This window comes from Macrosteles quadrilineatus, unplaced genomic scaffold (assembly GCF_028750875.1).
Source record: "Macrosteles quadrilineatus isolate MER2022 unplaced genomic scaffold, UCM_ALF_1.0 Scaffold_3__2_contigs__length_128488019, whole genome shotgun sequence".
In the NCBI taxonomy this organism is placed as follows: domain Eukaryota; kingdom Metazoa; phylum Arthropoda; class Insecta; order Hemiptera; family Cicadellidae; genus Macrosteles; species Macrosteles quadrilineatus.
Genome location: NW_026542596.1, coordinates 2,000,042 through 2,061,000, shown reverse-complemented (window position 1 = coordinate 2,061,000; position 60,959 = coordinate 2,000,042). Strand labels below are relative to the sequence as shown.

Below are 60,959 nucleotides of genomic sequence, written 5' to 3'. Positions count from 1 at the left end.
CTAGGGTAGGACCCTCAAGGTCCGTTCTCGAGTCGACAGCGCGGAAGTGTGAGTATGTTGTAAACATCTGACTGTACACTGTGAGGATCTTTCAGTTCCCTAAAGATAGGCCGGCAATGCTCATAATACCCAAATGATGTGATGACTCTGAGTGCCATCTCTTTAAAGCTAAGAGAACATCCTTGTAGCAGGGGAATGCCCCCACAGTATCAATCCATACATCACGTGACCTTGGAAGAGAGGCATGATAAACCTGATAACACTAAGCTACTTAGATCACTATCACATCATCTGGGAAAATGTATGGAATCTCTACGAAACATCCACCCGCTTGTGTTGAACCAACAACATACATATTTGAAGGTGAGCGCTGTAACCACTCCGTTGTAGACAATCGTTACACCTACAGTCTGAGATAGATAGCAATGCAGTGATTACCTTGGAGAGTAGCGGCCATCTTGGATTAATTTCAAACAGCTGCTAAAGAGTAATTTATCATACTAAAATATTTTTTCCAGATACAAAAGTTATTGTAGTTTAAATACCCAGGGCACTGTGGGATTATAAATTTTCTCTTCCTACTTAAACAAGATGGCTTTAAACAATGGCTTTAAATATACAACTTTACCGGTTCCGGTCGTATCGTTCAATAGAGTATACCGACAATATCTAAAAAAACACAGTTAAGTTTTTCCATTATAATTTATGTTAATCTGCAGTTGAAAACAGCAGTAATAACAATATAAACAGTGTGAGAACAATATTTTGTGGATCAAACTAATCCTGAGCGATTATACGATTTGTAATGAAACAAACACCTTTCCAGATACTTCAAAAGATTTCCCAAAGTATGAGACAATCAAATGGAGGCGCTCGTATATAAAACACACAAATGCAATATATATCAATTGTATTTTCATATAGTGTATGTTTGAACAATACATAAAAAATACAAACTGTCCCACAACCGAAACAATGCCACGTAGTTCTTCAAAATACAAATTTTGTGACTAATTTTGAACAAATCACAAAAAACTTCTTCCAACCCTTTCTGACCATCATTACAAACCCACAACCACAATTACGCAGCCCTTCTGTGCGTGACATCAAATTAAAAATGGCCGCCACCCTCCTGCGTGACTCAGGGAAGTGAATATCGAATTAGACTGGTCAAACTTGCGTCGTACTGCGTAACACGACGCCATGACGACGGACAATGGGCGAGGTGCTAGAATCATGCCAACAATGCCATAACATGCCATAAACCATGCCAGTGCACGCTTCTGGCATTTCACGCGCTCAGTGTTGTCACTGGCTTTGAACTGCGACGACTTATATCGACCTGCAAATCATCAGGTCATTTTAGTATATGAAGCTTTTTGTATAAAATAATATCAAACTTGAAGGGAAAGCAGTTACGATTCCTCAAACCTAACACTTTGAATTTATTTGTAAATTTGCTTTGTTAGAAGGTAAAAATTTCATTCATTAAATTGAAAATTACACTTCCTATGATCATTGAACTATGCATCTATCCTTTGTGATCGTTCTATGGATTACATGGAGGTATAGTGAATCATTCAGAATCTCATTGGATTCCTAGGAATTTCTTAAGTAACTAAACAATTGTCTCGATACACAGTAAGTAATTGGTTTATTTAAAAAAGTGTAAATGTAGATTTGTCAACCTATTTATAACACTTGTGTTCATGTTTGAAAGCGTGTTTCTTCTTCGTGTTATTCTGGAAGCGTCGACTGAATCTGTTCTCTTATTTGAAGCTTAGTTTTATGGCCTAGAATTAATTTGACTATAACACCTGCAAGAATATTGCTAACTGTAAAAGAAATAGTTATCCATAGATATCTTTTTTGTTGGTTGAAAATTATGGATTGTTTTAAACAGATGTAAATGAATACTGTACATCCTAACGCACGCTTAATATGTCTGGTAGAGAAGAGACGTAGTTTGAAATTCGTCTTCAACCATAAATTGATTAACTATATGTCAGCTTAGTTTTAAATGATCATTTTAGTGAGTAGTGAGAATATACACTGTAAAAGCACAGTTATTCTTACCCTCCAATTTGATCTGATAGTATTTATACAATTTTATGACACAAAACCGTTCTTCCAACGCGATTACTCAGGAGAGATTGATCAATCTATGGTATGCCATATTTTGCCGTAATAGTTTATAGGCAATTGTTAACACAAGTAATTTTTATATCTTTAACATTCGAGAAATATTCGTTTCACCAAAGTTAGTAACTGTATTATTGTAACGTTTCCTAGGCATTTCTTGTCCTATGTACTATTAGCAGAAAGCCGTTTACATGCATTTAGTTGGGCATTCAGGTTTGGGCACCTGCAGTTCATTCCACACCAGGATTTGAAAAAAGAATAGTCAAACCGACGTTGTGTAAACAAATAATCTGTTGTAATCACTATTCCACTTTCATATTATTATCGTTGTTCCTTCACTGTTTCTTCTTTTTAATGACTTATTAACCACCAAACCAAAGTAACAACCGACAAAAGAACATCTGTATGCAGACCTACTTTAACGAGGTCAAACGACTCCACGCGAACTTTAAATTAGGCAGTTTGGCATGCAGCCCGACTGTCCGCAAAACTCGTAATACCAATAATTGAGTCATGCAGCCCGCAATCAGGCGTAAACAGTATAAAAGTTGCAAATCCAGCTGGTCCATGTTACGCGCACGAACTACATTTTCTTGTTGCATTATTGAGCTCGAGTACCGTGGACGACGTTTCGTGCGGGTTTGACCCGCCCTTCACCGGGGTGGACAGTGGACAGATGGCGTTTCATTGTACACTCGGGATCGTCTCCATAATTTGTCGTCTCATAATTGATTTCAACCGCGTTGCCTGCGGCCACACTTGTCGTGCTGGTCTCGTGACTGAGGAATACATTGTCAGTTGGACAGTGAGTGACCGCAGGCGCTTTGAAAAGGAATACTATTCATGTTACTGGAAATCGAGTGGAGAATCACTCTTGTATTTTTGATCATGTTTAAATTGAAATAACTTCTAAAAGATTAATGAAACGTATCAACGTGTGTTGTGTATCATTGTAACCAAATAACTTAATTGGCATGGTTTAACTAAGGAAATAATAATTTCATCCTTTATTTTATCAAATTGTCTATATTAACAAAATGCCAATGAAGGAGAATTATTTTTAAATAGAAAAATTATCTACGTAGCGCAAAGTTAGACACTGACAGGGGCTTGCTAATTGTTCAGTGGTAATACTTTGTTGACTCATGTGAGCCTTTCTTTGACAAAATTGTTAAAATAATTTGGCATAATTTTTTTTAAATTATAATAATAATTTATAATAATAATTATTATTATAATTATAATATAATAATTATTATAATAATAAATTTTTTTTTTTTATAATTTGGCTCAATTTGGCTGATACAAATACATGTACACGAGTTTCGATCGATAACTGTCATCCCAAGAGTTTATCAACTAATCCATAGATAACATAATAAATATATTGTATGACTATTCTACATAGGAATATAACAAATCCAGATAGGTTTCCTCGCTTAAGAGACATTTATTTCTTGATGGGCTCCAAGTATTGCATTGGAGTCTTGCCCCAAAGCATCAGATCGTATCATTATCTCAATGCTTAAGAGTCTTCGTCAGTGGTAGCCATATTCGATTTTAGTCCTATAAGAGCAGTATTAAATTTGTAACAGAATTTATAAAAAACCTGTTGTGATAAAATAATGATTTAGGTGTTAAAATTAAGGTTTAGTGGTCCTCTAGGGAGTAAGGTTTTTAGTTTTGTAATTTTTCCTCCACTTAATAACGATTAAGTTATTCAGTTAAGTTATTTAGTTAATGATCATTAATTAAGCCTTTTACATTTTCAAAACTATCTATCTAATATATAAAATTCTCGTGTCACAGTGTTTGTCTGCAAACTCCTCCGGAACGACTTCTCCGATCGTTATGAAATTTGGTGTGTAAATTCTGTAGGTATGCGAATCGGACGTAAACTATTTCCCGTTTCGAAATTCTTAAAAGGGCTCCGCCCCAGTGGCTCTGGAGTTTCCCATGTTAACCTTATGAGAAATGGAATTAATGAATCTTAACAGCTGTTTCAATTAAACAAGTTGGTTCTGTTCTATGATGTTCAATAACATTAAAGTTACATGGATTACCAACAGGGTGCAGCACTATGATTTCTTTTACATTTATGACAACAGCTAATTTGCAACCAAAAGGTGAGTGAGCGTAGCGAACGAACTTCAACCTGGAGGCGAGTTAGCGTAGCGAACGAGCTAACCTGAAGGCAAGTGAGCGCAGCGAACGAGCTCCAACCTAAAGGTGAGTGAGCGTAGCGAACGAACTCCAACCCAAAGGTGAGTGAGCGTAGCGAACGAACTTCAACCAGGACGTGATTGAGCGATGCGAACGAGATCATCTTGAAAATTAAACGTAACGGTACTTTCTTTCCATCGGTCTGTCTTAGGTTAAACCTATAACTTAGGCGATACGAAGTTCGCCGGGTCAGCTAGTAACTCTATAAATAACACCGGCATACTGCTTCAAATGATGGCATTTTCTGTCAAATTTAACACTGATCTTATGGGACTAAGCTCCAATATGGCTGCCACTGATGGAGACTCTTATCTCCATTAGTTATTTACAAGATTCGTACCCAGACCTCCAATTACAGAAAAGCCATTTTCTTTTTAACTATCAAAGAGAAGGATCCAACTACTAGACAATTTTTTAGAAACCAAATGTCAAATATGAAATTATAATTGTTAAATGACAAAAGATTTAACATATTCTTGTTGTACAGGCACACTTCGCCCCCCGGGTCTGATCGGAGGCAGCAAGCCCAAGGTAGCCACACCCGCCGTAGTGTCCAAGATAGAGCAGTACAAGAGGGAGAATCCAACCATCTTCGCCTGGGAGATACGCGAGAGACTTATCTCAGAAGGTGAGTAAATACTCATAATCTATATTGTTCATAAAACCTCTACAACCTCTGTAAAATCGTAACGGTTTGACACGAATGTATCTAAAGACTCGCTTTGCAGTCGATATAAGTTAATGAGATAGAAAAAAAATGTAACCGCTTGGTACTCTTACTTTAAAGCGTAGTATAAAGAAACTGTGTTTTCAACAGTATGTAGATCTTAAAGAGACATAAATAATAAAATATCATTCCAAATAAGGTAAAGTAACTTCTTAAAATCAGGTACGGATTTTTAAGAGACAAGATATTCTCGCATAAGTTTCCCATATTTTTTTGTTTTAAGGCTAATAGGAAAGGCTTAGATAGGATTGTGTATGCAGAGGATGTAACTAACCCAACTGTTTACCGTAGATCATAAATGTACATGTGTGTCAATACATTAGTACCATTAGGCCTACTTATTGCGGCTATCTTCCGTGGCTGGTCTGGTGATTTTTCTGTCTATTGCAATAATGACACATATGCAAGGAAAATTCTCCATTGGAGAACTCCTTTCGCATCCATCATGCATCCCAATGAATGATTTTTACCACGTAACCCTAACCCTGAAACCGACCCCAAAATGAAACACTTTTAACAAGAACCTCCTTCTTCGTCAACATCCTAATGAAGCTGTCACCCACTGAACTACCTTGGACCTCTTCACACCAACTATAATTATACTCGTCTACTCTTCCAAGCGTTATCTGTCCATCTCGACTCCGCATTTCGATTTACGATCTAGATCCATCTGCCAGTTTTTCCCCGGGTTGCTGTCCTCAGATGAAACTGCCCTATAATCTATGGGTCCCAAAAACTGCAAGGTGCGCACCATTGAGCTTCGGGGCTTAATTTGAAAAAAGGAATTTGAATCGATTGGCAGTCATCCTTTCCGATTACGTTCTGAGTTGATCGAAGATAAGTTTCGCTCATTAGCTCGGCAATCTGTTGAGTTATAGGCTCACTGAAATAAACCGGGATCGGTTTCTTATAGGCGAGTTGTGAAGTTGTTTTTGAGCTGCAACGCCGTCAAGGAATAGTAAAAGACTGATTTAACCTGTGCTAGAGGTATTTTAAACTTAATCTTTTTAATAATGGCCATAATTCTGCAAATTATTCTGTCATATCAGTTCGATATATTCGAACCATATTCGTTCATTAATGGCCCATCGACTCCCACAAGGTTTAAAAGCGTTTCATTTCAGATAAAAATTTGTTGTCGTCAGATTTGATAACGGATTATAGACAATTTCGAGGATTAAAAGATTTCGATTTTGAAAGTGATTTAGAAAATAAAAATTAATATAAAATAGGCAATAGTTGTAAGTACCACTTACTTAATTCTTAAAAATATCTAATAAAGATCTCAACTTAATGCCAAAACTCGTGTAGCATCTAGCTACGTCTAAACATTAGGTTAGGACCCGTTATATCTAACCAATAAGGTGTAGTTTTATTTATTTGTTATAACACAGTGTACAAATGTTTAGCTGAGCCAGAATATTCATTTTAACACTAACATTTATTCTGCACCTGTGATTTTTCAAATAGCTGAATATGTAAGAGGAAATGGTTCTACACTGATAAACAATTAGGCTTGTAACATTTGAAAATTAATGACATGTAGTCAGATGACCAAGTTATATTTTATTTTAGTCCGCTCATCGTCATGTAAAGATTACCCAATATAATTTCTAGTAAAAAATAATCTTCTTTTAAAAATTATTCTTTGAAACGGTTTAGAAAAAATAAGCCGTCAAACCGCTTTTTTTTTTTTTGGTGATTTAAACGCTCAATCACCAGCCTGGACGCAGACGCTTGTTAAATTCCTTAGAGATTACAAAGAGTGTTTTGTAGGCACAAGCCTTGTATTGATAGGTAATAAAGCCATTTATAAACAGGTAGATGTTAGAACGAGGCCCGGAGGAGCTTGTGCATAATTATTATGAACTCCTTTTTGCTTGACGTAACCAAGACTTTCGATTTAGTTTAACTTTTAAAAATGGACCCTAATTTGTGTCAAAACTAGAATCAAACCTTCATCTTTGCGTTTCCATCAATTCCACACGAGTACAGTATCAGTAACTGCGCCGTCGACCGCTGTTCGCTGTAGGCCTATAATTATTCCTGTATCTAGGGACACGCGTGGATAGTAGTAGTGTAGCAGTGTAGCACTATATAGCGACATGTAACGACAGTTCTCCCCTCACTTAGCCGGTGATTAGCGCTTATAACTTCATTACCGGCCTTCTGCATAATCACGAGTGCCTTGAGAAAGTACGGTGATAAATGTTCGAAACGTTGGCTACCATCCAACCGCAGTTGCGGCAGCGGTGGAGAAAACAGAGCCACAGACAATCAGAGCCTTGTTGTGATACGTTAGTTAAGTTGTAGTTGTAGTCACAATGGTAGTTAAATGGCACAACGGTTATTCAAGCCTCCATAAATGTTATAATAGGAACCTCGTTAAGTCACAGAACGGAGAAAACTTTTTATGTGTTCTCTATATCCTTGCGTGAAAGGATTAAGGTAAAATATATACAATGAACTAGGGCGGTTGTTAATGGTGTTTTGGCCTCTGGGGACATCAAAATGAAAAAGCAAATCGGTCCCGGGCCTAGGTCTTACCGTGCCACCTACGGTCATAGCTACTTCCCTGTAGGAAAATTCGCTAAAATGGCATTAGATTTAAAATTGACTTACCACAAACATTCTTAGGTTAGGTTAGGTCAGTTTAAGAAAGGTTAGGTTAGGTTAGAAATCAGGTCAGAGGTTAGGTTATGTTAAGGTATGTTAAGGTTATGTTAGTAGGTTGCTAAGTATACAGGTTAAGAGCCTCTTACTACATGAACTGCGTTCCTCAATCCTTGTAAATCTTTCATCGGGCCAAAATGTTACTCCATTAGCTTATTAAATCAATTGTGAAAGCGAATGGGACGAAGTGTTACTGTTTTTCTAAGAAATTTGAGTTTGGCCGAAATGTTACTTGGCGGAATGTTACAAAACCGTAGGCGTCAGAGCAGTTTAACATAAAACTTTATTTTCTAATGCCCGTTAACAGCTAACATTAAAACTCCAGAGTGTGAGAATCATATTGTTATAATGCCATTCCACCTTTGATGACTAGCAGAAGTTATCTATGAATAGTTAGTTGTATTTTGTTGTAATAGTTTAACTGTTTGTAAATTATCACAACAAGCATTTCAGGATATATAAATTATTTGACATTGTCTTTAGCTGATCCATCTTGCATGACATATTTAGTATTCTTTTCTATAATTCAAGTTTAATTGGTAAACAAATATATACGATAGATGAATAATTTTTCTTGACTTGAGCGATTTAGTACGTTTCGGAATACAACGTGACCACCCCTCTTTGCAACGCAATTACTTTCCCATCAATACCAATCAGACCAAGGAAAATATATGGGCATAACTATCACCCTTTGAAATATTATCTAAAGTTAACCAAACAGTAAATTAGCATATTTGCTTGTTAAAAGAATAATTACAAAATTACTCATAATTCTTGGGAGATGAATAAAATTTTGAAAGACCTGACGAGCAGACAGCAAACAAATCCAACGGTATACGTCCTGTCACAAATTTATTACCTTTCGGAATACAACGAGATCACCCCTCTTTGCAACGCAATTACTTTCCCATCAATACCAATCAGACCAAGGAAAATATATGGGCATAACTATCACCCTTTGAAATATTATCTAAAGTTAACCAAACAGTAAATTAGCATAATTACTTATTAAAAGCATAATTAAAAATTACTCATAATTCTTGGGAGATGAATACAATTTTGAAAGACCTGACGAGCAGACAGCAAACAAATCCAACGGTATACGTCCTGTCACAAATCTGAACTAGGAAAACTATAAAACCGCTTTAATAACCACTAAATCCGAGCCAGCCACGCAGTGTAAAGTTTTAATGCCACTATCAGCCTAAGTGGATAATTAATTAACATATATTTATGCAAGAGACGCAGATAATGAAGCGGTAAAAGTACTAATCGAATTAGCGGGGCTTGGGGCACAGTCTGTTGGCCATTAGACATTCCTGAACGCCATTAAACCATGTAGCCTCGCTGTGCTGTGTAGGCGACAACAATTAAGTGATCAACCCATTGGACATTAGACTGCCGGCCTGCAGGGTAATGGCTGATGTATGCAGCTATGATGTTTTGATCTTGCGTCTAGACTTTAACTATGGTCTGACTATGAAGCTTTTAACCCTGATTTAATAATGGAAGGGCTTGGTGCTGTGGCTATCCATTAATTTAAATTCTAAAGAATGTCATACGTTGTTCTTATTAAATTCTAAATGTCTTTATTGGATAAGGCTGGATGATTATTTAGCCACGATGAAATTTAGATCAGCATTGCTTATTTGGATCTTAGGGATTTTTTTTTTAAATGTGTAGGCATATATTCATTTTGACGTCTCTTGATTTTTTTAAGGGTAAAAAATAACCTTCTTAGGAGTTTTAATTTCAGCCAAGATCAAATTATTTTCTGACAGTAAGCTATTCTTGGGAGATGAATACAATCTTAAAAGACCTGACGATCAGACAGTAGATCCAGTAAGCCACCCGCGCTACTGACCGCTCGGAGGGAAAACAACGCATCACGGCTGTCCAGAGCACAATGGCCACTGGCCAACTCGGAATCGCCAGTTGAACGATCAATTATAAACGGCACTACATTCCCAGGCTGTAGGTGTAAAAAGCGCGGCCCGCCAGAAGAAACACACCGAAGTGAAGTGAATCCGAGGGCCGTCGCGTCACGCGCACCAGACATCAAATCGATTACGGTTGGACAATAGACAGAAGATGTCATGGGAGATGTCCGTCTGACTGTGCAAGTGATGGTCAGGTACAATGGACAGTGGGAACATTATAGTGACCACTGTGGACAGTGGACTGTGGACTGTGGACTGGAGGCTGCTACTTGGGAACAGAAACAATCATATGGAAACCCACCAAACATCTGGCCACTTGTTGATGCAGTGATTAGAGTTCAACAAGTAACCGTAGCACAAGGGCATATTTCACGTTAACACACAGACAGGCCATTCTTAGATTCATTACGTTTATGTGCCATATTAGGCAAGCCATATTTTAGTTAACTTTAGGAAATCCTCCCTTAAATGACTGGGTAACATAGGATACATTAAACATGGGATACATAATTGGCTCCTTCGCTTGGGAGGGGAGGGGTAGTTGTGCTGGAGACCCATATCATATGGGGGTCCGTTTACTTTCGTATGTTGAAATTTTGTCGTTAAAAGTTTGAACATGATGCATTAGCTGATCATGCTAATTATGGTCTGACAAACTAATAACAAGAGATTTTTTCAAATAAAAAAAAATATATTTCTGAAATATCAACATTACATTGAAGAAAAAATACTTTGAAATTAGGTCTCTGCAGAGCAAACCTTGTCTGCAGAGACCGAAATCGATAAATTTGATTCCTCAGGGAGATAAAGATGCACTCAAAGACTGAAACCACTTAGAGCACAAATCAAACCCCAAAATATACCTAAGTACGAACTTCATTGCTGAAGGAGACAGATCTAAAGACACCTCTATAGACTTGGTTGTCTAGTCGTCACGTCCGTAGTCGATGTTCGCGCTGGGTGATCGCTGTGGAGCCACGTCAAACAATCGTAGCCGAGGAGAATGATCGCAACATCTATTGTGGAACAATCGACTGTCTTCTGCTGGGCGCTGGGCACGTGAGGGAGGGTGCGTGACATGATCACAGAGCTGCGGCCTTGGTCACCCGGTGTGGAGAAGTAGGAGAATCGTATGTAGTGGTCACGGCCACCATAGACATAGCGCCACAAAAATCTATACTTATTTAATACGCAAGCAGATTTTTTGTGACACTTATTTAATACGCAAGCGGATTTTTGTGACAATTACTCCTCCGAAACTACTGAACCGATTGACATGTTTTTGGTGTCATTGGAAAGAGCGTAACGTGAAGTTGTGCAGGAAACTTTCTTTTTAGGAAAATAATTAGATAGTGAGGCCCTGAGTCCCTTTAAAGTTTCGTATTTCTCATAAGATTAACATAGGAAACAAACATTGTTATGAAACTCCAGCTGTTGTCAGAAATTAAAAGTGAGAAGAAGAACATATGTTAATTGTAAACAGTCAATAAGTATGCTAACTTAACAGTTAGTTTGCTACAAACATTTACTGACTTGCTTGAAATGAAATCTTTACTATTTGAATATGGGTTGGCGTAAATATTACAATGGAAAAAGCGAGAGAGCCTGGATAAATTGATATACTAAAAAGAAAACTGAATTAACACTGTGCTACATTTCTTAGTAATCATTGAAAGAGCCGGTTTGCAAACTATGGAAACATAGGAAAGTCATAGAACACAACCTTGGAGAAGATATAGAAATAATGGTTATTCTTTTAGAATTTATAATCGTTATTGTGGACACCCTAATGCGGCTATGATTAAAGCTATTTTTAGAAAACATTAAAACACGAGATCAGCTTTTGAAAAATGGTAAGGTATTTACAAGAAATGTTGATTTTTTCGATCTGTTATGTACATCTAGAGTATTTCCATAATCTTTGAGTCGAATCTAATTAAGTCATCAGACATAATAATTGTTATTTAAAATAACGCCTGTAATACTTAGCAAATTGCTCGAATTCGAGCAACAGGGACACTAGTATAACTAAATACATTACGAAAACAGATATATCGCACATCATCACAAAACATATCAGTTGATTTTTGATGGTTAGAAACTGGACTTATAGCTGCACTTATACATTGAGAGTTTTAATAGATTACCCTGGCTAAAGAAACTGCTTATATTAGTCTACACATATCATTCACTCTGATCTACACTCACCCTCCGTTCACATTCAGCTTAAAAAGTATGGAGAAAAGCTAAATAATTTGCCACACTGTCTTGTTTAGAGACACGTTCTCATCGACATGGATAAATATTTATATATTTCATCCATTTTATTGACAAAGAAGAAAACATAAAGTTGAACAATATGATTAGTACTGGATATATGATTATTAAAACAATATAATTGAAAAATACCGTAGAAGATAAAGTGACCTATAAATTTGAAATGTAACCGATTCTCCCCACAAACAAGTTAGCGGTGTTGGAAGGTGGGTGTTGAACCAGAACGGAAAGATTACCGAGTCAACGTGTGAACAAGTTTATTGGCCGATGATTGCTGTGTTCCGATGACCGATCTGGAAATCAATCAATCAATCTCTCGTTTAACGCCGCAATCTCCCTAGGTCACGATTCACTCATGTGTAACCTTTTGATTTCGTAAACAGTCAGTTTTCAGGTAATCAGCCTTTTCGAGGACCAAATTTAAGTGATGAATATGACGAAAAAATGGAAAACATTTATATACAAAACGTCTTCAGCGTACAAAACTGAAAAAAATATTTTTCATAAAAAATATAATAATTTGATAATTATGATGACCCATAATTTGATTTGGACCCAGCTGTCCTTGATTATTTGGCTTTTAATTTTAGTCAGTAACTACGTTTTTATTTCATTCCACACTCATAGTTCACTCATCTTCTCCTTAAAATACCCACATAGGTGTGTGAGCATTGTAAATTTATAATCCTATCAGTTGTAATAAAATGACCTATAAAATGCACTAATTTTAAAAAGAGTGTTAAATCTATTTTAAGTTATTCAAAAGTCGGAACATGGTTAAATTAAGTCAATGCCCTTTGTTCTCCTCTTTATGAAGTCCTTCGAAATACATCTGTTTTAATATGACAAAATATGTAAACAAACAAAAAATACCCCATCGTTGTTGGATATTGAAAACCAAGAAAACCTTTAGTTTAAACATTTACAGATAAATTGGTGATAAAATGAAGTACATTTGTGGGAAATTGATCTGATACATCAAAAATGTCCCCAAAGATCTGTGACTTTTTATTAATTGTGGATGTTTTATTTTTAAATCTTGGTGCATAATAATTTTTAAATCTTAACAAATAACACATTTAAATTTTTATCACATTATTGGAATCATACACTAATTTTCATCTTGAACATAGTGCTATCCTTTATACTGTATAAAGAATATTTCTTGTTCAAACAGATGATAGGAAGATTTCCGTGTTTTCTAAAATACGTTTACACAGTGTATTGAACGACGCCAGTCGAATACATTATTTACTTAGCAAAGTAGGTACGATCCATTCACTTAGATCGCTCTGTACACATTACCATTAGACTCGTTGAACTTGTAAATAATGTAAAAGTTTTGTTTCCAAACACGTATTCTTGTCTGGTCAAACAGAATATGTAAGTGAGTAGGCAAATATGTAGACGCCAGTTTGAAGATCTGTCAACTTGAGTCTTTTATTCTATACAAGTGATCAGCCGAATGTTATAACAGTGTGAAACGTTTAATTTGTAATAACGCTGATAAAAATATCGTTTTAGAATTGCTAATGAGTACAGATATACTCTTTCTATCCGGTATTTTGAGAGTTGTTATCTTTCCAGTATCAACCGATCCATAGATTTATCTGAAGATTATATATATTTCCTATTATTATACTCTTATACTGTATAAGCAATGTTTAATTGTTGAATGTACGCTTACACAACAATCTTGTAAACAGATTCGACGATTTCCTTCATATTTTGTAATTTATTTCTGGCCTAAAATGTGTTAACCGCAGTTTAAACTGCCAACAAAATCTAATATGAAAAAAATTAATTGAAATTCAAATATTTTTAACATTGGTCTTATGGGTTGCCAAGCTACCATGTTGGTTGAACAAAATAACTAGGAAAATTCATCAAAAGACCTATAGTATGTGTTTATAACAAGCCATCCACAATCTACTAGCAAATTACTAAATACAGTACAAGGGAAAGACATCAGTTGTTACTATTTCTAGCAAAGATTACTCGGTTTAGGTGAAAGTAATTTCGATCAAATACGGATTATTTTACTTAGCTCTCTCCTACCAAAACTTAATCCCCGTACTACTAAGCAATTTTTAGCAAACTTTGGATTTAACAGTGAATTAAATATTTAATAATATAATATTTTATTTTTGTAGATTAGAATCTAAACAAAAATATTCAATCAGTTGTTTTCATTTAAACAAACTGTCAAAACAATGTTTATGCAAGTATAGGCTATTAGTCTACAACAAACGAGTGACTTTTACCACCGAATATTAAATTAATGTGTTGTACATTTCCATCATAATAAATTGAAATTCAACTGAAACTTAAATAATAAAAGACAAAATTAGTTGTAAAAAACGCGAGTTTCCTTTATAATGTTTTTAAAATATAAATGAACTACACCGAGCCATGGCTCGGTCCCTAGCTTTTTATTTTAAACTAATTCTAATTCAAAATAAAGGTTAGTAACTCGTGAGGATTAACAACGCAAAATTTGTACTTTTGTACATGAAAACTACATATACATCGTATTTTACTTAATAATAAGTTTTATTTTCACCAATAAACCATAATCTAACAGTAGGCTACATTTTATTATTTACTGTATACGTTTTACATGTATGTATGATAACATACATTTTTGCCAAATTAATATATTTTTTACGGGAAATGACTTACGAGGGTTCATATACTAAACAATTGAATAATCTAAATAACTAAAAACTATTTGAATCACCTATCCTCACCACAATATGGCTCACACTGGTGGGGATTAGCGTACAACCACAGACTATAGAACCAATAATTAATAGCCTGTTGTCTGTGATACAACCTAGTCACAGACAATTATTTGTCTAAGTGACTACATGCATACAATCAGCTGGATAAGTTAAGTAAAAATTGATACATTGTTAAACTAGGTTTTATTGTAAAATAAACTAACGTGCTACATGTTTTTTTATAACCAAATTGTGTTTTTTTTTAGATTGTTTTCGTGTATTTTGAAAAAAAAAATTAGTTAGAGAGTTTTAATATGTAAAAATAATTCATATATCAGTATTAGATTATTGAGTTATATTGGTGTTAGTAAAGAAAGTACAAGTACTTGATGAAAGTACAGTTATAAGAAAATTAAATAACTATAAATTAACCCAATATCGTAATCAAACAATTGTTGATTTTTCCGGAGAAATATTTTATTTTCAAATCCTTACTTTCTTTTTAACTACTTATGGAAAGTACATATTTCCGAAGTACGTAGAAAGGTGTCTAATTTAAACCCACTTTGAGTGTTTATACTTTTATAGGCAGCTTAACAATGCCCACCCAGAAACCGTCGAGACTAAAACATAAACAAAAGAACGGAAATGAGTGAAGGTGTAACCAGTTACAATAGTGAGTTACAGACTCATTCATTCGTCAGAGCAAGTCATATTGTTGTGATGTGCATTGTTTCAACTTACCTTTTATACCTTCTCTGAGATGATTTCTAATGAAATGATTTCTGTAAAACTTAGTAAAATGTTTTGGTTGACTAACACCAGGTGTATGTATTTTTCCTATAACAATTGTTCAATCCTGGGCTCAGCAGCTTCGTAAAATGTGTTAGTAGTTATCGTTTGTGTAAGACAATTGAACGTTTTTAGATCAAATTGGCATTTATTTGGAACTATCAGTTTTATCGAGTTATCCTTATAACGGTCAATGAATTTTAATGACATGAGTTGACAACGACATTTTTAGTGAGGAAAAGTGCGAAAAATACTCGTAATTATGTCGTGGATTTACTCTAGCATTTTTGTCCTACCCTAAAAACAAACATGAAATTCCATACTTTACTAGGTGATAATAACTGTCAGACAACAATATAATATTCCTAGAGAAAATAAATAAATAGTTTTTTTACAACAATTCTAAGCTCTAATTTAAATTTGTTCGGTTTACCTTTTGTTTATAACTTTACATCATATAACTTATATTAGAAGCCAAATACAAACTCGAGGGGACTAAAATATTTTCCTACCAGTAAAAACACCAAATAGCCTAATTTGTTTCTCAACACTCTAGTGTTAGCTTAAACTAAACTATGTTATTGGCTGAAAAACACATTAGAACCCCCTTTATTTTAGAGCGAAGATATGATAAAACAAAACAACCAATTAACTATCTCAAGGATCGATTCTCGACGCAAATAGAAACACCATTATCCAAACTGAACAAAAACAACATCACGTAAAAACACGACAGTAGTAAAGTAAAATGTTGTACACATTCTTTATCTGCACACAATTAACTAACAAGATAATGGCCCAGTAAACAGTAGTTATCTGTTTCAACAGGTGTAATCAGGTTTACAGCAAGCCCTCCTAAAATAGGCGCCGTCTACGACTGCAGGCGCCGAAATAACACACTAGATCTGCAACAACCAACGGTTAAAACGGTTATTGTTGAAAGTGTCATTGTTCCTATTCAGTCAGTTGGAAAAGGTAAAAATTAAGTACATAGTTTGGTTGTTGGTGACTCCAAAATAATATTTTTAACTTCGAGATTCGTGTACAGTGTAACCGTATTAAAAATAGAATGTGTTAATTATTGTAGACTTTTTGAAAATTACTAAAACAATTAAAAGCTTTTACCTACGACCGTTTTTTAAAGTAGCCATTTCAGTTAAGTTCTTAGAATTGAAAAGTTTCACTTAACAGTTGTTTACTTTCATAACAGCATAGTTTCATTTCATATCAGCATAGTTTTTCTCATAACAACACGGGTAACGGACCAATGAGATTCAAGGATTGAGAGAAAAGAAGTAAAACTGTAATGCTTCGAACGTCAACTAATCAGCTGATCAGCTGATCAGTTGACAATTTTAATTGTTGATCCGTCTTGTTCCTGTTGATACTCGCGTAATTTTAACCTAAGTTGGTAGTTAAAGGAAGGTAGATTAAACTAAATAAAAAAAATCAGTTTTAGTGAAAGTGAAGTTGACGAGATGGAAATGAGAGCACAAAACTGTTTGTGCTAATCTTTTGCCACCAAAATCGAAACAAAGGTATGACATTACATACCAGCAATTCATTAAATGGACGAAACAAAATAAGGTTAGATTGATAAATGAAAATGTGCTTCTGGTTTATTTTGAAAACCTCTTAACCATTGTTTCACCCAACTCGTTGTGGACCACATATTCGATGCTGAGATCTAACTGTAAATTAACTGTTTCACTATATTATTCAGTTGTCCAAATAAATATGCAATATTTCCATAATTTATTGTACTTGGTACTGTATTTATGGTAAGAATGCTGCTAGCAGAAGCTATTGCCTGAAAAATAGTAACGTATTATTTTAACGAAGTTTTACAAACACGTAATTACATGAAATCAGCTGATTATACAATAAGTCGTTGCATCACTTTCAGTGGCAATGACAATCAACGAAAACATAACCTTTCTAAGAAGTTATGAGTAGTGATTGTTAGTAATTAAAAACCAGATTGTTAGTAATTAAAAAAACTGTCGTAGGTAAAGTAGTGTACGCAACTCGCGTTAATAGTCTTTACGCAATCGTTGCGTAAACTACTATTTCACCTTCGGTATAATGCATGGTCACTCTTGAGGCTATTTATCCATCAGCCCGACTCGATATTAAAACATGGTTTCTACAATTAATAAATCAAACGCTTTCTGTAAATTTTAACCAAGCCTTATAGGTTAGAATTTAGACGCCAGTTCTCACAAACATAATCGTTTGTTGAAATTTCCCATGCGAGTAGAATTTTGATGGATTTAAGGCAATATTCAAATGACCGTGATACATTAAGCGGAACCCAAAAACTAATTACCGTATTGTTTGTTAGAGCTCTAAAGAAAGGCTTGTCACTCTCGAAGTGTAAAATTACCGCTTGTGTATTTTCCTATTCTATTAAATGAAACGTTTAATTTAAACTCTGGAAAAAGATAAAGGAAGCATTCTAGATAACTATTGCGAAAAATCAGGTGGTGAGTTAAACACAATTCCCTTAAAGTGTAAAATATTCGAGTTACTGTGTATATATTTTCTATCAAACTAGACAAATGTTAAAAACAGACTGTTTGTTGTTACAGGAGTGTGCACCAATGCCACAGCGCCCTCCGTCAGCAGTATCAACCGCATACTGCGGAACAGGGCGGCTGAGAGGGCGGCGGCGGAGTTCGCGAGGGCGGCAGGCTACGGGCTGTACCACCCTCCAGCCGCCCACCCTTACGCCTCCTTCCCCTGGCCACCTCCAGGGCTGTGGTCCGCCCCTACGCCGCCTCCACAACAACTCAGGGCACCGGGCAGTCCGGGCGACCTCATGCCTCGCCTGATGGGTGAGTAGTTTTTAATACTCATTCATAATAGTCATTCTCATTGTAGAATGCTACAGTGTTAGCAAAACGGGAGTGCCGATGGAGACCAGGTCAAGTCCCTTCAAACGCACGCACCCCCACAGGTCTCCATCGGCACTCCCGTTTTCCTATTACTATAAAATCTAGCTCGGAAGAGTTTACTTCAGGCTAGTTATAGAGGTCGCAGCATTGGTGTGGCGAGTTTAGAATGCTGTAGGTGAGGTTAGAACACTGAGATCAACTGCCGTACCAGACCCCGACGAATAAATATTGTCTTTATTGTTTTGGTGTTATCTACGGTATTTACATTTTTTACGTTGATTGTAAGGGCACTGTCGAAACGCTGGTATTGCTACCGTCAACCTTTTGCTAGATAGAACAATAAATGGCTAGCTTAACGACAAATGGCGTCTGTGTCCAGTAACACAGAAATCAAACCAGCGACATTCAGATTTGAAGGCCTAACCTGAGGGGACATATTTAAATTTGTTAAATAGCCGATATGAATGACAAGATCTTATGTCATTATTTTTATGAGTTTAGGTATCCGCGATAGCGTGACACCTTGTAGACACATCAATGTGACACAGTATGACCGTGTTTTAGTTACGGCTGATAGGATCGGTAGACGCGTGCAGGATGCGCTGAGTTTCCGGCTACCGAGACACGGAACACGCGTTTGCAGCTTGTATCGTGTGTAATTATTTGTACTGTAAGTTGTTCTCGTACATCTCTGTGACGGACGGAAGGATTTTTCAAACGTATTTGTTTATTCTTAGAAGATTCACAGAGTGGAATCCCTATATACTTTGGAAATTCTAGTTTGAAACCTTAGGTCACAGAAATTATAGCATTAATCATTACCAGAGCTGAAAATCATTTATTGATTGATTACATTCAGAGTTATGAGTCAACTCTGCCCAGCTGTAGCTGGATTACAGAGTGAAAACCTATTCACACCAGAATATAATAATCTTCAACGTTTAAAATCACATTCCTCGATGGATAAAAAAACACACGTTTTTAAATAGACATTTTGACTTTTAATACTATTTTAATTGTAATACAACGTTTTTATTAGTTAAACATTATTTTAAGTTTGTTCACAATGTTTGGCTGTTGTTATACTGAAAACATGTCAAGTACAACAAAATCTGTGACTTCACGACCACAAACTGTCTGACTGGCTGACTGTGTTTGAAGTGCGAAAGTTCTGGTCAATTGGGAGGGCCAAGAAGTAGTAAGGAAATAATTACACCCAGATACAATATTTAGTAGCATCTTTTGTGTTCGCTAGTAAGCGGTATACTTTATTGGTTGCTGTAGTAACCAGTTCTGTTCTATGCAGGAGACCTTGACGCCAAAGACGACGAGAGTGCGAGCAGCGCGGATGGCTCAGAACAGCCAAAGTTCCGGAGGAATCGCACAACCTTCTCCCCTGACCAGCTGGACGAACTGGAGAAAGAGTTTGACAAGAGTCACTACCCTTGTGTGTCGACGAGAGAGCGACTGGCGGCCAAGACCAGCCTCAGCGAGGCCAGAGTCCAGGTGAGGTAAACTAGGGGTTACCTTGTATAGAAGTTAAAATTGTTATCTCCGCTCCTCTTAACAGCCCAGACCCTAAATATTTATTTCGAAGCCTCCAAAAAAAGCGACAGCCTTAAATCTTCCTGGGTCAAGATTAGAAAAGCCTACCCCATTTCCACTCACCATTCCGTGACTTCTTCAACCAACTCGGCCTGAGATACATTGACCAAACCCGAACCTCAGAAACTCACTGCAGCAGTTTCGTCCACTGCTACTTCACCAATCCCCCCCAAGTTTTTTATATCCACCACCTCTCAAAACTAAAAGATCAACATTACCCAAACCAAAAATAAAACCACACTAATTGCATCAAGAACTACAATAACTCCTCACTAACCAGATTGCCTCCCTAAAACGCATTGTCCTGGCACAATGGTAATTGGCCAGGCTAATTCACATTCTTTTTAATCTTACATCACTAAAGGGCTTCTATTGTTGACATAAGACTTATATCAATCGTTTCATTTCAATGTAATTTAAGTTAACGTGCATCAATGGTTCTCTTGTCATGAAAAGTATTTACTATATAAACCGATACCGTAACAAGAAAAATATTTATACATACAATGTTTCAGTGTCTTTTTATATATGAAATAACAGGTAATTAGGTTTAATTTATTGCAGTTCCACTTACTGCAGTTACCACAAAACGCTTTATAATGTTTACTGTAACTATTGTAACAAAACTAGTTACCGCTTTATGGGTAAGGCATTTTAATTAAAACTGTCGGTTAATAGTTCCCCGTTTAAATGCTTATCATGTATTTAAGAGTAAAGACTTTTCGTTTCATTTAATTTATTAGAGTGAAACGAGGTAAATTTAGAAATAAAAAAACATTATGATTCTTAAAAACGAAAAGTCCCCGTTATAGAGTATCTTATTAATTGTCTACGGCTTGTTCAGCTATTGAATTTATGATGGAACAATCGTAAAGCGTAGACAGGGAAACAACTCAATTATTTTTAATTGGCTGTCATAAAACGATCTAAGTGACATCTATGTAGCCTTGTAAGTGATGGCAATCAACCAATGGTCAGTGATGCCTCTAAACAGCTTAACTGTGGGAGAAAAGGTGGGTTTTACGTGCAATAAAATAAAGAAGCGTTTTGGAATTGTGGTAGTCTTGGAGTAGGTCACATTAATTTACTTTCTATCTCTAATAATAAGTGTATATTTATCTGCTTTGTTAGGTGAGTAACATTTTAAACTAAAAATTAATATTAACGTGATTAGCTCTACCAGCTTAGCTTAAAAGTAAGACTTAGGGCTCACCGAAAGGATATTTGATCTGGTTTTATTCAAAAGCTTTATAACAGCATGTCTATCATGATTTAACATCCGTCCCTAGATTTGAGATTGTATTTTAATATATTCCCGCGATATTCTTTTTTTAACACAAAATTACGGTCAATACCTACCCACAGCGTGAGTGCAAGATCATGAAGATGCTATATTATTCCATTCGTAGGTGTCATCACTGAATTGTCAATCTTTCGGTGAGCGCTATGTCGTATCAATGAAACACACAATCGACACAGTTGGAATGCACGACAACGACTAGCCTAAGTTTAATCAATGCTCGTTTACATTTACTCAGCTGATTTACTGTTTGCCCAAACCAAAACAACATCTGATTCAATCTGTCTGACTGACAGGTGTGGTTTTCCAACAGACGAGCCAAGTGGAGGCGCCACCAGAGGATGAACCTGCTCAAATCTAGGAGAGCGGGAGCCACCAGCGCCACCAGTCAGGGACGTCAGGGCGCCACCACCTCGGAGACACCTCTAACCCCACCATGGGCGCCCCGTCACATGGGAGGGGAACACAGCGCGTTCAAAGCGTTCCCACAGACAGCGACGGAGGGTGAACGAAGATACGCTTCTTCGGAAACGTCTGAGGAAATCAACGTGACGACGGACGACGAAGACTCAAACCTCGGCGAGGACCGAGGGAGCGAAGAACTCAGCAAGTTATCACAGGCTGACGTCAGAGCGTCCATAGAGTCCTGGCGGGAGATGGCGGCGCTGAACGTGCTGAGGGGTGATCCGTCCATGTTCTCACCTCCGCCTTCGCTAGGAGAACCTCTGTATCCTTCTCCGACACAACCCTTACCTCTCACTAAACACGACAGACTGTGACCAGGACTAACGCATATCGTATGGGATAAGTTACATTCCTTTTAGCTGTTAGTATAATTTATTACGTAATTGTGACGAAGGCTTAATTCAATTATATCTCTTTTTGAAAATTAAATATATCAATAGTTGGGCGTAAAAAAAAACAATAATGCTTTTCATAAACTTCAGTCTAACGATTGTACTTAAACGAATTGTATTTACTATCTGAATGGTGTTATGGAATCCGATTGAAAGATATTAAGGTGTTGGAAACGTTAAGACACGTGATAAGATACAAATGCAATAATTGTGTGAAAGTCTGGGCTAATGGTTTCAAATCAAGGATCAAGGATATCTGGCCTCAATGAGCTCATATTTTAATAAAAATCTTAGACATTTAATTTTATACTTTTTAGTTTTTTCATAAGCAGCCCTGTAAAATAATATCTGAATTAGAGTTATTAAAGGCAGGTATGTTTTAAAAATAAATCCTAAACAGGTGTAGGCCTAGTTAAAGATATTATAATTTCTTACAATGGTTATTGAAGCTAAAAATACACTCAGTTTAATTTTATTAGAACTTTTTTTCTGAGATATTTTTTGTATGCTTCTACTTGAAAAACGGTTACGTGTATAACTAAATAAAATAAAATTACGAATCATCCTCCGATTAAAGAACACTAGTGTAAAACTCATTAATATTTACGTGTAAATTATGTATCTAGTAAATAGTTCGGGGTTTCACATCGAGTAGAATTTAAGCACTAAATTTATACATTTCACGTACTAACATGTAGCTTTATTAGCCTATGTGAAGGTAGGATTTGTACATACGCGATTCGAATGGTTGTGTAGCTTTATATATTTAGCTTTATAGTATTACATTGATTCCTCATTAAGTTAAGGTATTTGTTGTTATTTATTGCAGAATTTCCAAAGCACAATTTTTACGTATAGAGCAATATTTGTATTTATCACTGTACATAATAAATATACAAGTCTTCATATTATTATTGTATTTTAATATTTACCTTTAATGTTATTTGGTTTCCCAACTCATTAAAATGTTATTTTCACAAACTAAGTTCAGTTAAAAAAATGGATAGTCAATTTAAGCTAATTAGACACTAAAACACTCATAAATAGTTCAAATAACAACGCACACAAATCCCAACCGATCTACAAAGAAACCTCTGCGAAACTCGTTTATTACATTCATTATCCTTTACTATTCCACTACTTGGTAAATTTCTGAAACTTATGTAAGTCTACCGCACCTAAAGGGTCTGCACCTATTTTATATATAAAGACTAATGATGGATTGGGGATAAGTATGATCAATTTATTTGCTATCATATAGACTATGAGATGTACCATACCATGAGTTTCAAATTCAAATCTCCAAACTCGAATCTTTGATAATATATAACATACCTAGACATCACATTACCTTATAAAGGTGCTGCCAGTCTCTTTATAAAAACACTGAGTTAAATTTCATTAGATTTAACTTCTGTAAAACTTTGTCATCTTTCTGAGAAATATTTTGACCACGTTAACATAGATTAAAAAATATTTCATGTCTGCGATTGAACCATTCAATATCTTGAATGCAAGTCAATATTTACCACTCAGCTATGTATCAAGGCAGTTTGGCCTTGTCATTCAACGACTTGTCTGGTGGTCATAGTCAATTAGTGGTAAATCTGTAGTGCTCACCTTCAGATCTGAAGACTGCTGAGAACCAGATGTCATTTTATTTTGACAGTGCCGTGATTATGTCTAAGAAATGGTTAACGCTGGATAGTTAGAAGACCATGTTTTGGACTTGGACAAAAACCTTAAAACTGCCAATGGAGTTTAAACAACTAGAAACAGTGTGTTCATAAAGACTGGAAGTCTACTACAGTGTCTAAAGCTCCAATCCACGGCCCAAGACGTGTTGGGTTGATTGATTTACACCACCGAAGGATGTTTAAGGAGACTCGCTTGTAAGAGTGGGCTGGACCTGCACTTCCTTGGACGACTTCATCCCGAGTTTCGGCTGTCGCCGTCGCCCATGTTTATGTAGAAGGTTGCCCGTGTTAGTACACGCAGAGGAGGCGGTGATAATGAGGCACTCCTAAACAATTGAGGGCCAGCCAAGGTGCAGCAGTCTTCCAACAACACTGATACTAGGAAACTTGTAGCTCGAAATGGATGATTATAGTTTAAACTATGTACTCCTAGTTTCTGTTGTCTAGTTGAATTGTAGGTAATGTCTAACACGGATAGTGTGATCGAATATATATTTTTAGGATAATTATGAATGGATTAAGACTACTCATTCGTCGATGAACGCGAGCAACAAGAGCGTGCCTCTGAGAAGACAATTTGATAATAGATAGATGAAAGGCAATTAAACGCTTTTTGATCGGCGAATGAGTGTCCTAGGGGATCGGAGCCAACCGTAGGCTGAATGAATATGAAACAATACATTTTATTTCAAAAACTAGCCAAGGATATTCCTTTAATGCCAGAATATCTTTTGCAGCATTGAGAAACTTCTCTACTAAAAATCTTTATTGTTCTTTATAATTTATTACTGACTGCAATATATTACGGTCATCCTTAATAACTTACCACGATTTTCTGTCAGTCCTTGTATTAAGTTTCCGAGCCTACCAAAAAAAGACGAAAAATCGCTTATAAATATCACGACCTCTTATGTAACCGTTCCAAATCCAACGAATCAAACTCCCCAATCCGAATCAGACAACGAATTACCGAACATCTAAATCGCAGCGGCACCTTGAAACAAAACCCGACTAAAACGAGTTTCTAATTCGGATAACTAATTCGAATCCATTCATCCAAGCACGCGATTAACCGTTGCGTTCTCACAGCTACCGGCGTAATTAAAAAGTAGGCTTTAGCAGTAATAGCTGCTACCAACGATCCAATACATATAAATACGAGTGTTGCTCGTAGATCATTCAGCACGCTTTGGTTAATTACCCAGAGTGAGTTACGAGACGGAAATACTCGATCGGCGCCTTTGATCTTTGGCTAGCTAATTGCGTATTGTTAGTTTTAAATTGAAATATTCAAATATGTCCGACCAAAGGTCATAATATTGTGTTAAATCTCCATCGGATAAATAATGGTCAGTGTAATGTGAATGTTTGCTCGAGATTGTATCCGGGTTTCGTGTTTTGAGTTATGAGTTTACATGTTTGGAACACCGGTTAGTGGATGTGATTACATTGGGCAATGGATCGCGTTTTAATACGAACTAGAGGTGATTGGTCGAAAGTTCAACCAAAAATATGTAATGCACAGACTCGTATATTTTTACCCCCCGCTGTAAATAAAACATGTGATTGGAATTTCTTCCATTCGTTTTGATTTTCTGTTTACATTTCGTAGTTATTTCATCAGTATGGCAACCCATAAAGTCCATGTTAATTAAAAAAAAATATTCATTTTTTGTACTTATCTTTGGGCTTATTTTAATTTATATAGGGATTCTGCACATCTACAGGAAAATATCTCTCTAGTAGAATGCGTAGATTTCCCTGCGATGCACACGAACTGAGAAAAAAGTTATCAAGAAAAATGCTTGCCTATTAATATATAGGATTGTGATAATTTCATGCCCTGCATAACTCAAGGATTGACAAAATCTGAGATCCAAGAACTTGAATTTGAGCTTGTACTGAGAGCAACAACCAAGGACTTTATTGATACTGATAATTAATCAAATTAAATTTACCCACTCACAAAAAGTTGGTTTAGATGGCTCATAATACTATGTGGGCTGAGTCGGGTAGTACATTAAAAAAACCCTTGCACGGATCAAGATTGTACGAGTTGCCTGACACTGCAAAACGTCAGTTATAGTCCCTCTGTAGTTTAAATTATGAAAATATTAACAACACTACTGTATTTGAATTGAAAAAGTCAACATTCAAACGAATCCCCGTCACAAGATTAGTTCGCAGGGTAAATATGTTTAAACATAAAAAGTGCTGATAGCGTATTTTGAAATTGATAACCAAATACGCAAGCATAAGTAAAACAATACTTCATTGTTGTGTTGTGTCTATTACTTTGAATGGAATAAATCGTTTAGTAGGACTAAATAGTGTTGGAGAACAATTTCATTTCCACTAACAATGTGATAGTCATCTGCGACTTTTAGTTGATTTATTTTCATTATTCCAAGTAAATTGTTACTTGTAAATAGTTAAAAACCAATACAGTTTGAAATTAATTAAGTGAAAGTTCTTCTATTTTTCGACGAACCTACGTTTTCATCACGATCTCGTCTCATCACGATCGTTTTCTTTCATCACGATTATAATAAAGTATACAGTAATTTATGTCTATAATTTTTTTTTTATATTATAGAAAGAACTGGTCCCAAAAGTCCGCAACGTATAAAATGTCAGAAAAAATAGGGAAATAATAACCTATCTCAAGATTTCCTTGGTACCCGAAATAGAATTGGTGGCTAATAAATAAGAGGAAAAGCCCTAATTAAAGTACACTAGAATGATAACTAATATAATCTCTCTTCTTCACAAGTATAAAAACGATTCAATTCTGTAATACAGTCAGTATAATGTTTGATAGTTTATTAAGTTGCCTAGCCCTTTTGAAATCCTATGGAGAAAGCAGAATTAAGTTTATCACAGCGAGTATAGTTTTCTCACTTTTCGTTAAGTGTTAACAGGCAAACATAAAAAAATGGAAACAACTAATATAGTCCAGTCAAAACTTGTTCCACCTCCATTTTTAAAAACATAGTCACTTATCTCAAGTACCAGGGCAGTTCCTTTAGCATCAGTCTTTTATAATTGTAATGCAAATGCTAACCTAGGCTAAAACAGGCACTACAGATCTCAGATTTATGTACACTACGCCCATCCTCTTGGCATTTTTGCGTCAAAAACACGCGTTAGTTTCGTCCCTACAAAAAAATATTATTAAAGTTAATCTCAGCAGCAGCGACAGTTTTGAAGGTTAAATACAACAAATACGTGATGAGATACAACGAAAACCTCCTCCAGTTTCTATCTCCCACGCTGGAGGAAATAGATTTATTCTACAGAACAGTTGTCGTGCAAAGGACAGGAGCGCTCCGCCCACTCCAGGAATGTAACTGGAGCTGGAGCTGGAGTGGATTACACAGACACACATGGGACGTTACATTTAACTGGGAGATCCGCGATAGAAGTGACACTCGGGACAGTGGCAAACCTAGTGCATAACGTATGTGACGGAATGTTCATTGAAATGCCCTACACAGTGTAAAGTCAGTGATCTCAAGATACAGTCAGAATTTCAATGTGCACATGCGATACGGTTGTGTGCAATTTAAACGATAAACAGTTTAAAACTTGTTGGACTACATAATTCTTAGAATATTAGTCTGGGAATAAGATCAGGGTTCGGACCATTTCCATAGAAGAACGTAAAAAACCGCAATACATTTTAGTTTTGTTCTCATCCATAATGACGCAGTCAGCCAAAATGCCAGATAGTTTTTATAATGGTGACACAGTTTTTGTTTTTAGACAGATAGATATTCAAGGGTATTTGGGGTAAAGACAAAACGATGGTTTGCAATAATAGACAAATTTTGTGAATACTTTCCTTACAAGAAAATCTAATATTCTTTTTCCATAATTGTACACAAATAAGTTTCAGTGCATTATACCAGTTCAAACTCTGGGTTCCTCTGTCGAGCATCTTCAACTTCAAACCCTCCAAATGCAGGGAACTAAAGAAATCTTTACCCCTGCATCTTTTCTTCAGATACTGCATAATGAACCAGTTTCCTCTTCGAGCATTATCATCAGGCTATGCTGGACTGTATCGCCCAAATAAAGACAGGATAGCTTGAACTATATAGCTAATTTTGGTGTTGTAAGGAAATTATAAATAATTTTTTGTACATAGTTGTATATCCATTTTTCAGGTTTTGGACGATGGATCCTGACCACGTAGATATGAATATATTAAATTACTAGCAGAGTACTTGTCCTTCGTACGGGATTGGCTTATGAGTATAAAATGCTTATTGCAGTTATACTCAAGCCTTGCGTTTGCAATGGGGGAGGACACAATTTGATCACATTTGCCTCTTTAAATTTACGGTATACTATATATAGTATTACACATCTATCATAGCCATAATATTCTACCACTTCACCTAAACAATAGAGACAAATAAATTGTTAAAGATTCGCAAAATATCACATATGATTCATGAAATTTAAAACATAAAAGTAACTTACTGTAAACAATCCTACTTTGACAGTTTCATTGCATATTATAGTTTTTTGTTGTTGCTTAGTTCAAATTAACTGTTTCCATAAATGCAAAAAAGTAATAATGCTGCACCCTGTTGGTAAATCTTATAACTTTTAATGCTTTTGCATACCATAGAACCAACTTTTTAAGTTGAAACAGCTGACTAAATTCTTTTATTCCCTTTAAATATGAATGCTCATAAGGTTAAAATGGGTAACTGCAGAGCCACTGGGGCGGAGCCTGAAAGGATTTTTGAGATAAGAATATGCCTATATGTTAATCGGGGATGTTAGCTATAATAATGCCAAATTTCAGCCCAATCTGTCCAGTAGTTAATGCGTGATTGAACTTCAAACAAATAAACAAACAAACACACAAACTTTCACATTTATAATATTAGTAAGATAAGATAAATGGACAGCTGAAACTTTATGCTTGGTATAGATATTCCTATATTCAAAAACACTTTTCAATACCACCACCACTTCCAGCCCAAGCGCCTTACTGATCGTACAGGCAGCGTCAGTAAAAGCAAATATCAGCTGAGTGTTAACGTGGCTAAATGCGTCGGGCAATGTTTATAGGCTAGTAAAGCAATTATACAAGGGTTCTGTTTTAAATGAAGCCAACACTCGGAGTCGGATTGAGATGTCAGACTGGTACTGGCGTCGTAATGGGCAGTTTTTGATAATGAAGAGAGGAGAAAAGGTTCGTACGAGGCTGAAACTCGTAAACCGAACTTACTACGAGCTCAACGCCGATGCTATCACAGGCTTAATTGATTCCTCCATTGACTCGACGAGCAATCTCAGATGGGCAGGCGTTTAAGTGGCTTGGAATTCAAATTTGGGAAAAGGGCGCGTTCTTTTAATGCTGAGATAATTAGGCGCTTCTCGACGGAATGGAATTGTTAAGTAGTTGATCGCTGCGCTTGATTTATTTCATTCAATTTGAATTAGTTAGTACTGTATACAAATTTAGACAATTGTGATATATTTTAAAGCGTAATTTTGTTACTCACTTAGCATAGATTTTTGCTCCAGTAAGCTCCTTACAAAATTGTCCTTATTCAGTATAAGTTCGTTTTGTAGTTTCGTTTGTAGGCACTTTAGCTTGTCGTAACGTAAATCATTATTATGAACTTCTTAAATTTTATATTTAAATCAGAACCATACATCTTTTTTATTACGTTTTGCATTTTAATCGTATTGTTGAAGTGATTATACGCAATACGTAAGCTGCTCTCATCAAATTTTGGAGCTCTTCGAATAGTTTTCATAAACTACATCATCCAAAAATAGACATTTTGAACCGATAATGGTCTCAAGATTATTACAATTGGGAATACCACCTACAGAAAAACAAATTTTACCTCTGATTTTTGTCTGCTCAGATGCATTTTTAGGCTACAAAATACTCTTTAAATTAGTGCAAAAAGGATGTAGTAATTATGATATCTTGTAAATTCCGGGCATGACTGATCGACTGGTTGATTTCGTACTGAGGGCATGATTCAAATCTTGTAAAAAACTGAGACCTTTTCTGAGTTTGAAAATCCCCTATAGTATATACTTTAAGTTTTTAATCCGAAGATTATTTAAGAAAAATATAATTTAGCAAGTACCACACTAGAGCAGTGATTACACCACAAGGCCACGGAAGAAATGTTGTTCACAGAGAAATTAGTTAAAAGGGCCTATTATAGAGTGTACTGTTGTAAAGTGATGTTTGATAGAGACATAAACCATACTATGGTTTACGACTTTGATTACTGTAGAACAGTGTGGAAAATTAGAGGTTATGATAAACATATATTTTTTTCAATGAGATAATATGCCTAGTACATAACAGTTGATGCCATGGAGGAAACAGTATTTCACATCAGCACTCACTTACTTAATTTTAAAATTAATTAAAGTTCTAAAACTGCATACATCTTTAAAATGGGAACGGTATCTATAGTTAGATAATATACGGATCCAACCTAAGGTAATAATATCTAATTAAATCATAAATAAAAAACTTCCCTAACGCAAGATCATCTACCATATCTAAGGTGTACATCTAAAGGCATCACATACCCTCAACCTAAAACACCTTAACCGAACACAACTGATCACGAAATCCCAATCGAATCTCAGAGACCAAACCGTTTATTCAGTGGTGACAGAACTGGTAAACTGGTGAAGTGGTGATCACGGATTCCAGCTTTTACGAGTACGTGGGCCGTGGATACATAATGAGCAGACTAGCTGTAGTTGTAAATAAGATGACCGGTGACAAAAATCACCCTCCTCACTTCCCTAGAATGGTGTTGAAACCGAAGGCAGATTCTATCTTCTGATATAAAATCATATAAAACTTTATGTATTTGTATCAATTAAGGGTAGCCCAGCTGTTAATGCTGATGCGGTCACATGCGCATACCTGGGGTTCGGGAGGCACCGTTAGGTTCAGGCTGTGTTTTAGAGCAGAAAGACGTGATAATGAACCAAAAAGCTAACTTATCTTTAGACATACTGCGCCGCAAATGCGGAATAGTATGCAAGTTATACAGTACTTGTTTAGATTACGTTATCTATATATTTAATACACAGTTGTAACACTGTTTTCTCAGTAATTACTGGACCGATCCACAAGATCTATGTGTCAAATTAAAGGGGATAATGCATAGATTTGCCGAACTTCATTAGAATTTACGTTTTTTCTAAGGGCTACGATCTACAGCCCTTCAAAGGTCGAGTCAATACAATTCTTATTGAAGAATATAATACACAGTTTATAAATTAATTGTCAGCTGTTTAATGTTTGTCAAACATTTGTTATTATTTTTATAACCTCACTTTCAGTATGCAATTATTAATCTAGGAGTTTCTATTTATAAATATAAACACACGATTTTGATCAAGGACAAGTATATTTGTTAACTTTTCATATCACAATGTATTATTTTTGAATGTATTTGAACATTATTTGTATGTTTTGGTTTAAATTTTGTATTTTTAAATATTTTAGTTTTCCTGTGAAGTGATCTGAAGGAAAGTGGTAATTGAGTTTAAGTTCGAGTATGGAATGTGAAATAATACCCATAGTAGGGGACGGAAACTTATTGTTTTGATCAATATAATTTATTCTCTATAGCCAACAGAACAATCATAGAGAAATCCGCTTGCAAGTACAGATAATTGCTAATGAGTGGGAAACATACAAACATTTTATCGTAACTGATTTTAATCTTACTCAAGATCAGTGTTTGACGTTCAGCAGTACTAAATTTTACCTTCTCGAGATGGCGAGTACGCTGGAATACGTGGAACTACAATTTATCGGTGAACTATACCCTAACTATTTTTTTCGAGTACACAGGGCAGTTTCTTGAGAAACTGCGACTTACGATTTCAGTTCTGACAAAGAAGTATGTGACTTGGTGTTTAATGGCAATGTTGACTCGGGTAATTATAGCGTTGTAAAACTTTATCAATAACCCCAGGGTGTGAAAAGTACAAAAAGAAGAAGAAAAGGTAATCATTAACCGGGCATAAAGAGACCGAGACATACAGAACGAAAAAAACACGTAGAGAACCATCAAACTAAAAAGGTAAAGAGCAGTGAGGGTTTTAAATGTGCTCTGGAAGTCCCTACAAAAAACACCATCTGTTTTGAATTGGGTCGTTAAATTGGATTTGTCACTTCTGAAAATCTATGAATTTCGATTCAGAACAGACTAACAGGGACACAAATTATTTTCCATATGTTGTCACAAGGGGTAGGTAAAATTAGCTCCTTATCAACATTTTGAGTTTATGGAAAATCTTATCAACAGGCCTACAGCGACTATAAAAAAAAGTATTAAGGGTAAACAAAAACAAAAAAAAACTATTTGAATAATATAATAATCCTTTTACCATCGGATTGGACCGTTAATACCCTCAAATCAAATCAAAATCTCCTTTATTCATAAATGTGCAAGTACAATGAATAGAGTCAGTGAGTCACTTATTGTCTATTCACAATATTGTAAATTGTAAGATTCCTCAAAGTAGTAAATTGCTTAAACTAATAATTTCTTTAGTTTAAAGTAAAATTTCCTACTATTACATTCATTTTTTATATATTTTGGTTAAAAATGTATATATCTAAGTAGAGGCCTATGCACTGTGTTTTTTTATATAAAATTCTAAATTATGTCTGTTTTGTATAACATATTGTGCAGACATAATAATAATAATTGTATAACCCTCTAACATTAAACAAAGTATGCCCAACTTTATATATACCGATGTTAACACAGCTGTTACTCACAGAATGGGTCAAAGATTCGTGGAATGCGACCAACTGCTGAGTGTGATTGACATGTGACTGACTTTCTTACATAAGTCTTACTTTAAGTGACTATCTTTATTCCATACAACAAATGTAATGAAACAAAAACAATAAATATAGGAATATACTTGAACAAATTAGCCTATCTCCATAGCATAAGTAGCTGCTTATTAGGTAATCAGCATTGCACAGTTTGTATAGGCCTACTATTTATTTTTCAAATGAAACTTGAAAACTAAATAAAAAAAAAACTATAAAACATTCATTTTGTTAAACTAATATATCGGTTTAATTTACATAAAATAGTTTATACAAGCAAACTATCAGTTCTATCTTATGTAAAAAATAAGCAGCTCCTAAATAAAATACAAAGAAAACAGTATTTGTTAATTATTATGTCTTTTATTGCTGAAAATATTCCCGTGGCGGAGCACGGGTGGTTAACTAGTTACTTCAATTACATTGCAAATTATCACTTACATTATATATAATATAATAAATTACGGAACGTATATAATTTGATGCATGCAACACTGATAAAGCTATAAATAAATTAGTAAATTGTTACCAGCCTAAAGCCTCAATAGTCAATGATCAAATAACATCATTACCAAAAGACCCAATAAAAACACAATAAGGAAAAAAAAATTGGACAACATCAAGTGTTGTACATCTGTTATGTACTAGGGGGTTGTGATGGACGATTAGCTTTAGCTTAACAAACTACACATGATATAACTTTGCACAACACGAACAAATATTTCAATAATCTATTTTATGATCTGATTCAATGATCGATCAATGTTTATCTAATATATTGTGATTTTTCTCTTCATATCAAGAAATGGATAAGATAGTACCTCCCACTAAACAGGTCGGTCGAGGTAGTTTGGGAAGCTTGTGACGATATCAAACTCGGTTGATGAGTGCAGCTAACACAACACAGTTGCTCAAAAGGCCCCGCTAAGCAGGTCAATGTAGCTTGGGATTCTAGTGAAGACATCACACTCGGTTGTTGAATGCAGCTAACAACACAGTTGCTCAAAAGGCCCCGCTAAGCAGGTCAATGTAGCTTGGGATTCTAGTGAAGACATCACACTCGGTTGTTGAATGCAGCTAACAACACAGGTTGCTCAAAAGGCCCCGCCAAGCAGGTCGTGGTCAATGTAGCTTGGGATTCTAGTGAAGACATCACACTCGGTTGTTGAATGCAGCTAACAACACAGTTGCTCAAAAGGCCCCGCTAAGCAGGTCAATGTAGCTTGGGATTCTAGTGAAGACATCACACTCGGTTGTTGAATGCAGCTAACAATACAGTTGCTAGAAAGGTCCCACCAAGCAGGTCGTGGTCGAGGTAGCTTGGGATGCTAGTGAAGACATCACACTCGGTTGTTGAGTGCAGCTAACACAGTTGCTCGAAAGGCCCCGCTAAGCAGGTCGTGGTCGAGGTAGCTTGGGATGCTAGTGAAGACATCACACTCGGTTGTTGAGTGCAGCTAACACAGTTGCTCGAAAGGCCCCGCTAAGCAGGTCGTGGTCGAGGTAGCTTGAGATGCTAGTGAAGACGTCACACTCGGTTGTTGAGTGCAGCTAACAACACAGTTGCTCGAAAGGCCCCGCTAAGCAGGTCGTGGTCGAGGTAGCTTGAGATGCTAGTGAAGACATCACACTCGGTTGTTGAGTGCAGCTAACACAGTTGCTCGAAAGGCCCCACTAAGCAGGTCGTGGTCAATGTAGCTTGGGATGCTAGTGAAGACATCACACTCGGTTGTTGAGTGCAGCTAACACAGTTGCTCGAAAGGCCCCGCTAAGCAGGTCGTGGTCAATGTAGCTTGGGATGCTAGTGAAGACATCACACTCGGTTGTTGAGTGCAGCTAACACAGTTGCTCGAAAGGCCCCGCTAAGCAGGTCGTGGTCGAGGTAGCTTGGGATGCTAGTGAAGACATCACACTCGGTTGTTGAGTGCAGCTAACACAGTTGCTCGAAAGGCCCCGCTAAGCAGGTCGTGGTCGAGGTAGCTTGGGATGCTAGTGAAGACATCACACTCGGTTGTTGAGTGCAGCTAACACAGTTGCTCGAAAGGCCCCGCTAAGCAGGTCGTGGTCAATGTAGCTTGGGATGCTAGTGAAGACATCACACTCGGTTGTTGAGTGCAGCTAACACAGTTGCTCGAAAGGCCCCGCTAAGCAGGTCGTGGTCGAGGTAGCTTGGGATGCTAGTGAAGACATCACACTCGGTTGTTGAGTGCAGCTAACACAGTTGCTCGAAAGGCCCCGCTAAGCAGGTCGTGGTCGAGGTAGCTTGGGATGCTAGTGAAGACATCACACTCGGTTGTTGAGTGCAGCTAACACAGTTGCTAGAAGGGCCCCGCTAAGCAGGTCGTGGTCGAGGTAGCTTGAGATGCTAGTGAAGATATCACACTCGGTTGTTGAATGCAGCTAACACAGTTGCTCGAAAGGCCCCGCTAAGCAGGTCGTGGTCGAGGTAGCTTGAGGTGCTAGTGAATACATCACACTCGGTTGTTGAGTGCAGCTAACACAGTTGCTCGAAAGGCCCCGCTAAGCAGGTCGTGGTCGAGGTAGCTTGAGATGCTAGTGAAGACATCACACTCGGTTGTTGAATGCAGCTATCAACAGAGTTGCTCGAAAGGCCCCGCTAAGCAGGTCGTGGTCGAGGTAGCTTGGGATGCTAGTGAAGACATCACACTCGGTTGTTGAATGCAGCTAACAACACATTTGCTCGAAAGGCCCCCCCAAGCAGGTCGTGGTCAATGTAGCTTGGGATGATAGTGAAGACATCACACTCGGTTGTTGAATGCAGCTAACAACACAGTTGCTCGAAAGGCCCCGCTAAGCAGGTCGTGGTCAATGTAGCTTGGGATGCTAGTGAATACGTCACACTCGGTTGTTGAATGCAGCTAACACAGTTGCTCGAAAGGCCCCGCCAAGCAGGTCGTGGTCAATGTAGCTTGGGATGCTCACACTCGGTTGTTGAATGCAGCTAACAACACAGTTGCTCGAAAGACCCCGCTAAGCAGGTCGTGGTCAATGTAGCTTGGGATGCTAGTGAATAAGTCACACTCGGTTGTTGAATGCAGCTAACACAGTTGCTCGAAAGGCCCCGCTAAGCAGGTCGTGGTCGAGGTAGCTTGGGATGCTAGTGAATACGTCACACTCGGTTGTTGAATGCAGCTAACACAGTTGCTCGAAAGGCCCCGCCAAGCAGGTCATGGTCAATGTAGCTTGGGATGCTAGTGAATACATCACACTCGGTTGTTGAATGCAGCTAACAACACAGTTGCTCGAAAGGCCCCGCTAAGCAGGTCGTGGTCAATGTAGCTTGGGATGCTAGTGAATACGTCACACTCGGTTGTTGAATGCAGCTAACACAGTTGCTCGAAAGGCCCCGCCAAGCAGGTCGTGGTCAATGTACCTTGGGATGCTAGTGAATACATCACACTCGGTTGTTGAATGCAGCTAACAACACAGTTGCTCGAAAGACCCCGCTAAGCAGGTCGTGGTCAATGTAGCTTGGGATGCTAGTGAATACGTCACACTCGGTTGTTGAATGCAGCTAACACAGTTGCTCGAAAGGCCCCGCTAAGCAGGTCGTGGTCGAGGTAGCTTGGGATGCTAGTGAAGACATCACACTCGGTTGTTGAGTGCAGCTAACACAGTTGCTCGAAAGGCCCCGCTAAGCAGGTCGTGGTCGAGGTAGCTTGGGATGCTAGTGAAGACATCACACTCGGTTGTTGAGTGCAGCTAACACAGTTGCTCGAAAGGCCCCGCTAAGCAGGTCGTGGTCGAGGTAGCTTGAGATGCTAGTGAAGACATCACTTTCGGTTGTTGAGTGCAGCTAACACAGTTGCTCGAAAGGCCCCGCTAAGCAGGTCGTGGTCGAGGTAGTTCGGGATGCTAGTGAAGACATCACACTCGGTTGTTGAGTGCAGCTAACACAGTTGCTCGAAAGGCCCCGCTAAGCAGGTCGTGGTCGAGGTAGCTTGGGATGCTAGTGAAGACATCACACTCGGTTGTTGAGTGCAGCTAACACAGTTGCTCGAAAGGCCCCGCTAAGCAGGTCGTGGTCAATGTAGCTTGGGATGCTAGTGAAGACATCACACTCGGTTGTTGAGTGCAGCTAACACAGTTGCTCGAAAGGCCCCGCTAAGCAGGTCGTGGTCGAGGTAGCTTGGGATGCTAGTGAAGACATCACACTGGGTTGTTGAGTGCAGCTAACACAGTTGCTCGAAAGGCCCCGCTAAGCAGGTCGTGGTCGAGGTAGCTTGGGATGCTAGTGAATACGTCACACTCGGTTGTTGAATGCAGCTAACAACACAGTTGCTCGAAAGGTCCCGCTAAGCAGGTCGTGGTCGAGGTAGCTTGGGATGCTAGTAAAGACATCACACTCGGTTGTTGAGTGCAGCTAACACAGTTGCTAAAAGGGCCCCGGTAAGCAGGTCGTGGTCAATGTAGCTTGGGATGCTAGTGAATACGTCACACTCGGTTGTTGAATGCAGCTAACACAGTTGCTCGAAAGGCCCCGCTAAGCAGGTCGTGGTCGAGGTAGCTTGGGATGCTAGTGAAGACATCACACTCGGTTGTTGAGTGCAGCTAACACAGTTGCTCGAAAGGCCCCGCTAAGCAGGTCGTGGTCGAGGTAGCTTGGGATGCTAGTGAAGACATCACACTCGGTTGTTGAGTGCAGCTAACACAGTTGCTCGAAAGGCCCCGCTAAGCAGGTCGTGGTCGAGGTAGCTTGAGATGCTAGTGAAGACATCACTTTCGGTTGTTGAGTGCAGCTAACACAGTTGCTCGAAAGGCCCCGCTAAGCAGGTCGTGGTCGAGGTAGTTCGGGATGCTAGTGAAGACATCACACTCGGTTGTTGAGTGCAGCTAACACAGTTGCTCGAAAGGCCCCGCTAAGCAGGTCGTGGTCGAGGTAGCTTGGGATGGTAGTGAAGACATCACACTCGGTTGTTGAGTGCAGCTAACACAGTTGCTCGAAAGGCCCCGCTAAGCAGGTCGTGGTCAATGTAGCTTGGGATGCTAGTGAAGACATCACACTCGGTTGTTGAGTGCAGCTAACACAGTTGCTCGAAAGGCCCCGCTAAGCAGGTCGTGGTCGAGGTAGCTTGGGATGCTAGTGAAGACATCACACTCGGTTGTTGAGTGCAGCTAACACAGTTGCTCGAAAGGCCCCGCTAAGCAGGTCGTGGTCGAGGTAGCTTGGGATGCTAGTGAATACGTCACACTCGGTTGTTGAGTGCAGCTAACACAGTTGCTCGAAAGGCCCCGCTAAGCAGGTCGTGGTCGAGGTAGCTTGGGATGCTAGTGAAGATATCACACTCGGTTGTTGAATGCAGCTAACACAGTTGCTCGAAAGGCCCCGCTAAGCAGGTCGTTGTCGAGGTAGCTTGAGGTGCTAGTGAATACATCACACTCGGTTGTTGAGTGCAGCTAACACAGTTGCTCGAAAGGCCCCGCTAAGCAGGTCGTGGTCGAGGTAGCTTGAGATGCTAGTGAAGACATCACACTCGGTTGTTGAATGCAGCTAACAACAGAGTTGCTCGAAAGGCCCCGCTAAGCAGGTCGTGGTCGAGGTAGCTTGAGATGCTAGTGAAGACATCACACTCGGTTGTTGAATGCAGCTAACAACAGAGTTGCTCGAAAGGCCCCGCTAAGCAGGTCGTGGTCGAGGTAGCTTGGGGTGCTAGTGAAGACATCACACTCGGTTGTTGAATGCAGCTAACACAGTTGCTCGAAAGGCCCCGCTAAGCAGGTCGTGGTCGAGGTAGCTTGAGGTGCTAGTGAATACATCACACTCGGTTGTTGAGTGCAGCTAACACAGTTGCTCGAAAGGCCCCGCTAAGCAGGTCGTGGTCGAGGTAGCTTGAGATGCTAGTGAAGACATCACACTCGGTTGTTGAATGCAGCTATCAACAGAGTTGCTCGAAAGGCCCCGCTAAGCAGGTCGTGGTCGAGGTAGCTTGGGGTGCTAGTGAAGACATCACACTCGGTTGTTGAATGCAGCTAACACAGTTGCTCGAAAGGCCCCGCTAAGCAGGTCGTGGTCGAGGTAGCTTGGGATGCTAGTGAAGACATCACACTCGGTTGTTGCCCATTTGGAAAACTCGATTCCGATAAAGCCGGGTGATATATCCTCGTGTGTACGAGCGCGGACAAGAAGCTTTTGTACTAGTCGTTCTAAAAACATCCACCGGTCGGGGCCTGGAATCGGCAACTCATTATCAATTTAAATTGGTCGGCGGATGGGCGAGCGTTGATTTGTTTTTTATTAGGTTAACACGGACTATAATTTACCCTTTTCTTATCCGTTTATCGGCCAAACAAGAGTTTTTCTGTTGATTTTCACATTTGGGGCTTACATTTAATAGGGTAACTGACTGTTTGACTTTGAAGGCCTTTGGCTCTACAACACATGTTGAAATGACAGCTGGTTGTTGTTGAAAACATCCGATAGAACTAGCTTATAATCGTCAAGGGAATCTATATGTCATGGAAACAGAAAATACTTTGTTTATGGTCAGTAACTTTCAACACAACTACGATTCCAGTGTTATCAGGCACAATGGGTAACATAAGATAACATTTATTACTTACCTAGGTCTACTAATTAAATGGCCTGTTCTTAAATGGGTTTTATCATAGATAAAACATACTCCCCCAAGTAGATTTCTCATCCTTATGGAACAGCTGAAGATAATTTTATTGTTAGTTCTGTACGGTTTATGTAGAGGTCGTGTTTTGTTTACAATTTGTTTCTCGTTATTACAGTCATTTAAAACCTCGTTTAACCAAATAATACGATCTAATCATAAACAATAACTTGTCTCCTAGTTATATAACCAAACAGTAAAGCACAAATCAAAAAATTAACCCTAAAATAATAGAAACAAAATTTTGTTGACACTAGCGCCCAGTGTCACCGTACATGAACTGGACACGAAAAACGTGCGTCAAAATTTACAATGGGATGACAAGTCTACTTGTGTTGTTTAGTCTATGGTTTTATGTACAGTTTCACTAATTTAATTGTGCTTGAACTAGAAAATCTTAGAGTACTCGAGACAGTTAATTGTTGATTAAGAAAACCTATGAAGACCTAAACCCTTTGAATTAGTGCGGTTTAGCATTCATAAACTACCAGAAATTAAGGATATGAAATATATATTTTAATGCGTTCGATAATACAATTATTGTAGAAACACTTTTATTCCTTGGTACTTGAACTATTGAACATTTATATTTTTATTTATTACTGCAACTTGTCTGTGTTATATATCACATAAATTACATTAATTATACATCTACAACTAATGCTGTGATTTACTCGGACTATTTGCTTTCTGAGTTTATTTTCAAAGAGTGCTTTTTACTTAAAAAAATACGTGCCAACTTTTTTTCACTGATCTAAGTTGTCACATAAATCCCATCGCAGTACTGTATGTATTTTACAAGTTTTATAATTTGTTGTGTAGTTTGAACAAATGTCTTTAAAAAAATGTTAAAATAATGAATAGGTATAAAAATCATAATTATTTTCAGGTGGGTTTATTTCTAACACTTTTAACGAAAACAAAAAACTACGAATCCTTATATTAAAAGGAACCTGACGTTACAAGGTTTCAAGACTGTTTGGTCACACTTTTTTGAGAGTTATGATTATGATAAGACCAAATTAGAGGTAAATACTTTGTACGAAATATAAGTGTGGCAGGATTTATGGGGGTTTCACCGGCCAGCTGGTTGCCAGGTGAACATGGTCCTACAAAAAAGAACATTATTAAAGTGTTTATCGAGTTGAACTAAACTGTAAAATATTCACAAAGATCCAAACTATGCCCTGGCTGAACTGAAATTTGTTAATTGTCTCATTAAGTAAATCATTTAGCAAAACCGTAACATTTCTAAGTAATAGTTAATAATAATTTTTTCTCAACCCACTGCAAGCTCTGATATGTTAAGAACACAAAAAGCACACAATCATTGGAGACAAATTAGTTTTGGAGTGTTGAGAGCTTGTACCGCAGAGGCATGTTTGGAAACATTAGCATGTTTAGCTGCCATCTTGAATTGACCGGGTAGAACCCTCTATGATTACCTTCAAGTAACATTTAAACGAGGGTAAGCACATTCAATGTCAACAGACTATCGTAAAATGACATATGTATGCTCTAACCTACTTGACCAAATTAAGTTTTATACACCGCAAACGGTATAAAGTAAAAGGTAATCTGTTTTGTTGTTTGAGTGTTGGAAATACTCTAGTAATTAGAATACAAGTATAAAAACAAGCATTTTACTCGAATATGGTTTGTTCTGAAAGTTTTTTAAATAAACGAAAAATCTTAAAAATAAATTTTAAAGTATCAAATCGCTACTACCTCAGAGAAATAAAACAAAAGTTTTGTTTTATTACTCTGAGTTACTACCAAGAGATCTCTTCTTTGACCACTTTATGCAAACTTGATTCAGTAACAATACTTCATACACACTGTCGGCAATCAAATTATTTAACCCAGATAATTTACCAACACTTAATTTCCCAAATCTGTATGACTATCTAATCACCATGTACAATTTCTGTAGCATTAAAAGCGCCATAAAACCCCACCTTTCCAGCAAGGGCGTGCAGAATACCTTTAATTGGAGTAACAAATTGAGAAAACACGGGATTGTAAAGGTGTAGTCGACACCTCAGAGCTCCTAATTGTCTTATTTTGTCCAATAAAGTGTAAAACTGGAAAACAAGACGCCGGGAGAGACATAAATCAAGATGGCGCCTAATGGGGCTGTGATCGCGCGTACGTGCGTCAGTGTGCGTGTGTAGGTGACTCGGTAAAATACGTAATGTCCAATTTAGTCGAAACTCTTACAAACCGAGATCAATTATGTCCAGCTTCTCCAGAGGTGTGAACTTAATAGCTCGTGCTACTGGCTGAGCTAAAAACATTACACCTTTTAAAACAGCTTATGTAGTGTTCGTTACGGGTATTTGAGTATGGCCTATTATATCTGCTTTTGATTAAATTGAAACAATATTTAAAGTACTATAATAAAGTACTATATTTATGTATCACAAAGAATCTTAGGAAGAAAGTTAGGAAATGTAATTTAAAATACTATAGAGCGGGAATATAAGAATGTGGAAACCTGAACATTTCCATGCCCATCCTACTTGGTTAAATAATCACACAAAAATAATAAAAAGAAAAAAAAACTAAAAAAAAATCAATTTTTAATTTTAATTTAGAAAGAAATTAGAAGTGAAAAAAAATGAAAATAACTACTTAAAAGATTAAATCTGTACTAAATTTATTTGTACTAAAGTTACATAATTACCTTTAGTTCGGATAAAAAGTCTCAATTGATGTTTAATGGTGATATATTTTTTTTACATCACTATTCTTAAACCACAAAGAGTCGGTTAATGCCTACTAACCTTAAAACTACTACGACAAAATAGTCTACAACAACCTATTTGTGAACCACTGTCTATTCGGTACTTTCCTGTTAAAGGGAACATTCATTATTATCGATGATTTTTTTCTCGATATATCGATATTAACAAATTGAAACATATCAGCTGACAACTTCGATAAATATTGTTCAGCACCAACAAACAATAATGAAGGATACTGTTCTAAAAAAATAACCTAACATAAATAACCAAACTTGCTGTGTAACATTTAAAAATTCCGTGTTTAACTTGCCTTTTCCGTTATCAAAAGGAATTTTTAAATAGTACAGCAAGTTTGGTTAGTTATGATAGGTTAGCTTAGAACAGTTTAATTTCTTAATCCATATAATAGACTATTTTAGCCTAAACAAGATCAGTTGTCAATTTGTAATGGATCGGAAAACAAAAAAATCGATATATCGAGAAAAAATCATCGATAATAATGAATGTTCCCTTTAACAGGAAAGTACCGTTTAAAGGCAAAGCAACACTCAAATGGTTAAATTAACCCTAAAAATAAAAGAGAGACTGAAACTATTCGATTTATACACACTACAGCTTCACTACGCATGAAAAGCTTATAGTGCAAGCCCATCTCACTCATTCATTAATTAAAAATGATGTCCCAATTGAAAATATCCATATAACAGACATTCATATAAACTCTTAAAACTTAAAATAAAATCTATTAAAAACTATGTCCTCCGATAATTTTTTAATTTCTGAATATTTCGTATCAATTACGATTGCATCACATGCCTCGGCTGCCGCGCCCGGGGCTTTGTGTGTTTGTAACTTTGAAACAATTATCCACATTATTATAACTGCTTCAATTAATGTAGCCGCACGCGATCGACAAATTGTCGGTTATTTGTCCTTACCCTTGGTATTCTACTTGATATCCTTGTGGCGTGATAAGCTCCGAGGAAGTTGCGTGTCGAAACATAATGCGCGAATAAGTATAAGCTAAAGCTGGCAGTCATCGCACAGTTACAAATATTTTAAATAAATATAATACATTACACCAACCTAACTGTTACAAAGACATTGTAGGGAATTTATCTGCAATATATATATATATACAAATATACATATATATTCATATATATTAAAAAACTATACTTTTAAGATATTGGAACATATTCACCGACATGATAAATTCTTTACGATTTGTATTAGCACAATATTAGCTTGGGCAAAGTTTTATAAATAAATATGATGGAGCCTACTATTTTCATGTTTACTCTGTAAAAATTAAGTTGTATTATACAAATTGAGACAAAAGCACAACTACTTTGCCCATTTTAAACCAAATATCAAAATATAGAGTGGAGTGAAAGACCTTACGTTGCTCTGTTCTTTAGTCAGGATCGTTTATTGAATGCTCCATTATCAAATACAGCTGGGGTTATTTTTGAAAAATCAACATTCTGACTTTTAACTTTTACCATCTAAAGTTGACTTTTTTGTTGGATCGATTTATAGCCCAAACACCAAATGGCGGCAACAAATCAATCTCCCTGTTTATTATTCTCCATTATGTTTACGAATGAAGAAATATTTATTTATTTGGTCATGTTTTAGTCCTACTTTCATTGATAAGGTTCCAACCACCATGTTACCATGAGATGGCTATTGATCAAACAAGGCTTCTGCCATGACTGTCCCAAACTTGGAGAGGAATTGAAACACACAGGACGAGATGTTACCTCGAGACAGTCACATCTGTCTTGATTAGCAATGGTTGTCTACTGCGGCATGATCACTGATGCTGCGGACAAATCGATTACTGTCTTGAGAGCAACTCTCTGAGGAACGATGACGGGAGGAATACTATACAAGGTAACACATCAAAACAACTCAGGGGGAATGAGTCTACTGCATACAACTGTTGACTGGAGATATTGAAAGCATACTTGTCATCCAATTGTATAATCGAAAGCCTGTTTTGAAGTGTATTCCATAAAAGTGTATAATTAAGCTGTGGTGTCGACTAACTGTGTGTCTCTTATTTGTGAGTTTACATTATGTCAATGAGTAGATGACACCAGAGGGTAATAATTGACATCTGTTAATTTGGTTGAATAACAACAGGTAGTGGAATCAAACACAATCTAAGTACAACCGTTCAGAAACATCTTAAAATGATTTTCAAGGATAATTCAATTCGATAATCAAGAAAGAGATTTCCATGAGGATATTCATTCTAAGGATTACACATTAAGAATACTCTGTGTTTCCTATAATAATGCACTTAGCCTTTCTCTAATTAAATTTTCTTACTCGTGAAATTAGCTTTACTGTGATATGCTACAAGTAACGGTTTTTTGAAATAATAAACATTAAAAAAAATCTCTTTTAAATTTGCAAGTGCTCATTGTTTAAGATTTTCAAATAGCAACATATGTCAAGTAGCACATCATTTTATAGGTTTTATAACTTTTACAACTTTGTAATTTACCCTTACTTTTTATCTCTTTTAGTTTTGGTGTAAGTTACAAAAAAAACTATTTTTCCCATATCAAATGCATGTTATTTGGGTTTTAACACTCAATGCAATAGGGCCATTAGTGTTAAACCCAAACAACTGAAATATCATGCATTTGATATAAGAAAATGAGGTTTTTTTGTTATTTACACGAAAAAAGAGATACGAAGTAAGTGTAAATAACATAGTTGTTAAGAATTAAAAACCCTATAAAATGATGTGCCTTTGACATATTTTGCTTTTTGAAACTTTTTTACAATGGGCATTTGCAAATTTTCAATTTTTTTGGAATTTTCCTTATTTCAAAAAACCGTTACTTGTAGCATATCACAGTAAAGCTAATTTCACAACAAGTGAGAAAATTCAATTAGAGAAGGGCTGAGTAAATTGGTATAGGAATCACAGTGTATTAAAAACATACTGATAAAAAAAAATTGCCACCATTTTGGAACGGAAAAATATAATTAATTTATGTTTACACCAAAATGTTTGTCTAATAATACCTTTAAAATAATGTAAAATATGACATATGTTTAAATTTTAATTCTTGCATTTACATTTACATTGATTAAGGAAACTTGGATACGGATAATATACATTTATTCATAATTTATATTTATATTAATTTATATTTATTTATTTTATAAACAAAAGAACACTGAGTAAAACTTAATTTTATGATATTTCCTAGGTTTGAAGCATTTGGCAGCTCTGATTGTTTACTTTTAAATGTCAACACAAAGGTAAACATTGTAAATTTGCTCATACTTCCGTGGAGACCAACTTTTGAAAACCTCATCTCAAAACTTTGGACATCCAAGGGGCGTAGTCCGAGAGGAACCCAGGGAAGTGAATAGGCCTGTGACATTCCTAGATATGTGGACCATCTTTGTGCTTATTTTTGGCTGTATCGGTTTAGTATTTTAGTCGTGACAGCCGCACAGACAGACAAACAGACACCTCCTCAATCTTATAATAGCATATAGATAAAAATATATGGTTGGTACATTTTACAAAGGTAATCCCTTACAATCATTACAACTACGCAATACTCCAGCTAAATGTAAATAAACCAAAATAAAACAAATAAGTCGACAATGTAGGCTATCTAGAAAACCTAGAAGACCAAATAGGAATTTGGACGAGTGAATATTGGGTACCTAGACCTTAACTGATACTCATTCCAAGAGAAGTATCACAATCACTATTTTATCATTGGATACAATTATTACCGTCCTGTTTACCAAATCGGTCAGGTCAATCCGTTATAGATGTGTTTCGGTTTCATGCGATGATTTGAACATGGCCTGCGCCTTGCGTGATTCTCACCGAGTATTTGAACATTCGATCCTGCTTAAGATTTCACTTTTATAATTGGACTCACTTACATATCTTACATATCCTCCTGAACTGTTTCCGCTTTACTAGTTCAGAGAAAATGATTTAATGGAATTAGATTGTAAATAAATAATCTTGTGCAAATAAAACGTATTAAAAAGAAAGCTTTTTAAGAATTGTTACTTTTCAACGAAAATACTTTTGAAATCCACAATTAATAAATTGGTGAAAATTACTTTGGTTATGTCACTATTGAATTTATTATAACACTTAATGTTGACCCATTTTCCAAGCTGACATTTGAATAGTATATTTCACTACTAGTCAAGAAATGGGACTTCAGTTTATGTTGATGTCAGGCAAAGTATTGTTTGTGTAGCGAAAGTAGTGTTTCCTACGACCGTTTTTTAAATTAGCCATTTCAGTTCAGTTCTTAGAATTGAAAAGTTTCACTTAACAGCTGTTTACTTTCATTTAAGCATAGTTTCATTTCATATCAGCATAGTTTTTCTCATATCAACACGGGTAACGGACCAATGAGGTTCAAGGATTGAGAGAAAAGAAGTACAATTGTAATACTTCGAACGTCAACTAATCAGCTGATGAGCTGATCAGTTGACAATTTTAATTGTTGATCCGGCTTGTTCCTGTTGATACTCGCGTATTCTTAACCTAAGTTGAGGGAAGTTAAATGAAAGTTGATTTTAAAATATCAGTTAGTGAAAGTGATGTTGACGAGATAGAAATGAGAGCACAAACTGTTTGTGCTAATCTTTTGCCACCAAAATCAAAACAAAAACAAGAGAAAAACATTGATATAGCCCAAAAATGCTAGAATATAGTTTTAAACTAACAATATATGTTTTATGTTTATACTAAATTGAAATTACAATAAAGGTAAAAAATATATTTAAATGACATTTATTTTTATGTGGATCGTTTTTTCCAAACTACTTTTATCACACTGCACTGTTTCACAAATATTTTCCCTACAAATTATAGAAAAACTAAACGTTCAACCAAAACATTATAAAAAATCACCGATAAAGTTTCCAATTCAACCCGAGGTAAATGGATTAGCATTGTTGAAAACACACAATGCGTTTAACTTGTGAAAGCAACTAGGGAGAATAAAGGAGCGTTGCCTGGTACGACTCGACCCCTCTAGTCCCTAGTACGGTGAAATTAATAACTGCTCCACAGCCAAAGGTGTTGAGAACTGCATAGTCATCGGGTTTATTAAATCTGACAATCAATTTATCCCACAAGTAGGCCTAACCAGGTATTGTCTAGGGCTAGCCTCATGCAGGGGGGCCGTCGCCATCTTGCGGGTCAAAGGTGAACCGGCAACAATGAAGTGAGGAGGAATGTTGAAATGTTGAAATGTCTGATCGGAAAGTCATAGGTTGACGTAAGTGGTAGAATGAAGTTCAGGATGTGTGCTTTTCTTGGTCAAATGCCTAGATGTTTTGCTAAAGAATTGATAATATCTTGACTTATCTGGAGAATCTAGGAATGTTTAAACCTATTAGTAAAATGTAATCAAATTTCAAAAAAGTTAAAATTCTCGCAATCAACCATCAAGTTTGGAGCGTGTGCTATTATAGATCTCTTGGCTTTAGTGTCAAATATTTTGAGGTCTTGGAATAGTTGGAGAGTCAATTTCCTTTTTTATGAGGGTTTATAATGTGGCGAAGAGTTTTTTAAAGTTCAAACAACAATTGTGCTGTGGTTGGAGATTTTTCTTTTATTTGTGTAGTTTGATAGGATATGTTGAGTGCTAAATAAAAGTGTTCGAGATATCTAATATATATAATTCTCGTGTCACAGTGTTTGTCTGCAAACTCCTCCGGAACGACTTCACCGATCGTTATGAAATTTGGTGTGTAAATTCTGTAGGTATGCGAATCGGACGTAAACTATTTCCCGTTTCGAAATTCTTAAAAGGGCTCCGCTCCAGTGGCTCTGGAGTTTCCCATGTTAACCTTATGAGAAATGGAATTAATGAATCTTAACAGCTGTTTCAATTAAACAAGTTGGTTCTGTTCTATGATGTTCAATAGCATTAAAGTTACAAGGATTACCAACAGGGTGCAGCACTATTATTTCTTTTACATTTATGACAACAGCTAATTTGCAACCAAAAGGTGAGTGAGCGTAGCGAACGAACTTCAACCTGGAGGCAAGTGATCGTAGCGAACGAGCTAACCTGAAGGCAAGTGAGCGCAGCGAACGAGCTCCAACCTAAAGGTGAGTGAGCGTAGCGAACGAACTTCAACCAGGACGTGATTGAGCGATGCGAACGAGATCATCTTAAAATTAAACGTAACGGTACTTTCTTTCCATCGGTCTGTCTTAGGGGAAACCTATAACTTAGGCGATACGAAGTTCGCCGGGTCAGCTAGTTTTTTTATAAAAATAGCTATTTTTTCATACAAAAATTATATTTAAAAAATTATAATTATAACGCTCTTCGTATGAAGAAAGAAAACTGTCCTTGTGCAGCCTGATGATGGTGTCACACAGACACCGGAACTAGTTGTGCTAACAACAAAATTGGATTGCTTTATAGCAGGTATTTAAACCAATCCGGAGGCTAACAACTACAATGAAGTTATAATTTCCGCCATTTTTTAGTTTTTATTTGAATTAAGATAATTTTTGTTCAAACTAAGGTCTGTCTTACCTTAAAATTTAAACTAAGTTTTATAATAATCGGTTGAAAGAATTCAAAGATAAAAATTTTATATAAAAAAACTAATTGGCAGATAATTGGTTAACGAAGCAATTTTGGAAAATATGTTATCCTTGGTTTTTCTTTATTTTGACTCAAGGACCATTTCCTAGAGTTTGGCTGTTTATTTACGGGACACCCTGTATTTTTCTTTGGCGTTAATTGAAATCTGCAAAAACGAATACTTTCCGGTTTAATGGATACGATCTCGTTAAGTCTGAAGTTTGCATTCACATAATTATGTAAGCATAATTAACTAACATGTTTTATTATAAGTACTACTTTGGAGTTTCTTACCGCTGACTCCAGCAGAGCCCCGGTCACCCGACACCCAATGGACCGTCGCACCTGTACCACAGAGACCCATGCATTATTGATACCAGCCGTCCCCACTTATCACTAACAAATTGCTTCCGCTTTCTTGCGGTTTCCAAACTTTTTGCTAATTTTTAACCAGCTCATTTACCTTGGAGTTTTATATTAGCTTTTTACCACTGCTATCATTCTAATGTCGGTTAGGTTTCGGCTGAATAAAAAAAACTGCAGTTACTATTTAGGTCGGTGAAGATGTGGTTTGGAGATGTGGCTTACTGTAAAGGTACGTAAGCTTGTTTACAAACGAATTTCAAATCTTTATTAAAGACAATTTTAACACTGTTAATAAGAAATATACATTAATGTGCTATTCAATGTTAATACAACCATAAAGGTGTTAAAGTAATAAATTATATGTAGGCTTTGAATATATTTAGAGAGATTTAAAATTTAATAACTCAATTGATTTAATTAAGAGTATATCATGAGGTTTGGAAATATTTTGGAATCATTGTATACAATTCCCAAGGACACTCGAACCTATTTAAAAATAAACTTGTTAATAAATTCTAAATTGTAATATTACATGTTGTGATTTAATTGTCTAAAACATTGTAAATATTATTAACTTTATTAACTCAATTATTAACTTAGCAGTAAATGGATTGTTTAAATAACTAATTGACTGCAAAATCAATTTTTTTTGTAAACATTCGCAAAAGAATATTGATACGAAACACTGCAATGATAAAGATCCCACACTATCTTAACTCCCAAGTTCATAAATAAATACAACTTTGTAAGCATTGCGAATGTATCATGGGTTTGAATAAGAACAAGGATATTTATTTTCCTTTGAACATTTACATATATTTGGAATCGTCAGTTAAACTACACATTCTATAAGAAAAATCACAAAGATCTACACATATAATTTCATTGTTTCTGCTAAACTCACAACAGTTCTATAAATTAATAAATAAATATTGTATTTGGTTCTTCTTGCTATGAAAATAGTAAAAGTGATACTCAAAAGAAATGTATTGCTGTGCTAGTGAATTGGCTAAACAAGTTATATGTTTGACATACGTACTTCTGAGAAATTAGGGAATTTGTACTTTATCTTTCATTAATTCAACCTTATCAGTTTTTTACTAATTGGGTCTCAAGTTAAGGGTATACTGTAAAAATTAAAACCCCAGATACTTGGAATAGTTAAAGGAGTGAACAATAATTTTGTTTCTCACTTGGTCTATAATTGAATAGTTCAAAACTTTACATGTTTGGATTAAAAGTAAAATAATAATATAAAGTATTCAAATTTTTATATTTTCATATTAATCATTTTGTATTTTACCATAAACATAAAATTATAAATATAAAAATATTAATTTACTCCTTCATACAACTCTTGATTTATAATCTATATAAAGTGAATCAGATTATAGTGGTTTTATCTACATGGAATTGAAAAATGTAGATTAACAGCAGTTATGGCTTGGAATAGGCTTAGAAATCTTAATTTGAAATAAACTTGTTTGCATTAGGTATCAAGTAACTTTTAGCTGCTATAAAATAAAACTAAACCGTAGATAGTAAAACCTTACCGGACCAAATGTAGGTTATACCAAAACCAAACTGCATCAATAACCAAGGTAATCAAGTTGAAAGCTTCTTTATGGCGTGATAACAACTCATAGCCACATTAATACTACTAATTGGTCCAGAACGGGAATCTAACTGCCTTCAATTAAATGGACAAGCTTTTTAATATATCCTAAAATTAACTGAAAGTTTAGTACTAATTGAAATAAAAATTAATATTTGAATGTTTAAATAATCAAAATTAAAACATTTAAAAGTAAATCACAACGGTTATAATGGTTAATTGTTTAACTTACATACGCAAAAATACATATGTTGAACCTTTGAAAAATCAGTCATAGTTTTCTTCCATTTCAAAATTAAGGAAAATTAAAAAGGATTACCAAGTATAAAAGAACCCTTGCTCTTTTCATTTAAAAAATAAGTTTGATAATGGAACCCTATACATGAAAAGAGAAGCACAGTTTGCTTGCATTAAAAACTAATGAGTTTATGATAGAAATTTTCTTGGGCCTTATTTGCTATATATTAGCACACGATTTGTACAAATACATTTTTCGTGTAAGATTGAGCTTTTAACTTTCATCCTAAAATATATTGTTACAAGTCGTCAGGTATCTTTCCATTTGACCATTTTGTAAAAAATGTTTCACGCTGTCTGTTTCAAGTGCAGTAATGCAAAAAAAATTAAACACATTATATCTTTATTTGGAAACCTGTGCTATACATTAAGTGATTACATTTTAGAATTTTAAAATCAAGCAGTAAAACTTTTAAGCTTTTCGAACTCCAAAAAGATTAGTAGAAATCCAAAATATCCATTTGGATTTATTTACCCTTATATGAGTTCGTAGTAGAAAGTATTTATTAGTATCGGACAAGTTTAATGAGGAAATAGGAATACAATAAAAAAAAAATTACAATTCCAGGCTCGTGCCTAGCGTCCTAGGACAAAAGCAACGACTCGTCAGTACTACTGTAGTAAGCAACGCTTGACAGGGCAGAATAGACAAAGATGATATTGATGGGCGATGGATAGTGGGTGGGGACTCGATGGGTGGCTGAAATGGTTTATTGGGGTTAGTTTGACTAATCGCTAAAAGTAATTATATCGATAATGGGTGATGACTGGCATATTCGACCAGTCTATGTCGGGTGGTTCTAACCTTCAATCTCCCCATTGTAACTTGGACACTGGTCGATCCGTGCTTCTAATGGTCTCATAGAGTGGTGTAGATTTTTGATGCATATCTAGTAAATTAAAGCTTAAACATGTAAATAGATCACCTATATGATGAGAGGATTCATCGCTCATTTGAGCAAAACGTTTTAATAAAGCTGTTTTCAATATTCCGTTTAAATTAGAAAACTAAACGAATATTTACTCCTTGAAATGACATGGAAAATATCTATATTGGTTCTCTTGATGAAGAATATTCAGTAATTAACAATGTGGGTTCAACAAGCTTACTTTGCACCATCCATTAAACCGTGTGCTCCCGCTATCTCCGAACCCAAATCTGTCCCGCCACCTCCGAATTCTTGAGTGACCCTTATAATACCGTCACTGCCTGCGTTGTTAGCTGTCATTGCATCCACGGCTGCGAAGCCCCGTGGATGGGAGATTCAATGAAAATTTAACCCGTGGGTTAGGTTAGGTTAGGTTGGGTTAGGTTAGGTTTGGTTATGTTAGGTTAGGTTGGGTTAGGTTAGGCTAGGTTAGGTTAGGCTAGGTTATGACGGAAAATCTTAACGCAGGTAGTAACCGAGGATTAAAGGGGTCACTCTGAAATTCGGAGGTGGCGGGACACGGAGGTGGCGGGACGTGGAGATAGCGGGAGGTAACCCCATTAAACAAATTATTCCAAATATTATTAGAAGAAATAGTGTGAAGTCTGAGTCTTTGTCCATCTGTCCATCCAACGCCCAAAAGAATAATTAATAGTCTACACACAATGGCGTTTATACGTAGTGATAAAGCTAGTCAATCGTCTTTACCAAACGAAGGGGATGACCAACACACAAACTTCCCACAGAAATTGGAAGAATGCGTAAAATCCACCCTTGACCCCAAATTGAATTCTAGAACCAAAAGCCAAAATGACCATAAATTCGTCTTGTAGTTTTGATACCTATAAATCCTTAGGTTCATCTGAAGGGACGTTGAGAATCGGTTAGACCTGTCTAAAAGTCATTATAGACCATTCAGACTTCAAACAAGGGTGATAGGGTGATCCGAGCAAAGAAGGGCGGTTAGGGATGTCACAACAAGGGCATTAATTGACACAAGGGGTGAGTTACGGTTTGGAGCACAAGTCTGGTGACCTCAGCACAGGTGTAGGGGTGGGATGGGAGACAATGGGGTGTCATTGGAGAGGTGCTTCTCATACACCTGTCAGAAGGTGTATTTAGACTGTTAGGGATGCAAAGGCAAAGCTTTGGAGAATGGTTATTTAAATAACAATACAAATTGTGTAGTAATTAGTCTGTAGTTAGTGTTAATAGTGTTTCAGGGGAGGTTTTTGTCCTAACTCCTTAACACCAAGTATACCAATAGTATTACCAATAGATGTTGATGTCGATTGATAGTTTTGTAAAATTGTTGTGTTTCCGTTTCATCTCCAGTAATTTGAAAACATTGGTGCCAATTGAGTATGTAAAGTACGATTTGTGTCGACTGGCACCTAAAAAATAATTGCATCGTTTTTCATCACATTTTACCACCAGTGTTTCATTTGTATCTATTCACCAGATTCATAAGCGTTTTTTATAAATGATGCAAACCATTTATTAGTATAATAGTTCTTGGAAAGGACAGTAAATCTACAGTAAAACTACTACAAGTTTGTTAGATCTAATTTTTATTTCTATAGGAGAAAATAACATCGCAGTACAGCAACCTTGTTAAAAAGTCAAGTATCAAAATATATGCATGTAAATACTTAACGATTAAACATTACAAATCCATGGATACCATTTGCATCTTTAGTATGGATTACAAATATCATCATGGTCTGTGAGTTAGAGACTAGTATTTTTTTCTGCTCTACTTTGTATGTATAGAATTTTAATTGTCAATAGTTGTATTCTATGTGGGAATGTTACAATTAACAAATCAATACATTTTGACACCCTATTTTTCTCGTTTACAATACAAGACTCCAATACCAAAGTGAACCCACACAAGTTGTCAACCTAGAGGTTGTTCTGAAATGACAACTCACACAGGAAGTTCGCCTCATAAACGTCGTGTCCGTATCAATATTTACACGTGTATCATATTATCTACAAATTTATGCACCACCTTTACTCGACAGCGTGTCCTTTAATTGACTGTCAAATTCGGCGAACCAGAAGAGAAGCGCCGCAGAACTCAATCTAACCGCTAAGCTGCAGCTGCCGCGCTCTCCTAACAGGCGCAGGATTGACTTTGGACATTTAGACCACATCCTAAGGTAGAGTTGTCGTCCCTTTGTAAAATATGCGGTATATTTTTAAGCGTTTTATTTAGGTTACCGGTACATTAAAGACAGTTAATGTAAATTTTAATATACCTAATTGAGAATAGACATAACAATTTGACATTTTATTTTTGGTAATATTAAAGGAGAGCCAAATAAATCAAATGAAAACTGAATATTTAGATAAAATAGCTTATTCCCTATATTGGTAATTCGCTAATAGATTTCAAGTGTGTTATTGGCAAGAAAGTAATATAAAATACGCCCTGAAAGTAAACGGACTGCACTAACCGTACAATAGTCTTCAGTGGATTTAAGGCCATACATCTAAACGAGAGGATGTTTAATGTACTTTCGCATTAAATTTCTGTGGGTGGAGTGTAACTATTTACTGCCGTAGCTTAAAAAATCTTACTCTCCCCTGCGTCCTCCCACCCCCACTACGAATCAGCGGATTGTTATTAGTAGTGTATCTCTTGAATTAGGGTCTAACACACACATACTCTAAAAATCTCCATGTAAAGATTGCTTGTATTTTATGACGATACAATTTTCCACATAGCAACCCATTAAATTATACTTATAAAGAGTTTGAGACGTAAGGGCTTCTTTAGTGTATGAGTGATGGTTGCTATCAGTTCACACCTGCGTGAGGCAGCTGAATGCCAAAACCCCCAAAACATTCAATTTCACACCGCCTTGGCAACATAAACAATGCTTGGATGCAAGTCATGTTGATCATTTACAACGTCATCATTTCCAAACTATCCTTCACACTCAGGTGTGAACTAGGAGACTCGTCCATTCAGGCACCTGCTGCTAAAATTAAGATGATAAATTAGTGCCTGCAGTATTCACAATTCGTCTGTTCTTTTCTCATCTCTAGTATTCCAGGGTCAAATAAAAAGGAAGCAGGCAACAGTTAGAAAATTCAAGAAGGGAGAAGAAAAGGGTACTGGAAACAGTATAGGAAAAGGACATCGAATTAAAGGAACACTAAAATAATCTTGATAACCCTAGAGAGCTTTGGTATTAGGTTAGAGGAGTGTTGTGTTGGTGGGCACTCAGAAGAGTGCCAGGAGTGCCAGGTTAGGATGAAAGAAAGAAGCCATTAAGGTGAAGAATTTAGTTAGGTTTTCGACTTAGAACAAGAGTAGACGGGGACCATGTGTTTTATATAAAAATAACTCTTACAGGCTGACATAAAAATGCTTTAAAAACTTGAGGATGTAGAGCCAAAAAAAATTTGAGATTTAGAATGCCACCAAGGGGCTTAAAGGCATATTTAAAACTATTAAAAAAAACAATCGAATGGTATCGGATTGATGGTGACATAGAATAAAGAATAACGTACAAACTGCTACACATTTAACGCTATGGATGTACAGTACATTTAATTTTTAAAAACATAACATGAGATCCACCTCCTCTGATAAACACTACTTAGAAAAAATGCAAAATTCAATATAGGATTTTGGTCATCGCTTTAAAAAAGAAAGCTCATCTATAGATACACGGCTTGTGTTGAAGCGAGTGAAAGGACGAGCTGGCGAGGAGGTCGTAAATAAGACACATTTAGCGGTCGATTTATAGCGGTAGACGGAGATAACATAGCGATTAAGGCGACCTCGTGAAGTGCTGAGAGACTAGCGGTTAGCACAGGGTGATGTGGTGCATGGGGCAGTGTGAATTAGCAGAGTTTTGGGATTCAAAATCTTAGTTTTTACAAGCAAACAGTTTATTGAGAAGTGGTTCTAATGAGTCAAATAAAAATATATACACCTTTTTTCCCTTAGGAAGCTAGGCACGAGCCCGAGATTGTTTTTCACATTACTTCAGGCTAGACCTAGGGGTTGCTGAAATATTACTTGAATAAAATCCATTGGTTATTTGGCGGGATTTGAACCCGGCACTCCAGGGACTGAGGTCCCGCACTATAACTACTACACCAGCTCGCTCCCCCAATCGATACCCATTAAATAAAGTCCATCCAAATCGTCACTCAGCGAAGGTTACTTATTGTTAAGTGTTAAGTATGTATACACGTAATCATGGAACTTTTAAGGCCTGCTTGTTTGAACAAAATTGGTTAGCTAGGGTGGCAAATTTACAGCAAAGTTTAATGCATTTTTTCAAAAGATTTCTCACCTAATAGGTGCGTCAGGATTATAAATAAGTTGGATTTTTTTCTAAATGAAAATTCTGAAACCGAAATATGAAATCATGAAAATAATAATGCTGTTGCTCTCAATTTTGCACATGGTCATGTTGTCCGGAACCTATTGTCCCTGAACCTAGGTGAACCTAAAGTCCCTAGCTTACGGCATCGGACAGTATACAGCCTCTCTATACAGTAGCTACCTCACATATGTGTAGACCATCCCCTGCATGTGTTGCCCAGATGCACCTAGTATACCGAGCATAACTACACCGGGCAGTATACAGCCGCTATTGCTGCGCAGGCACTACAACATGCTAGTGCTGCACTTCTAACACAACACAATAGCCTATACAGTAGCTACCTCACATATGTGTAGACCATCCCCTGCATGTGTTGCCCAGATGCACCTAGTATACCGAGCATAACTACACCGGGCAGTATACAGCCGCTATTGCTGCGCAGGCACTACAACATGCTAGTGATGCACCTCTAACACAACACAATAGCCTATACACCAGCTACCTCACATATGTGTAGACCATCCCCTGCATGTGTTGCCCAGATGCACCTAGTATACCGAGCATAACTACATCGGGCAGTATACAGCCGCTATTGCTGCGCAGGCACTACAACATGCTAGTGCTGCACCTCTAACACAACACAATAGCCTATACAGTAGCTACCTCACATATGTGTAGACCATCCCCTGCATGTGTTGTCTAGATGCACCTAGTATACCGAGCATAACTACATCGGGCAGTATACAGCCGCTATTGCTGCGCAGGCACTACAACATGCTAGTGCTGCACCTCTAACACAACACAATAGCCTATACAGTAGCTACCTCACCTATGTGTAGACCATCCCCTGCATGTGTTGCCCAGATGCACCTAGTATACCGAGCATAACTACATCGGGCAGTATACAGCCGCTATTGCTGCGCAGGCACTACAACATGCTAGTGCTGCACCTCTAACACAACACAATAGCCTACAACCACCCATTACCTTGTTACCCGCTCGTGTCATGATTGTGCATTTAACACGTTAAATTATGACATCTAGTTATGGACACAATGCTGTAGCCGGCGGCTGCTGTAGCGGACCTATTTATTTTATTACAATGTTTGCCTTTTATTGTTGTTTACTACGAAATAATAACGGCGGACCTTTTGAGTCTGTTTTTATTTGCGATTGAAAAGTACGGCGTTCACTCGTCCGAGTTTTTGCCGTTTTGGCTAACCGTCGTTTCTTTCCCGAGCGCGTTTCTTGCCCGCACTTAACTCGAGACAACAGCGCATTTGTTTTGAACTTTATGACTTTACCGGCGTTTAGGTCCGTGGGACGCGAAGCGGTTAATCTTCCATTATTTTACTTAACTTAGTTCAGATTTCTTGTGCCTCTGGGGTAGAATTTGCAATGAGACGGGGTAAATTGCTGTACTCGGTTCAATTGTTTCACTTTCGCATTAAAACCTCCTGGAGTAGGCCCACAGTGGCTCTTTAGGTGATTAAAAACTTGTTGCTTAAGTTTTGGCCTTTCCTAATCTTAGTCCTGTCTAATGTAATTCCATTTATTTTTAATCTTATTAATATGGGTAATGAATTGATAAACTACATATTTTAGTGAAAATTTAACTAAGAACCTATGAATTCAGTAAGTTTACCACTGTAAGTTGAACTTAATAATTTTAATCGTTAATTAAGGTAAGCACGGGATGGCAAGTTAAACTAAAATAAAATTTTTAAAACGTCTTGTAGAAACTGTGACGGTTAGAAGGGGCACAGCTCTATAATTTATACAAGTACCGTTCAGGTAACATATATGTTAAAAATTCTTATAAATTAACCATGGTAAGAGTGTTATCCATTTAATATTTAGAGGACTATGAAATTATTGATACAAAATATGTTCTCCAAACAAAAAATTAAATAATGTAATCTTAAAACATAATGGCACCCTTGCCTTAGGTTTACCAAATGTCAACCGGATGGATTTGGAGTTTCTAAATGTTGCAGGATATTCTTGGATATTAAAAAAATATGCATTCTATTAGATTTTCATATTTATGTACCTATTAAGGAAATTACATAGAAGTATGAAGGTATTACATAGGAATGAATATTTGAGGATATCCTATTTTGATTTTGTCCAATCACATATTTGTTACGGAATAGTTTTGTGGGGTCACTCTAGTGATATACACGACATTCTCATTATTCAAAATAAAATCTTGAGAACTAGGTGTAGAGTGGTTGAAAGGGAACACTGTAAACTGGTGTTTATCAGACATAATATCATGACAGTAATAAACCTTTACCAAGTACTTTTCCCCACTAAATTTAATCTTTTAGATTTTGCCACCAGAGACCACTTTCATGCACATGTGATAGATGCAAGGCTAAGCTGGATTTACCCTAACACAAGTTGGCCAAAACAGGTAATCTTTTAAAGCCATCTGTGTTAGGTTTTTCAATAGGCTCCCTCAAAGTGCAACATTTTTCTCATATAATAATTTTAAATCTGCAGTAAGGAATCGGCAAGTTGAAAAGCATTTTTATTCGTTTGATAAATTTGAAATGTCAGAATTTAATGTAAAGTTCTAACCTGTCTATGTTCTGTCTATTGTACATAGTTTTAGTTAATTTAATGCATTAGTAATTAGTGCATTATATGAATATTTTACTATATAGTTTCCTATTTTTGTAAAGCTCAAAGGAATAAAGACTCTTGTTATTCTCCTAGACTATTTTATGAATTAAATAATAATTTCAAGCAGTCCTCAGACAATACAAACAAGGAAATCAGTATATTATTACACAGGAAAATGCTACTACTCTAAAATAAAATAAACCATATAGTTTACATTACCGCACTAAAGTTTTACTGGCCAGGACACAAACCAAGACAAGATTCTTGCACTAAAGGATGCGATGCCTACTTAAATCTACATATCTATGTTATTTTTCTCAAGTCGTATCATTAATTTGATAAACATAGGTTTATAAAACATAATTATAAAAATAGTATGCAGAGCAGCACTTATTCACAGTAATGCTTACGTAAACAACGTTTACGGACATTTAAAACACCTTTACCATATAAATTACGTACGAGCATCATCGTTCTTAATTCGTTTAATATACAATGCTAAAATGTAGTTATTTAATCATCAACACACTGCTCTCAATCCATCTCAACCTTACCGCACTGCCTTTAGCGTTCGAATAAACATAAACCACATATAGCAAACCAACCTGTAAGCCAGCATGCTATTTCTTATGTTTACAGTTCAATCTAGTAACTATGCAGCTATAAACCCGTCGGTCCGGATTAAATACAACCTGGAAACCTATTAATTCAAACTCGAACACCTAAAGTCATAACTTGGTTGCGAGCGCGAATAACTACAGCTTGCTCGCGGCGATATGCGGGGAGTGGCGCGGAAAGGTTATGTGCTTATAATACCCACCAGGGATGGTTTTTGTTAGGTTTTCAAACATTCTCGTGATTGATGCCTGTTTGTCGAGTTCAACCTTGTACTCTTCAGTGGAAAGTATGATTGTCTATATGTTGAAAATCCTCCGTAAATGTTTGTAATACTGTTCTTATAAATTATCGTATGACCATTTGGGGTAAGTAAAGGGATTTATAATAGAGGAGTATATTTTTTCTCGTCTATGTAACTTGTTCTTATTTTAAGATGTTTGACTGAGAGCCTTCTCTTATCTGTCGGTTTACGACACTACCGCATAGGTTATTGGTGGTATTTGAACCCTTGCGGAAGTTCTGCGAACTAGGTTACACAGGTTAAACTTCGTTCAAAAGAGTCTAAACCACAAAATCGCTATCGATAAACATTTTACAAGATCAGAAGTTTGATGAAGAGGTAGGGCGAAGATATAATGGATTCGCGTTCCATTCTGTGTGTCCGGTGTAGATACTAAATTTTATCAGTTCTATCAATTCTTGTATATACATCATATTCAACTCTTGCTTTGCTTGATACCTCTCCCCAAATGCCTCTGAGTTCCATGTGTACGGGATAGTGCTTAAGTGAAAAGATGCACTCAAACCTTCATTATAAAAAATAAAACCGGAAATACTAGATAACTAGAAACATATGGAGCCTCAGTGACAGAGCAACGGCCATTTTGTTTACACAGTCTATTGTTGTTATCGCTACTGTGAACATGTCCAAGGTATTTACATGTCCTAGGTCAAGGCAAAGACCTGGACCTTCCTTTCAAAGTTAAATGTCAAACTGTTTCGCAGGTTTATTCTTACTTAACTTCATTGTGATTTAAAAATATTTATACATTTTAAAAATATTCTTGATTTTAAGTCAATATTTTATTTTAGTGGTAGTATCTGTCAATTTCAATTAATTTGGAAACACTCGTCTTAATAATGAAGTAGTTTCCTTAAAGCGCCATGTAAAAAGTATGTGAATTGAATATTGCAACTGTCTTATAAGGGGGAGTGGGGCCTTTGAAGGAGCTGGAAATTTTATTGATATTGAGTACTTATTCGTATCTTAACAAAAAACACATTTAAAAAAGTTTTAAAAATGGGTCAACATTTAACATTACATACCATTTTATATACACACCCTAATGTCAGTATTAATATGTTATTTACGTCCCAATACCAGCCAAGTAGAATAAAACCTGAATAACTGTCTATCTATTATG

The 60,959-nt window shown here is 36.5% G+C and overlaps 1 protein-coding gene across 1 annotated transcript; it reads left to right on the top strand.

Moving 5' to 3' along the window:
- Positions 1–299: 299 nt before the first annotated feature.
- Positions 300–22,204, top strand: LOC128988431 (paired box protein Pax-6-like). Its single transcript, XM_054409703.1, has 5 exons — positions 300–363; positions 4,853–4,993; positions 18,092–18,337; positions 19,704–19,903; positions 21,599–22,204. Exons 1-5 carry the CDS (start codon positions 300–302, stop codon positions 22,079–22,081), a joined length of 1,134 nt encoding a protein of 377 aa, XP_054265678.1. The 3' UTR covers positions 22,082–22,204.
- Positions 22,205–60,959: the final 38,755 nt, after the last annotated feature.

Coding starts and splice junctions, on each gene's coding strand:
- LOC128988431 (XM_054409703.1), top strand. CDS start 300: ATGTATGGAATCTCTACGAAACATCCACCCGCTTGTGTTGAACCAACA. Junction 364..4,852: donor AACAACATACATATTTGAAG/GTGAGCGCTGTA, acceptor CTTGTTGTACAG/GCACACTTCGCCCCCCGGGT. Junction 4,994..18,091: donor CGAGAGACTTATCTCAGAAG/GTGAGTAAATAC, acceptor TTGTTGTTACAG/GAGTGTGCACCAATGCCACA.